This window comes from Bidens hawaiensis, unplaced genomic scaffold, assembly GCF_021521415.1.
Source record: "Bidens hawaiensis isolate Kalapana, Puna unplaced genomic scaffold, B.hawaiensis_p1.1 tig00035856_1, whole genome shotgun sequence".
Classification (NCBI taxonomy): domain Eukaryota; kingdom Viridiplantae; phylum Streptophyta; class Magnoliopsida; order Asterales; family Asteraceae; genus Bidens; species Bidens hawaiensis.
In genome coordinates, this window is record NW_027496228.1 from 108,971 (window position 1) to 181,059 (window position 72,089).

Here is a 72,089-nt window from a genome sequence, read left to right on the forward strand (position 1 = left end):
CTAGTGGGTGAGATTGGTAGTTTCTAAATAATTGTATTGTTTCATATTTACATTGTATAGTGTCATATTTAAATGGTTTGTTTTATTTTAAAGCTCTTCTCACACTTCTCACAAAACACTTGTTTTTTATTTGAACTCATATATATATATATATATATATATATATATATATATATATATATATAGGGTAGGGTTAATGTAAAAAACAATATTTTTGTGAGAAGAATAAGAATAAATCTAAACCCTTGGATCTATGATCTAGTGGTTGAGATTGATAGTTTCTAAATAATTGTATTGTTTCATATTTAAATTGTATAATGTCATATTTAGGTGGTTTGTTTTATTTTAAAGTTTTTCTCACACTTCTCACAAAACACTTGTTTTTTATTTGAACTCTTTTCTATATATGTGTGTGTGTGCGCGCGCGCGCGTGTAATAATAGGGTACTCGAATTTAAAGATTAAAAAATGCTCAATTTTATGTTGTAGTTTTTTTTTTAAATAATGTTTTATTAAAATGTTAAAAATATTTTAATAAAATGAGGAATTATTTTCTTCCATAATTATAATTTTGCCACCGCCATAAATAAATGGTTCAAATTATGTTGTACGTACACTCTGTATGATAATATACAAAGAATTATTGTATTGTTTTATTATTTACTTTTCTAATCATGATCATGTAAACTCAAACTCACATAAGATCATGAATTTCTTCTTCAAATTGTTTGACTTGCTGAAGTCAAACACGTGTTAGTGATATAATAGAATCTTGTACTTCAAATGTTCCCCATTTATTTAATTAGTACTTAAAGTTAAAAAATATACGTCTTTAAATTTATTTGGAAAAAGTATCATATGCTAGACTCTATATTTAAAAAAAAAAACCCATCAAAAATCATTTTTATCGTCATGTAACAAAAAAAGAAATTTTATTCCACATACTTAACAATTAACAACACTATGATTTTTATTTTATTTTAATTTTTATTTATAAATTTCATCTTTAATATAACAGAAAGGTACACCGAATAAAAACTCAATTAAATAATTTAAATTCAATAGAATTATTATTATTAACCTGATTGGTGCTCCTCACTTCTCAACTTAATAATAATAATAATAATAATAATAATAATAATTTGTATTATCTTCAAATTAGGAATGAAGATGTTGACGAGGGAAAGGGTTCTAAAACACTTAGATTTGTAGATGGAGATGAGTGTTTGAATATAGAGATTGAGGATGAATCAGGATGAGTGGATGAGGATGGTGATAAATATTCTTATTATTATCATAACATTTTCAATATAAAAAGGGGAGAGAAAAAATAAAAGAAAATGACAAATAATAATGAAATTACGTAAATACCTGGACTTAACGGATGAAAATTGACGGGGTTAAAAAAGGTAATAAAAATGCAAGTTTTTTTAAAACTTAGGTAGCCATTTGCACAAAATAAAGAATAGGTACTAAAGTTGCGTAGTTGGTCAAACCACAGGTACTAAAATGACACTTAACTCTTATAACTTTTATACATTAACATATATAAAATATATTATAAAAAAAATATTATGACGGGTTACAATCAAGTATATTATCCAGAAAATGGGCTATTTAATCAGATGATCGGGTCGGGTAATCGAGTATATTGCAAATCACATAGTCGTCCCAAGCCCACGAAAATCCCCCGTATTACGGGGGTTGTTTTATATTGTTTGTTCTAATATTTATTTATTTTTTAATTTATATTTTTTTTATTGTATGAAAGTTAATAATATATTTATGGTTTGATGATAAATTGTTTCACAAATAAATGAGATGTTATAACCTGGTTTAAAAGCTATATAGTTTTGATGAGAACCAAGACCCGTTTATTTTTTTTACTATGAAATTGGTTTTTTAATTATAAATAATATTTATGAAAATTAATAATATACTTATGGTTTGATGAGACCCAAGACAGACCCGTTTATTTTTTTTACTATCAAATTGGTTTTTTTAATTTATATAATATATATATATAATTTAAATAATATATATCTTTTTTAAAATAAATAAGATATTAATTTTTAGTATATCCTATTTTATAGGATTTTTACATCAATAATTTGGTGAGAATAATTTTTAATTTAATAAGATGTTATAACACGTTTAAGGAATATCTGGGTTTGGTAAGACCCATACCCATGAATTCGGGTCAAATGCATGAGAAGCCTCCATTTAAAAATCAAGCAAATCTGGTGACTCCAAAAAAAGGGGAGCGACCACATCACGACACGTAGGATTTTTATGTCTTCGTATATATTATAGATAGATAGATGAGAGCATTAAATTATAGTGATTTGAGTTGGTATAAAATATAAATATATGTTTTTCCCGATTAAGATGCCGTTAAAATTGAATATATATTCATTTAAACAAATTACAGATTACTTATCATTATTTTCTAAAACCGGATAAAGCTCTTGAACAGGAGTCCTATTTCTACTGATACTCGAATTAAGGCTATAAATATATGCCTTAATTAATTAATCTCATCAACAACCTCAACCAAAAATCCATCAAAGATCAATTAACAAATGCAGAACATGAAGTTGTGTAGAGTTCTTGTTGCCATCTTCATCACTGCATGTGTGTTGCAGTCTTCGTCTTTCGCAATCAAAAAGGTTAATTTTTCACCACTAGAAGTAGCATTCATGAATTCATATATATGTGCATGTTTTCATTGTTTTTCTTTCTTTTTCTGTAAATTAAAATTTTTATGTATAAATTTTTTATCACAGTCTTATATAGTCTACCTCGGAGGATTAGATAGGGAACTTGGATCATCTCAGATTAAAGAATCTCACTTGGAGTTTCTTGGTTCGATATTAGGGAGGTAATTAATGATCTTTATAAAGATATTTTGTTCACTTTTGATCGATGTACTAATTATTTGTTCATCATTGTGTTTTGAAATAGCAAAGAGAGGGTTGATGAGGCCATGATTTACTCCTACAATGAACAGTTTAACGGCTTCGCTGCTCTTCTTGACGAAGAAGATGCTGCTAATATTGCCGGTTTGTTATGTTCTTTTAACAATCTAGTTATAATATGTTGCATGGTAATTAATTTGGAAATATTTAACATTTGTATCATGTAGAGCATCCGGACGTGGTGACTGTGATCCAGAATGTAGGGCGAAAACTACACACGACCCGGTCTTGGGATTTCTTAAACCTTGAAAAGAATGGTTTCATCGGCTCATCATCTTTGTGGACGAAAGCAAGATTTGGTGAAAACGTCATCATTGCCAATCTTGACACTGGTAACATGTTATGTGCTTTACTAATGATCAAATTTGAGTGGTTAGATTTCAGTTTTCTAATTTAATTTTATTGTATAATATTATGAAATGTCAGGTGTTTGGCCCGAATCAAAAAGCTTCAATGGCGATGGTTACGGGCCCATCCCATCTAGGTGGAAGGGTGGATGTGAGAATGGAACCTTAGTTCCTTGCAACAAGTAAGAATATTATTTCTTTGGTATTGTTTGCTTAAAAATATATCAAATTTTATATGATACATAGTTATTTATAATTATGTTGGTGATGTTTGCAGTAAACTTATTGGTTCCAAGTACTATAACAAAGGTTATCAAGCTAAATATGGAAAGATGGATCCTCTAATGAACAATGCGCGTGACCAAGAAGGGCATGGTAGCCATACATTATCTACTGCCGGTGGTAACTTTGTTCGAGGAGTGAGTATCAATGGAATCGGAAATGGAACTGCCAAAGGTGGTTCACCACGGGCCCGAGTGGCAGCATACAAGGTCTGCTGGCCACCTAAGGGCGTCCTAGGAGGTGATTGTGATGATGCAGATATAGTCAAAGGGTTTGAATCAGCCATTCATGATGGTGTTGATGTGCTTTCGGTATCTCTTGGCGGGATCCCTGCTGAGTACATGGATGATGGTCTAGCCATTGCCTCATTCCATGCAGTCAAGAAAGGCATCACTGTTGTGTTTTCTGCAGGGAATGACGGACCTAGACCTGGATCGGTCACCAATGTGTCTCCTTGGGTTATAACTGTAGGGGCTAGCACGATTGACCGCGAGTTTCAATCCTTTGTTCATCTTGCAAGTGGGCTTAGCTTAAAGGTACACACATCCATAATTCCAAACTGTATTAGTTTATCAGTTATCTTGTTTTTCATAATTTGGGCTATCATTTAACATGTAGTTTTTCTTTGTTGTGTCTTTATAATAACAGGGATTAAGCATGTCCAAACCCTTGCCACATTCTGGATTTTATCCTCTAACTAATGCTGCAAACGCTAAAGCTGAAAACGCAACGATGATAGACGTGTAAGTATTTTTATTTCTTGAAATGTTTTCCAAGTTTCTCGCGGCTTTGTATATTAATATTGTTTGTGTGTATATGTGTAGAATGGTTTGCGCTCCAGGTACGCTTGACCCGAAGAAGGTTCAAGGGAATATCTTGGTGTGCTTAAGAGGAGGTAATATTGATAGGGTTGACAAGGGCATAGAAGCTGCACGTGCTGGTGCTGCTGGCATGATTCTTCGCAACGATGAAGTCGATGGTAATGAAATAATAGCTGATCCTCATGTGCTTCCAGCAACACACATTACATATGCGGATGGGCTTCGTCTCTATGCCTACCTCAACTCTACCAAGTAATTACCATCAACCAGAAACTAGCCATTTAGCTACCTCCAAATTATTCATTATGTTTCTGACATGATATTATATGTTATGTTGATGTAGTGAACCATCGGGCTACATAACGCCTCCTAAAGATGCCGTAAACATAAAGCCTGCTCCATTTATGGCAGCGTTCTCTTCCAGGGGCCCGAATTCTATCACACCCGAGATTCTTAAGGTTTTTGTTCTTCTAACTAGTATTTTATTTTGCATGTCACTAACTGAAAATTGATGATCTTATATTCTTATGTTTATGAATATCTACAGCCGGATATTACTGCACCTGGAGTGAATATCATTGCAGCATTCTCCGAAGATCCAGAACCAGTATTACCATATAATATAGATTCAGGCACTTCAATGTCTTGCCCACATGTTGCCGGAGTTGTCGGTCTCCTCAAAAGTATCCACCCTGACTGGAGCCCTGCTGCCATCAAATCCGCCATCATGACCACTGGTAAGCTTAAAATGATCTCACGAGTTAGTTATTAACTGTTGTTGATAACATAATATGTTAGTTCAATAACTGTTTAATATCTCATGGTGTATTTATACAGCAAATACAAACGACAACAGAGGGAGCCCGATGCTGGATGAAACGAAAAATGACGCAAGCCCATTTAGCCGTGGTGCAGGACATATTGATCCAAATCGTGCAATGAATCCTGGACTGGTTTACGACTTAACTTCAAATGATTATCTTGATTTCCTGTGCGCTAGAGGATCATACGACAAAGACATTATTCGGAAGTTTTCTGATCAGCCTTACCAATGTCCTGAAAAGTACAGCATCTTAGACTTTAACTACCCTTCCATAACTGTCCATAAACTTAACGGTACTGTCAACGTCACAAGAAGATTGAAGAATGTCGGCCCACCTGGTGTCTATACAGTTAATATTAAGAGCCCTGTTGGGATATCAGTGGATGTGAAGCCAAACACTCTTGCGTTTCGGAAGAAGGGTGAGGAACAGAAGTTTGAGTTGACAATGAAAGCTGATGGCACAAGTGTAATCAGAGATTATGTTTTTGGGGAACTGATATGGTCTAATGGCAAGCAGTACCATGTGAAGAGTCCCATTGTGGTATCCGTGGCCTAAACCAAATTAGTAGTTGATAAAGTAATTGCTTGTTACTTGTTCATTAGTTGTTTAGTTTTTACATTATTATACAATTATATACAACTATAATATGGAATATTAGGATTTATATGGTGAACTTATTTGCATTTATGTGGTGAATATTATTATTTTCTTGAATTTTTTATGGTTTCAATTTTTAATTGCATGGAACGTGGTTTTATGCTAAGGGTAGTGGGGCTTGATCCAAGTTCAAGTGATCCAATATATTTGTGCCACGTAGGCGCTGACGTGGCACAGGATCAAGCCCTAGAGGGTGTACTAGTCCAGGTGATTCGAGGCTTGATCCAGTTTTTTATTTATTTATTTTAAATATTACAATAAATAATAATTTAAAACATAAAATTAGTAATAATATAAAACATTACATTGATACTAAATATAAAACATTACATTAATAATAATTTAAAATATTTACTAGTCTAATACAAGATTGTCGGGTCTTCTATCCCACAAATGCTCGACCAACTCATGCCGAACGTTGCTGTGTATCTCATGGCTCTTGATGATATTTATGTTGTGGAGTCGTTGTTTATTGGTGATCGTCGATTCTTGTCTTGGAATATCACATTAGTAGTTTTGACAAATAGTGTGGCCATCGTCTTCTAGTATCATGTTATGTAGGATTATACACGTAATGACGACTTCCGTTATCTCCTCCCTTGTCCAAAATCTTATTGGAGTCGCCAACATTGTCCATCTTTTCTTTAGGACTCCAAACGTCCTTTCAATATCTTTTCTTGCCGATTCTTATTTCTTCGTGAAGTACTTTCGTTTGTCAAAAAGTGGAGACGCATAAGCTTGAACAAGTATCCCCCATTCATTGTAAATACCATCAACGAGGTAGTACCCGTACTTGAAATGTTCTCCATTTGAAAAAAAAAAAAAAAAAAAAAAAAAAAAAAGCCTGAGGGGGTTCAACCCCGTCGATAAGGTCATCGATTTATCGGTGATTGATCGATAACATTAAGGTCATTATTAGACCCGGCAACCCCGAAGAACGCATGCCAAAACCAAATATCCTGTGACGCCACCGTCTCAAGTACAATAGTAGGGCCGGGGTGATCACCTCGATGGAATTGACCTCGCCAAGCAGTAGCACACATAGCCCAACCAACATGCATACAATCAAGGCTACCAAGCATCCCAATGAAACCATGCTGTTCACCGTGCACCTCGTATATGTGTTGGATATCATACATTGTTGGTCTACGTAAGTATCTCCGCTTGTATAGAAATATGACCTCTAAATATAATTATTAAAATTAGACAGAATTACAGAAATTTTCCTTTATGTTTACCCCAAATTTCACTGGTGGTCTTTTATCTTTTAAATTTTTTTAAATTGATGTTTATTATCCTTTACGTTTTTTTAAAAAGTAACATCTTTTGTCCTTTAGGCCTAACCCAATTAAAAAATCTCGTTAAGTCAGGTCATGTGACTTGCACGTGAGGGTACATTGGTAATTTCACCAACTTATTTAAAAGAAACGTTTTTATAATTAAAAAAAATTTAATTTATATACATTTATAATATATATTAATTTATGTTAAAACCTGCAGTTCCGCTACGTCTTCCCCAACTACTACCACTGCCACAAACCTCCATCTCCGACGAGCTCACCACCATCGTCTTCTTCAACGACAGAAATCACCACCGCTACCCACTGGAAAACCACCAACACCACATTTGGTTCACCCCATCTAGAAAATCGTTGTTCAACAGTCCCATGTGCGAATCATCCACCTGCGAATCCTCCTGCTCATCCACTAAAACTTAGGTTTCCATGTCGACGTCGTTTCGGGATACAAAGAAGCTCGCTTTACTTACCTCGGTGTGTTACATTTCCTCACGATTTACACTAAGATAGTTTTGACAATCGATATTGGAGCCTAATCGACCGGATTCGTCGTCGGATTTCAAGGTGACTTCAAATTGGGGGTTTCGTTAAAACTAGGGCACGTAACTAAAATTGGGGGTTTCGTTAAACTATGATTTGAGGACACAGTCTGCGTTTAATGTTACTGTTGTGATTTTACTTGAAGAAATATTTGGGTTGCTTGGTGCCGAAGAGGAAGGATTTCCAGCAAGAGGTTTAGGGTTTTCAAGGATTTGAAGATGGGGTTGTTCGACATTTTTGTAGATGGGAGTAAGCTAATTGTTGTGGCGAGCTAGATGTGGTGGTGACTTTTGGTTGCAGTGGTGGTGGCTCACCGAAGAAGAAGGTGGTGGTGGCTGTCAGAGAAGAACGTGCGGTGGCAGTGGAGGCACAAGAACAACGGGTGTGGGGAGGTGGGGTTTGGATAAATAATATTTATATATAAATTAATTAAATTGTTTTTATTGGGGGGAAATCATAACCGGACTTGAAATGACGGAAATACCCCCACGTGAGAAGCACATGACATGACTTAACGAGATTTTTTAACTGGGTTAGGCCTAAAGGACAAAAGGTGTTACTTTTTTTAAAACGTAAAGGATAATAAACATCAATTTGAAAGATAAAGAACCATCAGTGAAATTTGGGGTAAACATAAATAACAAATTTCTGTAATTCTGTCTTAAAATTATATAAGTTATCTAAATATTTAAGATAATTATAGATGTATTAAACTAATTATTATGGTTTGATGATAATTTATAAATGTATTAGAAGAAACTGACTACCGGAAATTTATCTTTATTTCACGGTAAACTTCAAAGAATAAATTTCATCTGCAATCCCAAATAGGTTGACTTGTGCTACTTTACAACTTTCTAACATATTCTAATTTCATTATATATAAATAATTATTGGATGTTGGTGTATTCTAGATCAATCTTTTTAAGTAAGTTTGGTAGCAATACCAATTGTTACATTGGTCTGATGGTTAATTGTCCTTTCCTTGAACACCATGATCTTTGTGCTCACTGCTCTACTCGGGTTCAAGGCAATTTCACTCATTTTACTTTCTAGGTATTCTGAATTTTTTTAGATGGTTTGATGCATTACACTTTATTTTTTTCTATTTGCTTGTATTAGTTTACTAGGTTAGTGTTCCGTGTGATACCGGGTTGGATAAATTATATTTTAATTTTAATAAATGAATATCAAGATTTATAAAGTCGAATAAATTATAAATTACAAAAGAAAAAAAATCATGATAAAGTTATCAAGAATAAAAAAAATTGTTTATATATGATTGTGCATGCCTAGCTGATAGCACCTGAATTATATAAGAAAAGAATATCATTAATCAAATATTTGATTTATAAATAATATAAGAAACAAATGTATTAACATGTTTTTCATATTAAGTCTTTCGGGATACATCACTACCCTAAAGAAACTTAGTCACATTGAAAAAGTTTGTAGTGGTGTGTCTGCTTATGCTAGTAACATTAAATTATACATGTTTAATTTACAAACAAAATATGAGAAACTACCAAAAAGATGATCGGATGATTATGATAAATGGAAAACTTAACATAATCTTAACAAAAAAGTTACTCATGCTAAACTATGAAATACATATGATTATCCATAAATAAATATATCTATTTATTTTACTTATATTCTCTTTACAAGAAATAATGTATGGTAACTTTGTAGATAAGTTAGTTACACAAATAAGAAGTAATATATAGATACGTATCACTGTTTCATTTATGATATAAAAAATACAAATTATTACACAGTTCATCAGTTATAGCAACAAAGTAGACATGTTCTACAAATGCATCATTATCAGTTCTCAAAATTAGTCATAAGCGTAACATTTACATCGAATTTATTAAGTTTGAAAGTCTCATCAACTTTTTCCCCAATTTGAAAATTACATGGGAACCCTATGTGTTCAAAGATCCATTGATATGAGCAAATTTAACATAATCATCAATAAAAACACATATATAGTGATAGAAATTTGAAAAATACTATTTAACAAATTTAATAGTATTGTAAAAATATTTAAGACGTTAACCTAGATTATCATATATTCAACCAAAACAGGTAAACAAATCGTAAACCTTATAGATTTGTTATCGAGTTTTGGAGAAACCATAAAGTATTTACATATAAATTGACGTAATTGAGATTTGATATATGGAATAGCTTGAGATTATGTGATTGATTTCTGATTCTCCATATAAGATTTCAAATTGTAATTTTTTGTGTCTGATATCATTTAGGGAGAAAGTCAATTACGTCATATATGATTTAGGGAGGCACGAAAAGTTAGAATGTGTGATAAATTATATGGAAATTAATATAATTTTTTTATAACAAAGGGTTGGTTGTGGTATATCCAATTACCAATTTTTATTATTTTTTTCAAAGAAAAAGAGTTTTAATGATTGAAAATTTGTAAAATAGCACAAATATAGACATATATAGGGGTGTTCACGGTCCGGTTTTCGCGGATTTTAAATCAAACAGTGAACCAAACCGTTACTAACGGTTTTTAGATATCAAAACCAAAACCAAACCGTTGAAGAATAAATCCGAACCAAACCGAACCGTCACTAACGGTTTGGTTCCGGTTGGTTTCACGGTTCAGGCTTTGTTAGGCTTCTTTTAAAAGTGCATCATGTATTAAAAAATGTTGTCTATAAATACACAAATCAAGCTACCTAAAAAAGATCTGCTCATAATATACAATGTTCGAAATAAAAACAAAAGAACAAGAGGAGTAAAAAATGAAAACATAAGTTTTAAGAGAATTAATCAAATCCAAAAATCTAATCTATTTATGTGTGAAGATCCATCCAAGTGCTTTAAAACTATGCATATATGTTTCAAAATAGACAATTAATCATACTTAATAAGACATTTTTAAAATTAAAAGAATTAATATACACTGATTCTCACGGTTCAATCCGTTTAATAAGACAGGTTTTTTATATAAATCGTAAACCTAACCGTTCATTACGGTTTGAAAATCGACCGAAAGTAAAAGAAAAAAACCGAGCGTGAAACCAAACCGATGACCGGTTTTGGCGGTTTCACGGTTTTGAACCGAACCGTGAACACCCCTAGACATATATATTCTTTTTTTATAATGGAATATTGGTTTTAAATATTCCAAACTTTTACTTGTTGGTAGGAACACTCCCAACTACCAATTTGTCTATCATCACTCCCAACTTGTAATCTATTTTCTTCTGTCACTCTCGAGTTTAACGGATCTTAACCTCGTTAGTTTTACTGCTGATGTGGCCTTTTTTAGTGGATGGCAAGCTTACATGGCATATTCTTTAAAACATATGGGTCCCAACTTCCACTTCATTTTCGAATATTAAAAAACTAAAAACAAAATTAATAAATCCCTACCACCCACCACCTACCATAGCCTCTCCATATCTATCCTCTCTTTCCATTTCCCAGCCACCCACCACCTACCACGGCCTTTCCCTAACCCACTCCATCTCAATTAACATTCATTTCCCTAACTCATTCCATCTCAATTAACATTTCTTCCTTCTCATCAACATCACCTCTTAGATCTAACATAATATTAATTTCACAATCTTCAATAGAAATAATGATAATAGGATTTCGAAGAGGAAAAATCGTATCAAGGAGTTCACATCTACCTCCTCAATTTAAGTCTCCGATCTAAACCCTACGCGTATAAAATACAAAGACACCGGAGACTCGTCTCTCGGCATCACCAAATGTTCTGGAACCATCCAGACTAAAGATCATCGGTATTCATGGATCCCTCCAGGCGATTTCACCTAGTACATAGGAGACCATAGTGTTCCCAGTTTGAGAATCCTTCCTGGTTTCGTTTGAGAATCAATTGATTGCTTAGTTTATACATATTCATGCCCTCAGTAAGGATGATAAGTGATTGGATTTCAGTCAAACTGAGAGGAGCTTTAGGGATGAGGTTAAAATGGTAGGTTATTGTTCTTGGATCAGTCATTTAAGATGCAAGTTTGATGTGGATATGGCAGGTGGGTGGTGGTGGTTGGCGATGGTGTGATGGTTGGTGGCCAAGAGAGAGAGGGGATAGATAGAGATGGATTATAATTTTTGTTATTCCTTTTAGGTTTTTTAATTTTTAATAACGAAGTGGAGGTTGGGACCACATGTTCTAAGGAAAACTCCACGTAAGCATGGCACCTCAATAAAAAAAATTACATCAGTAGCATAACTAACGAGGTTAGGGCCCGTTAAGTTCGGGAGTGACAGAAGAAAATAGGTTACAAGTTGGGAGTGATGGGAGACAAATCGTTAGTTGGGAGTGTTTCCTACCAACGAGTATAAGTTGGGATTATTTAAAACCAATATCCCTTTTTCAATGCATGATGTATAAGTGTTTATGTGATTCTCACAATTTTCTACTTCAAATTAGTTTGAACTAGACACTTGTATATATAATATGATTAATTATAAAGATTACTGTCACATTGAAATGATAAAAATCGAGCACTGATTCTTTAAAATAAGTCCTTCAATCTTGTTTTTTAAATAATAATGATGATGATGATGATTCATGGAAGAATAATATGCACTCATGTGAGTCATATCCGGTGAAGATAATTCCATTCTTGGAGTCTCAAAAATTTCTATAATATTACCTTACAATGTTACACCATTATTATTGGTTATTATTATTGATTACTAAATAATTAATTCATAATATGAGGGACATATTAAAGAAATGGTCGATTACAAAACCATTTACTAAATTTGATTATTTTTAATTTAATAACTGGAAAAAAAAAATGCCAAGTGGCATATATATGGTGCAATTAGGTGCTAATTGGCACAAATGGGTTTTTAATTATTATAATATTAGAGTTTATTGTTTTATTCTTGTACCTTTTAAATATGATAATTTGAAATATATTTTTTGAGTTTAGTTCTGGTACTATAGTGTTGTCACAAACCCGGGTTTTAACCAACGTCTGGAGCAAATAAACATCGTTTTAAATATGTTAATGTTTCTTATTATAAGCTATTTATGTGTCGCTATTAGTTTTTAAAGATATGTTAATTTGGCCCCGGTACCGTAAAGAATATAACTTATACAGACCAAATTTACATCGATTCGCCAACCAAACACCCGGGTTTACTAATCGAATAAACATTGTTTTAAATATGTTATTTTATTCTATCATAAACTATACGAGTGTTATCACTATTCTTGGCGTTTACTAATTTAGGTTTTGGATTCAACGTTGGTATCGTAACGAACTTAACCGATACCGCCCAAATTCGTATTTCTTTGATTATAAGTTGTACACGTACTGATGTTGTTTGAAGAGTTTATAGATTTTATTTATTTATTTATTTGTATTTAGTGTTGGTGTTGTAACGAATTTAATTGATATCAAACTTTGCCGTCAAGTTTGTCTAACTAGTTAGGTTAATTTGCTTTGTCTAGTTATAATAATTATATTCTTTTTAACTTTATTTTATATTCCTAACATTTAAATTTAATTTATTTGACATATTAGAGTTCCTAATTAAACAAAACTCTCCTTCCGTAAGGTCATGATAGTTGGAGAGTGGTCAAGGTCAAATATAGCTACCATTGCTAGACTTTTGAGGTGCTTTCATTTGTGCTAGACTCTTAAGATCAATATGCAAAAGACGACCTTATTTGGATGCAATGTTGGAGAGTTGGAGATAATTGGTAACATGGAGAGTGTGCTTGGGGTGCCAGATTGGTACTTTGCCTTTCTTACACACGGGTGTTATTGTGGGAGCCAATATATGAATAAGTTTTAGTTTTATCGATGTTTTAAAAACCGGTATTTTACTTGTATCGGATTGGACTAAAAAATGGTACAACCGGTTGAACCGGGTTATACCGGGAGGTTCAACCGGTTGAATAGTTTACCTTATAATTGCCTATAGATGTAACTTTAATCTAAAAATAACCTAAAACTAAATGATTTCTATAACAAAAAATAATACAAACGTTAATTCATATTAAAAAATAATGCAAAAGCACTCAATTTTTTAAAAAATAGTCCTAAAGTTTACACATTTAAATGTTAATTGTTGGGTTAAAAGTAATTTTTAAAAAATATAGGCCATAAATATCAAAAATTTCCCGGGCTTAAAACCGGTTTACCGGTAAACACCGGTATTTTGGACAAAAAGCGCCGGTACGATGTTCTAGCAAACCGATCGAAAATACCGGACTCAAAATACCGGCCTACTGTGTGATATCCGGTTCAACCGGCCAGTTTGAACCGGTTTTTAAAACACTGAGTTTTACAACTGAAATGGGATAATTGAAGTGTTTGAGGAAGAGTTAGCTATATGGAATGTAGGAATATGAGAAACTTTTTATATTAAAATTAATACTAATAATAACGATACTGTCGTTATTAACATGAAAAATAAGTAGTACACGTACCGTTATACAAACTAAAATAAATAATGAAAGAATATAACAATTGTGTTAAATGATTCCAACCAAGCTCTTCAAATGATAAAGTCTTCAACTTATTCTTCTTTAACATCTTTTTGTAATCTCCTTGACAAAAACTTAAAAAGATAGATTGTCTAACTTTTGCCATAACAAGGTCTTCTAGTAGTCTCTTGGCTCCAACAATGAACACACTAAATTTGACAGTTGAGGTTGAGACACATGTTCAACACGCTTCCCTTACAGATTTCACTCATCTACATAAGACAACATGTCTGTCTCCCAGGGTACAACAGCCGAAGCAGTTAGTATTGTCGAAGATCTCCATGCATCCAAGGTTACATCGGGAAAATTGTAGTGTTAGAACTTGTGGAAACAATAGAATAAAAAGGAAGATGAATAAAGTGGAGAAACTCATCTCTATAGGTTTCCAACATATGAGTCTTCAAAGCTTTCTTCTTCACCAATAATCCTTCTTGCATGCATGCATTTTTTTCTTGAATTTTCTAACTTGTATTTTTTCCTAGCTCCATTGAATGAGACACATAGCCTACCATATATACAGGAGTCATGGATGATGTAGAATCTCTCTTAATTAGAGTCATAAACTATAATAAAATTAATCAAGTTCAATAAATAACTCTACTTAAGAGTTTCACCATATGAAAAGTCTAATAATAATAATATTAAAAAATTAATTTCCATTCACTATATTTTAATTTTCCAACAATCCCCCACATGAATGGATATTGATAAAAACACATAAAATATCCAATGGAACCTCGACAGTTGAGTATTGTTGGATAGGTAGGTGTTAGCTCTAAACCTTCCTTTGTGAAGCATATTTGGTCTCCTAACGGTTAGTATACGCGATGTCCTTGAACAAACCCTCAATTGTGTAGACGACAATTCACTTCACACAATACTCTCCCTAGCAAGGTACATCTCCTCATTGTCATGTACATTATAGGAACACTAGCTAGTCTGGTTCTGTGAAAGCTCTAGGAATTGCACACCCCACAATTCATTCGAAGCGACCTCAATTCTCTTTCACATAGGTGATTATTCATAAATCATTAAAAGCATTAACGATATAATGATTTACACAAATCATTAACCATATATTATTCTTAGCCTCAAAACATGTCATTGTTGTTATAGGAATGGACTAGGAAGTAATTAGACTCCCTTAATAATTTAGGAGGATATATATATATATATATTATATGTTATATGTTATATATATATATATATATTTAGCTTATGTGTCAACTTATACATAAGCTATGCCCCCGCAGTGACCACCCTTAGATATATAATTAGCTTATTCTATTGAGCTTAGATCTTGGGATCTCCAGTCAACTAAGTTCCTTTTTCATGAGCTTTAGACACATTCCACAACTTGACTTTGTCTAGTCACTACAAATAACTTGCGTAATTGAGATCAGTTGTCATAATGTGTTCTTAACATATGTGTTCTTAACTCAATGGCCACACGGAATCGTGTTATAATATATTTCTTTGTAAGATACACTTATCATTAAGGCAAACACATCTTCATTATGAACTACGACTCTTTTGTCTTTCACTTAGTCGTGTGTTTGCAATTTTAGATTGGATTACAATAATCCTCATTGCTATACATTCCAAGTTCAAATGCAAGATACCCCCACATTTAAGTGATATTGGATAACTTCATACAACTTTCAAAAGGGGTAAAGAAAGGTTCTTCCTTTCTACATAAGTTTAATAAATCATATCAATTTCCATTCCCACATACTTATAAAGAGCAGTTTCTTAAATGGACCCCCCCCCCCACCCACATTTCTTGCATTTTAATATAGTTTGTTTAACTTTACTTATGAAGACAACTCGACACTCATGATTTGAACAAACCATGTCTTTGTATCAATGATTTCATCATTGCTTACTAATAAAGTAGCACATGACTTAGTGTTAGCTTCCACCACTTACTAAAGTTTAAGCTAAACGTGTCATAAGTTTATTATCAAACCATCATCAACTTACAAGGATTATAAATCACCATCTTGAACATACCTAAAAAGTTGAGGTCTTCTTAAGATCCTTACAAGTTATATAAGTTCCTTATATTAAAAGAAAATTTTCTTTAAATTTGTCTATACACAAATTCATTCTTGTATTGTTGATGTTTCAAATTTTGGAACTAATTAGTCTTCGTAAAGCACCATAATTAACAAGTACTAGTCTAGCATGCTTTAGACTACAATACTTTAGCATGTGAACAGAAGATGCATTATTCTGATTCTTCACAGCCATCACAATATCACTTTGAAACACTCAACCCTTAGTTTAAACAAAACTATGAGACTTATTCACAATCCCACATTTTAATATACAAGAAAGTCTCACAAGTTATTATATATAGAACATACATAATTTTTCATTCATTTAAGGAATATAACTCTTTTTCCTTAGATTTTCAAGGCTTCACCATTGACTTATATGGACTTTGAATACAATTGTTAATCCAAATCATTTTGATGAATACATTCATCACCAACAAGATGAATGTTCCTCGTCTACAATCACTATAATCTTGAGATAAAGCAAATTGGATTGACACTCAAACTCTTAGAATTCAAATTTGTTTCTTAAAACCATTTATTTATAGACTCTCCCAATATGAAAGACAACACTCTCACATAGTTCAAACAACATGAATGGTGGAAGAAAAAACTACATATCCATCAATATTATAAGTATATTATAATGAATCTCTTAAAATTTGCTTAAATTCATTTACAATAGTAACACATATTTCTTTATATATGATCAACATATATATGATACACACTCGGTGAATTTTCAAAGATATAATCTTTCATGAATTTTCAAGGATTTAAATATCTCATAAACATATACTAATTCATATGTTATAATTCATACTTATTGAACTTCCAAAAGGTTTAATTTCTTGTTAACATATATTAGTTCATATGTTATAATTCATACTTAGCAAAGTTCAAGAAGTTTAATTTCTTATTACATATATTAGTTCATATGTTATAATTCACACTTTGTGAATCTCAAGGATTTAAATATAAAATTCTTGTGTATTTCATCTTAATACACTCACCACGTTCTTCCATAACCCTCCCATAATGTGGTTATACATTTGATGTCTCATCTTAGACTTTAGTCAATGCAATAGCTCACAAGTTATTAGTTTTGCACATTCCTTGCACTATCCGTTTAAAATTATGCATTTTATTTTAAAATACTGATTTACTTTGTTGTATAATTGCATGCGTTATCCGAAGATATTGAACACAAAATAACAATACAACCGAACTTACAAAATAAAGTGTAAAACACTTTTTAAAAGTAATTCAAACGGATAAAAAGACAACATCTAGATAACAAATCTCAAAGTGTTATTATCTTCAACACCTTCATTGTCCGATCTTAATCATCGCAATGATATCCTTTTATGCCATGACTTGAGGTACTCCCTCAATATTTCTCTATGAACTCATAAGGATAAGATCTTCGTTCCATATTGAAACAATATACTTAAACAATCAAAATTTTCCCAAAACAACCACAAGTTGTTAACTACATGCTCGTTGTAAACTTTAACAAAACTTATGTTCATAACAACACCAAGTTTTTATTTTATCGCTATTCTATAAATTAATTTGTTTCTTTCGAAACCGTTTAAAACCGTCGGTTTCACAAAAAAAACATATCTAACAAGCACGTTAGACTATTATAAAATGTTAAGACAAGCGTTGTTTAAAGTTATAAAATAACTCTTTCTAACACCCTTCTTAGAAAAATTAAACATTGAGACAAAACCTTTTTAAACTATTTGTTTTTCTATAGTATAATGTGAAACCTTTAATTCATAAAACCTTATTAGCCCAAGAGTCACTTCATTAACATATAGTTAAAGCTTTCGTTAACACTTAGTTAAGGCTTCCATATTGATGACTTAATGAGAGAAATCTTAATAGACACACATGGAAGTCTCATATGTACTATTTCACTATAACGCAAAGATGGATGTCTATGTTTTTATTTTACTAAAATGCACCCAATGGACGTCTCCGTGCACTATTTAATAAGACACTCGTCAATAATAAACGATTACATAAATTGTTATAAAACTTATTAGTTTATATTAAATAAACCAAATCTAACACGCTCATTAAGAAATAAATGATTACAAAAATCATTGTAAGGCTTATTGGTTTATATAAAATAAACTACTTCTAACACTCGTTTTAAGAAACGAGACGTTTGGATAAACGTTTTAAACCATAATATTTATAACTTGTAAGAATTACTAACACGCATGTTAGGAAATGAAGTATATACAAAACATATTACTTAGAAAATACATATGGTCTAATAACATGCAGGTTCGAGAATTTAATGTTCACATAGAACATAGGTTTACACCAATAAACCCGGCCTGACACACAAGTTAGAAAAATAACGACTGAAAAGTCATCTTTAATCGAACGATTGGATCATAAACCATTCGTCTTATATCATGGTATAAGATTTAAGATTCTACCACATCTCTATAAATCCATACACTAACAATTTGTACTACATACATACTTTCAAAACAAATATACAAGATTCTCGCAACAATCACAAAATAATTTTAATATTTTCCGTGAACCAAATATCCTTAGTAAAAAATGTTTAAGATTGCCTAAACAATCTAACTGAATTCATTTTAAGATTGTAGGAATATGAGACACTTTTTATATTAAAATTAATACTAATAATAACGATACTCTCGTTATTAACATGAAAAATAAGTAATACAATGCACATACTGTAATACAAACTAAAATAAATAATGAAAGAATATAAAAATTATGTCAACCAAGCTATTCAAATGATAAAGTCTTCAACTTATTATTTAGCAACATCTTCTTGTAATCACCATGACAATAACTTAAAAAGATAGATTGTCCAACTTTTGTTACAACAAGGTCTTATATAGTAGTCGCTTGGCTGCAACAATGAACAAACTAAATTTGACAGTTGAGGCTGAGGCACATGTTCAACACGCTTCCCTTAAAACAGATTTCTCTCACCTACATAAGACAACGCGTTTGTCTCCTAGGGTACAACAGCCGAAGCAGTTAGTACTGCCGAAAATGTCCACATGCCCAAGGTTACATCGGGTAACTTGTAGTGTTAAAACTTGTGAAAATGGTAGAATAAAAAGGAAGAGGAATCAAGTGGAGAAACTCATCGCTATAGGTTCCCAATATATGAGTATTCAAAGTTTTCTTCTTCACCAATAACTCTTCTTGCATGCATGCATTTTTCCTTGAATTTTCTAACTTGTATTTTTTCCTAGCTCCATCAAATGAGACACATAGTTAGAACTTAATTAGAGTCATAAACTCTAATATAACTAATCAAGTTCAATAAGTAACTCTAGTTAAGATTTTCACCATATGAAAAGTCTAATAATAATAATTTCAAAAAATTAATTTCCATTCACTATATTCTAAATTGCCAACATGGAAAGCCCACTCATTGTCTATTGGTGGGAGAGCCGTCTTGATCAAGTCGGTTCTTGAAAGTTTACCGATTTATTATTTCTCTATTTTCGAAGTTTCATTTTATAAGGTTGAGACTATTGAACGGATTATAAAGTGATTTTTGCGGGGAGGTTCCAACAGTGTTAGAAAGATCCATTGGGTTGCTTGGGAGAGGGTGGTGTTACCTAAAGACAAGAGTGGATTGGGCATTATTAGTAGACTAATATATGTGAATAATGCATTGTTGACGAAGTGGCTATAGAGATTTAAGACATATACGAAGGGGTTGTGGAAACATATGGCAGAATCTGTAAACTCGTATGGTTCTATTTGGTATGAGATTCAATATAAAAATGGGAATGGATCGGTTTGGTTGAACATTTTTCAAAGTTGTAAACAATTTGAAGTTGGTTGGGTTGAAAATGGCAGGCTCATTAGAGGCAAAATTGGAGATGGTAAGAAGGAAGGTTTCTGGTCTGATGTTTGGATAAGGAGTTTGAACTTAAGAGAGATGTTACCAAACTTATATAACATGGAAAGAGATAAATATTGTAAAGTAGTTATCGTTTTTTGAGAGATGGCAATCAGTTTTGTTGGGTTTGGGATTGGTCGAAAATCCTAAATTTGTCGATTGAAGGGGAATAATGGGAAAGGTGTTTCTAACTTATCAATGTTGTTGTTTGGTATGGGGGTTTGGATGCTTGGGAATGGGCTGGAGACAAGGTAAGGAAGTTCACATGTAACTCGGTCAAGAAGTTGGTAATTCAAAACCGAGATAATAGTAATAATTGCACTATGAGGTGGAGCAATTGTGTCACGGTGAAGTGTAATATTCATGTTTGGAGTATTGATTTGAATAGGAATCCGACTAAGTTGGAACTTGAAAAAAGGAATACTGATAGCAAATCTTATTTATATCCCATCACGGCGGTAGTTTGGGAGAACATAAGCCGTTGGTGTAAGATTTCTCCTATTTTCAGTTAGAGATTTGCTTGAACTCTCTGATACTTTGGGCGTAGAAGCACATGAAAAGGAGCTTCTTCATGGGTTTTGAAAGAGAGAAATTGATAGGTAAAATAATAGAATAATGATTAACCAACATTTGCCTAATCTTTCATTGTCTCCAATGGTAGTTAAGTACATGACCTAAGTAACATAATCTAACTAATAGTCCGTTACACTAATTACATTACAGACAAATCCTTATATTTCAAACTATTATATTTTTTACCCCTATACTTCTGATATGTAACAATACCCCTTCCATATTAAAAATCCTGGACCCAATGATAGTTACAGCTTTAATTCAGGACATCTATACTAGAACTCATCCTTATACTCCCATGTAGCATCACAGATAGGCAAATCTTTCCACTGCACCAGAACTTGTCCTACAAGACTATTTCTTCTTCGAGAGATTCTACTATCCAAGATATTTAAGGGGTGCAGAGAAAACCTTGGAGCAATAGTAGGTATAATTGACACTTGTGTTGGAGGACCAGATGCTTTTTTTAATATAGTGACACATGGAAAACTGGGTGGATCTGAGTTTTTTTTGGTAAATCCAACCTATATGCCACAACCCATATTTTTTTAGTGATAAAATAGGGACCAAATTACTTAGGAAACAATTTGATATACCCAGCCAGACTTCTTTAGACTTAAAGAAGTCTGCACATATGGTTGTAATTTGACAAACACCCAAGTACCTGTATCAAAGCTTCTTTCACTCCTCTTCGTATTTGCATACTATCTCATTCTATTTTGAGCTCCTTGTAGAGCTTCTTTGATTACTTTAAGTATTCCCTTCTCTATCATACATCATGTCATCCACTTTGGCTATGTTCGGACCCATATAAATATGGGGAAAATGTATATGTGGAGCATACCCATACAAAGCCAAAGCCTGAAAGGGTGTGGTTTGAATAGTGTTATGCCATCTATCCTAAGATGTAGGCTTTTGTAATACCATACATCTAAGATGAGCTTCAACACATCTAGTTGCCACTTTTGCTTTCTCATCAGTTTGTGGGTGGTATGTATTGGAAATGTTAACTGAAATTCCCATATTTCTACTGAGCTCCATCCAAAATCTACTTAGGAAAATAGTATCCTTGTCTAAATTGTTGATGGCTATTCATGAAGTTTGTAGACATTATCTACAAAACCCTGAGCTACGGAACTTGAAGCATATTGATCAACCAATTCTATAAAGTGAGAGTACATAGTGAGCTTGTTCACTAATACAAAATGGCCTCTTTACCCCTGGATCTCGGTAAACTTGTTATGAAATTCATGCTAATATCTTAGAAAACAAAAGTTGGCACAAGTAAAGGCTGCAACATGCCAGGGTATGTTACAATTTACAACTTCACTTGCTGACAAACATTGTAGTTTCTAACAAATTCTCTAACCTCTTTCAACTTACCTTTCCAGTAGAACATACTTTTCAACCTTTTATGCGTGGAATGTACACCAGAATGACCACCCATAGTTGTAGAATGGTGCTCCTTAAGTATATCTTGCCTCAAGTTTGGATCTTGGCCTACCACCAATTAATTTTTCCTCCTGAATAGTTCATCTTGCCATGTAAAAAGGTTTAATGAATGAACTTGTTGCAAATCTAAGATCTGTTTTTGAATAACAAGATTACATTTCCAAGAGTTCTTAATCCTTTCCAAAAACAATGGTTGGAAAGAACGTAGTGTTAGTTGATTTGAGACACTGCTTGTGCTCTGGAAAGGGCATCAGCAGCCACATTTTCACACTTTATTTTATATTGGATTTCAAAGTCATACCCCATGTACTTTGTATTATCTATTTAAAATCCTTACACATGCTTTGATAAATTAATTGGTTGCCATTAGCTGTTCCTCATGGATTTAACTTCCTGAGTGGCAATTTGGTGTTTAGTGGCTAAGGTTTGATCAATGAATTGTGAGTGGATCCTGAGTCATTCGAAATGTGTAAAGTTCTTGTTCCCATAGAACCAGCAATATTCATAGTAGAATAATAAGGAATTTTGGTCAAAGCATGAATGGAAATCCTAGGTTTTTCTACTTCTTGCACCTCTTCTTGTATAAGAATTTCATCTGAAATCATCATCAACTAGTTCCATAACAACAACTGCATGTTTGGGCATTTATAGCCAAGAGAAAACTTGTCATAACACCAGAAGCATTGCCCTTTTTGCCCTTTTGGGTTTAACTCTTTAATGGTTAATATTTTAGAGGTCAAAGATTTTTGGGTGGGTGTGCATAGTCAAGGAAGTTTAGTTGCATTAGTTGGGCCTGCAATCTTGGATTTACAGGTATTTATAGGAGTAGGATTAAGATAGTTGGGAGTAGCTTTCTTAGTGTATGAAGTGGTGGTGAATAAGGTGTTATGGGCAATGTCTTGTTGTTTAGCAATTGCATAGGCATCTCTTAGATGTTTTTGTTTAAACATTTTCACCACGCATTTCAATTTGGGCTTTAACCCTCACACAAACAATCTTACAGCATAAGCTTCACATATTGTGGCCTTATTCAATAGAGCATATATTATTCAATAGAGCATCAAAAGCTAAACAATATTCTTTTATTTTAAAGTACTAGTTTGATAAAGTACATTCAATTCCTCCATGACATGTAAGGCCCCGTTACCGGTGTCTCACATTTGGACGTTGGATTTATGTGACATCTGCCCCGATCCGACCCGACCCAGGTACTCGTTTCCCTTATCCGATCTCTTTCTTTTATGATTTAATATTTATTTATACTTATATTTTACTTTTAATAATAATAATATATTTTCCTTCCCGCCTCTTTCTCTCTCCTTCTTTCCGCCGTCCCCTCCCTCTTCCTTCTTATCTCTTTCCGCCTTCTTTTCCCTCTTGTCGCCGTCCCGCCCTTAAGCCTTGTTTCTCTCTCCTTACTCTTTGCTGTCCTTTGTTCCTTCCCGCCTAAGGTTGTCTGCGCAGCTCCACGCGCCAGACCCCTTACAAGGAAGCCTGCGTGAAGACCATCTATTCCTGCGATACGCGAGACGAACTCTTCTCGCAGCGCTCTAAGAATTGTAATTCTTCTCGCAGCGCGCTAAGAACGGTAGTTCTTCCCGCGACGCGCTAAGGATTGTAGTTCTTCTCGCAGCGCGCTAAGTATCGTAGTTCATCCCTCGACGCGTGAAGAATTATAGTTCTTCCCGCGGCGCGCTAAGGAATGTGATTCTTCCCGCGGCGCGCTTAGAAATGTAGTTCTTTCCGCGACGCGTTAAGGTTAGTTCTGTCTGCCTTCGCGCTCGCGCTCTCTTGACCTTCTGTGTCTGCCTTCGCGCCTTAGCCTTCTCGCGCTGAATCCTTCGAGTTTTCTTCTGTTTAAATCTAGCCGTTTGCTTTTGTGTTGTTTTATCTTTTGAGCTGTTGACCTAATCTGCTTTATGTCCGAAAAGTTACTTTCGGCGCAGCATGCGCACCAACCCCATTGGTTGACAGATAAAGTGACTGACATAATCTTTTGAGATCTGCTTTTGCCATGCTTGACCTGTACCTTTTTCTGAACCGCCCATGCCTTTTTACTGTTCCCTGACAGCTTTATCTTGCCTCTGCAGCTGCCATATCTTTTGATATCTTTTGCTTTTGGAATCTTTTGCTTTTTGAGATCTTTTCCCCTTTTTCTGGATTTATGTCTCCTAGGGTTTTCCTATAAATAATAACATTATTTTCCTAACACTACACACACAAAACACTTACTCTCTCCTGTTTTCCTTGCTCTCTGCCGCCTCCCTCTCTGCCTCCGTCTTCCTCCCTGTTCTGCCCTGCTTTTCCGGTAATATATATATATAATAACTTACTTATTAATTATGCTAACTTATAATCAAGACTTAAAACAAATCGTTAAAACAATAATCTTTAATTATAGGTTAACTTGTGCTTGTTTAAAGTTGGTTCTTGCTTTATCTTACACCGCATCGTTTATCAAGTGAGTAATCTCGTACCTAATCCCTTTTTGCTTTTAATGTTTTGGGATGTTCATGTGTTCATACAAACTTAGAGTCTTAAACTTGTTTATGAACTTTAGTCGCGCAGTATCCCATGTGTTGAGGACGTAGACTTGGCTGTTTATTTGTATGTGTGGATCATTAACCGTCTTGTCGGTCTATTCCGCAGTTTTCATGGTACCATTAGATGAACACGGGAGAACTATCGTTTATGATTTTCTCTTTTGTTTACACATGCACAGTTTGTTTTGTTTGTGAGCTCAATTGTGAGCACTGGCAGTCTTATGAATCTTAGAGTTGGTCCCGATCAGATTACACCCTTGTTGAAAACCAGACATACACATGTTGCGCGCAGATTTATTGTTATCTATGTATTGTATTAAACTTGATTTCTCACCAACACGCAAGTGTTTGACGTTTTATTTTAACACATGTTCAGGTTTGCAGTAGCTGTTTTGGAGCTTGTGGACACGTAGGAAGTTTTCTTTATTTTTGACCTAGATTAAAATGTATCAAGACAAGTTATTGCTGTTCGAATATTATGATTTATAATATATTGATTTATGATGATTTATGTTATCTTATTTTTGCTTTGCGCGTGCGCGAATGAATGTATTTATTAAATATTGACACCCAATAGTGTCACGAGTAATGAAACAATATGTGGCGCCCCGACGTATAATCCGCCTTTGGTCGGGGTGTTACAATTTACTCATTAACATAGTTCTAATCATCAGAGTTAATAAAAACGTTCGAGGAATATAAATTCTTTCATAAAACATTACATAGCTTGTCTTAAACAAACATCTTTGTCTTTTAAAAAAAACAAAACATTGTTTTATCATCAAGTTCATTACTTTACATTTCGTTTAGGCCCGATCTACTACAGTTTTAAGTTTTTAGACCAATCGTTAACAAAAACATAATCTTTAAATATCAAGATCATACTTTTTGTGTTCGTTTGGATCTCATTTAGCTTGATTATGAACTTTAAAACCTTGGACCTATCTTGTTTATGGAAGATCTATTAATAATCACGTACGATCTTGCTTCTCCTTTCTTTCTTTCTTTAGGTCGTTTATAGTAAGGTGTATGTGTGTGTTTGAGTGTGTGTAGAGATTATGGAAGATGGAAATGAGCGTTAGGGTTTTAGAATGGTTTAAGGAAGTATTTATACCCCTTAAAGCCCATGGACCTAAAGCCTGTTACTCTTTAATCATTTTTAATTATCCAAGTCCATCATTCTTATTTAATACTAATTAATTATTTAACACACGACAATTTAACGCAACACTCTTTATTTAATATTAGAATATTTAGGATGTTACATGACATCTTCAATAAGAGTTTCAGAGAATATTTTAGTGATTGCACCAACATATGAACTCCAAGGAGAGTATTAATTGTACTGTCACATGACTTCATATAAGCTTGATGTCAGTGAAGTGTAGGACCTTCTAGATTCACCACCGCAATTCTCAACTTAAGATGGTCAGAGTTCAATCCATATCAAAGTGATCACACTTATATAACTAGACTTCCTCGTCTTAGAAATTAGGGAAATCAATTCGACCATAGTGAGTTAGTCGTTGATCTGCCCTAATTTGAGATTCTGATGATGACGTACCAAAAGTATGGCCAGAATTAGGCATCTGACCTTGAAACAATTGTACTTGAATCGGAGCGAGCATTCTCTCCGTCATTTTCTCCATATTAGATTGTAAATCAACCATTGCTTTCTGAAAACTATTCTCCATGCAAAGAATCATACGCTTGTGTTCTTTCAAGGTCTTATCGACCTCTTGCTGACGAGTGTTAACATTGGCAACTATGTTCGTATTGGAAGTTTGAATGAATTAGGTTGAATTTGAATGAAATTCGGGCTAAATTGATCGAATCGAATGTTCAATTAGGACTGAACGAAACAAAATCGGATAAGTAGTGAATGAATTTGACACCCCGCAAATTTCTGGTTAGCACCGTTAATACAAACTCCGTTATCTCAAACATTCATTCATGCATTTCACTTAATTAGGATTAATTAAGTGTGTCAATTATTGCACAAACATCCGCTCAACGATAATTCTAGGAATTACAGAATAACACTAGATTGTCCTTATACATTGGTCATAAATGTCGAACCGGACACGTTAGATAATTCAGATTTAATTCTTACATACTATATGATTATGTTGCATGACTAGTTATTATATTTATTTATTATACTTGTTTTTTATAATATTAGTCGGACATTATTTCATAACCCGTCGCGCTACGCGACGGTTATATGACTTCCGGCGTCGCGATACGTGATCAAGCGTGAGCGCGAGAAGTTTTTGTTTGAAATATTTTATGAACCCTAATCTCCCCATAACCAGCCACAGCCATCTCTAAACAAAACCAAATACACTTTTGGAGATTTTCGAAGTTCTTGGGTGATTTGAAGAGCTATGGATCCCAGATATCATATGTTAATCACTACACGTAAGTATTAATTGCTAATGCTTGAATTCTTGTTCATCACTTGTTTTTTAATGATAAACCCTAAATTGATATGGAAGTTTTTTTGTAATATGGATGGTATATTATGCGTATGATATTTTATAAATTTTCTCCATTCAGTCAATAAATATTTGCATAATTTTCTCCAAAATTAATCTCTTACAAAAATTCTCTCTGTTATGGCAAATCTTATGTACTGGAAACATTTAAACGGTAAATTTACCAACAGGAGAAAGAAATTATTCAAGAATCCATGGCATGTAATGGTGATATGCTCGGAGACTATGTTGAGGCAGATGTACACTACGGGGTGACTCGTGATAGCACATGTAAAGCATCTGATACAGATCCTCCACCTACAGATCCTCCACCGGTTCCCCGATGTCGTCAGTGATGTGAGTGATGAGATTGATGATGATGACGACGCGACGACGACGACGAAGATGATGATGATGATGATGATGACGACGACGACGACGTTGAAGTTGAAGTGAATTCGGCCACGATCACAATGTGGTCACGGAATGAGGATATGTTAAAGCTGATTGTGACTAAATTTGACGACTCAGGTATTACCCGTCCGGATTATGTCAAGTTTCGGGTTTCACTACCATCCCCATTGAAAAATTGGTTTCACTGCCATCCCTACCAAGCCGTCATCATTTTGGGCAGATACGCAGGTTACGTGTTCAACATACCAAAAGTCTTATTCAAGTGTCAACCCCCTTTTGTATTAATGCCACAAAGATGACCAACGACATAAATATGTTTTTGTAAGGGTGGGGTTCTTTACCCGGCACTCATTCAATTAACTAATAAAACCTTACCAAAACTACAAAATATATGAATGATTTACCAAAACTACTCACACAATATATTCTCATTAAATAAAATAAAAAAGACTACAATATTTAAAGAAACAATAACCCAAAATAAAGAGAGAAAATATATATAAAAAAACTACATTGGTAATAAAACTATTATAAATACAACTACAATAAATTATTCATCGTCCGAATCGTTGTTCCACCCGGTAGTGTAGTAATGTATTCCATGAGATTGAAACGAAGTCTGAAATGCATGTTTTAATCTTGCAACTCAAACAATGTGTGGTCGTCAACGACTATATCGGTCAAAGAGTCCGGGACGTAATCAGGGGATATTTCCCTTCCGTCATGCTTTATAGTCATATTATGCAATATGATACATACGTATATTTTAGATTTCTTATTTTCTCGTGCTTCAATGCTCATTGAGGTCGATTAAGTATGCCCCGTATAGCTTTTAAAACACCAAACCGACGTTCGACGTCTTTTTCGTTGACCTTGCACGAAAATATAACAACTCGGGTAAATCTCATCAGCAAAAAAGTAGTTTGTATTGTCGGTTGTAGACATTAAAGGAATTCTAGGGGCGTTTCCAAGCAAATCATTATTTAACAACGGAGATTGATGAAGAACATTAAGATAGTTATTCGAACCGGCAGGTTCGAAGTACGCATGCCAAAACAATGTCATTTGACACCACGACCACTTTGAACATGATCTTTGGATATTGGTAATCACCTCTCATAAACTGCCATCGGAACTCAATTGGGTGCATACGCTAAACGACGATGCTACCGATCATCCCCCGCTTGTCCAATCTAGCTTCCATGTGCATCGTTCAGATGTACAATGTAGTGGCTAGTCAGATGACTAAAAAACTCTCTATCGTATAACAAAATAACAAGATTGCAAAAATATTCTAGCTTTCATTTGAAGTTCTTTCAGACATAGCTAAATATTCATCGTATTCATCAAAAGCGTTACCGGTTGTGAGTTGACAAATTATCTTCGTCATACATATCTTCTTCATACTTCGAATTATCTTCGTCATACGTGTCCAAAACGAGCTCTATACGTATCTTCATGATCACGTAACACATAAATTTTCTTTGAACATGTCGTATCTTGCAGTTCCTTTGTTGCGGCTATAACATTCACCAAAAATTTCATATCATTTGAATCAGATTAGTCGGAAAGCAATTCATCAAAATCGTTCGAATCGGATGAATCCACCTATGATAGCACCCAATATCACTTGGACCGGGAGCATCCATCAAAAAATATATACTATATATACAGCAAACAGCAAGGACCTATTAAAATTTAAGAGGTATAAAACTATTTGTTTTATATACAATCTACATTGCATATAATTTAGAGAATACTATGGTAAAATGGTCTTTACATCACCATCAAATCTACGTGAACTTTAATTTACAAAAAATAAATACAACCATGGTCCCTCAACGTTACACACTAATTGTAAATTCAAAGAAAAGTTACACATTTAACCCTTAATCTAAACTAACTACCCCCACGACCTACTTAACGGAGATAACTATTTAACACGCCAATATTTTTTTTAAAAAAAATTACATCATAAAAATGAGCATTTTATTCTCTTTAATTTGAGTATGGTGTTGATATTTTATTAATTTTAAAAAATCAACATGTTACGTGATTACCGATTAAGATGACAACGAGTCGAACGGACTCGTGTCATGGGTCAATCCTTATTAGTGTCAGAACAAGTCGATACATAAAATGGTTAATTTGGTCCGGGTAAGGTAAGTGCGGGTTCAGGTCGAAAGGGGTCATGCTATAACAGTTTCCGGTTAGAACGATGTTGTGTCGAAAGGAGTCATGTCAAAACAGGTTTTGGTCAGGTCAAAACCAACTGGTTTAAAAAATGATTTATTTATATTGATGCTTTCAATTCTTGATTTTTGTCAAAGGTTATGTGCGTCAAGGCATCAATTACGTGGATGGCATTGTTTACACGTACCGGGGTCGGTAAACGTGTGTCCTTGCATGTACAGAAGCGATGTGTGACGCACCTACTAGCACTGGTTACGGATCCGATGTTGCATTCGATGCTTTATTTGCCCGCATGAACCGAAAACTGAAACGAAACCGACCAAAACAAAACAAAAAACCGAACCGAAATAAAGAAAACTGACTAAAACAACACAAAAAAACCGAAACTTAACCGAAATAAACAAATCAATAAAAATCGAAAGAAAAAAAACAATAATCGAAAAAGCCGACCAAAGTGAAACAAAAATTCTGGAAAAAAAAGGAACCGTAATGAAACCAACCAAAACGAAAGAAGAAAATGAAAACCAAACATAAACGATACCGAGAAGAACGAAACAAAAAATATCTAAAAGAAACTGAGAAAAAAACCAAAACAAAACCAAAAAGAAAAACAAAACAAAAAACCGACCAGAACGAGACGACTTTTTTTGGGTTTTTTTCATTTTGGTTAAGTTACACGTTATGTGCATACCAGAGCTCGGCTAAATATTTTTCTATTTGTTTTCACCCTTTCTTTTTTATCTTGGATGTATGCTAATTAATTCCAAATTTTTCATTCTTTTAGTTTTGAGAGATTCTGACTCATTAAACATTTTACTTAAACGCATAATATCTTAATGGGTTATATTTGGCAGACTTATCTAAAACTGAACAAAAAAAAAATTATTAATTTTATTAAACTGAACTAACCGAACCGAAATAAAGAAAACTGACTAAAACGGCATAAAAACCGAAATCTAACCGAAATAAACAAAACCGACAAAATCGAAACAAAATAATAAAAATTGGAAAAGCCGACCAAAACGAAACAAAAATACTGGAAAAAAATAAACTATAATGAAAATAACCAAAACGAAGGAAGAAAATGGAAACCGAACATAAAAGAAACCGAAAAAAAAAACTAAACAAAAAATATCGAAACGAAACCGAGAAGAAAACCAAGACAAAAAAAAAACAAGATGAATTTTTTCGGGTTTTTTCGTTGTTACACTTTACGTGCGTAACAACGCTCGGCTAAACATTTTTCTACTTATTTTCAACTTTTTTTTATCTTGAACCCATGCCAAGTAATTCCAAATTTTTCATTCTTTTAATTTTGAGTGATTCTGACTCATTAAACATTTTACTTAAACACATAATATCTTAATGCGTTATATTTGGCAGGCTTATCTTAAACTGAACAAAAAAATTTATTAATTTTATTAAACTGAACAAACCGAACTGAAATAAAGAAAATTGACTAAAACAGCATAAAAACCGAAATCTAACTGAAATAAACAAAACCGACAAAATCGAAACAAAATAATAGAAATTGGAAAAGCCGACCAAAACGAAACAAAAATACTGGAAAAAAAATAAACTATAATGAAACTAACCAAAACGAAGGAAGAAAATGGAAACCGAACATAAAATAAACCAAAAAAACAAAACAAAAAATATCGAAACGAACTGAAACGAAACCGAGAAGAAAACCAAGACAACAAAAAAAACAAGATGAATTTTTTCGGGTTTTTTCGTTTTGGTTTAGTTACACGTTACGTGCGTAGCAATGCTCGGCTAAACATTTTTTATTTTTCTACTTATTTTCAACCTTTTTTTTTTCTTGAACTCATGCTAACTAATTCCAATTTTTTCATTATTTTAGTTTTGACTGATTCTAACTTATTAAACATTTTACTTAAACGCATAATACCTTAATGGGTTATCTTTGGTAGGTTTATCTTAAACTGAACAAATAATTTTTTTATTGTTTTTATAATATCAAATGAATCTTTATAAGTTTATTTACAACTATTACGTGAAATATGTATGAGAAATGACGAAGTTGGAGAATCACATCACACATATCCAGTCGTATAAGCTCACTGAAATGACTTCAAAACGCGGATGAAATAAGCGTAGAAAAGCCAGAAGAAATGAACATCGGCTACTGAACTCTATGATATATCGCAAGAGAATTAATAAATTAACAAGAAACATGTATCGCGTTGTTAGGTATCGGTGGCACCGCATCGGATGGGTTTTCTACTAGTTTTATATAATGAGTGAGAGTGTATTTATAGTATAGAGTAGAAATAATTGTATATTGAAATGGTCTATGTTGTATGTATTTAAGTAAAAAAAAGTTATCTTTTTTAATACTCAAAATGGTCCTAGGACCGTTAAACACAAACTACTACACCCAATGTACTCAGACAACTACTCAAAAATGCGACTACTCGGCTGGGCCAAGTAGTCCGCCCTAAGTATGCTCAAGAATCTCACAATTGCAAATATCCAACAATCATTTTGTACATCCCTAGGCAGTGTGCGTGTATAAATCTGCCTACAACAGTTTTGTTTTGTCGATAAAACTTAGGTTATAACACAAACTACTAGTGTTTGTTGTCTGGACACTATGGTCATGTGCAACGATGGAACCTGAACTTTTAAATAGAAGAGGCCGAAAATATTAAAAATTAATATTAACTTCTCACACATAAAAAGCCAATATTTTCACCCAATAAGATTATAAATTCTAAAAAGATAACGAGTTTCTTTAGTTGGTTTGGTTTGGGCTATAAAAAAATTATATTACCACTTTTGAGTCCAAAAATATTATTAAAAATATATGAGCTATATTTATTGAAAATTTATGGGTTATATTTAGAAGATTTGAGCCCAAAAACAGAGGAAGGGGGGCCTCTCCTCGCCCCTTTAAAGGTCCGCCCATGGTTATGTGGCATTGATCTTGCTCTTTAAAATTGTTAGCAACACAGGTAGTCATAAGCGCTTCTTTCTCAGTAAGCATACTAATGCCGACATTTCTATACAGTTCTCTCACCTTTAAAAGCAACCCCGCCGCTTAGCGCAAGGGACTAGCAACTAGTTATGAAATTTTTCAAGAGGGTAGAATATGACATTTTTATGTAATTATTCAAAAAGAGAATTCTCACATATTATAGGTCAACACAAACTAATTTGACAGCGAGCATAAAGTGACGCATCTAGCCATATGAAACGATCCATGCAACGCAAATATGCCTTAGTTAGACTTGCATGAAATATCACTTGTAAGTTGTAATCAACATATAATCATAATCCAACACCGAAAATCCTACTAGGACCCCCAAAAATGTTTATGTTCGTCACTAATTTAGTAAATCAATATAATATATAAATATCACTCAAAATCCATAATGATTAAACATTTAAAAAATCGCCTTCAACTCAAAACATATTATCTAGTACCACTAGCAACTTTACCCTTCTTAAGATTCGACAACTCTTCAATCAGCTTCTTTTCTTGACCACTCACACGTTTCGGTATCTCAACCTGCACTCTCACCAACTGATCACCCCTCTTATTACCCTTGTTCACAAGCGGGACCCCCTTCTTCGCCATCACTAACGTCGTCCCCGGCTGGGTCCCACTCGGGATCTTCAAATCAACTGTCCCGTCCACAGTCGGCACCTTCACCGTTGTCCCCAATATCGCATCAAGATACGAGATTTTACAGGTGTAAAGAATATTAACATCGTCCCGTTTTAACACAGGGTCCGGAAGCACATCAATCATTACAAAAAGGTCACCGGGCGGCCCGCCTTTTCTACCTGCGTTACCCTCTGACCTGACTCTTAACCGACTGCCTGAGTCAACCCCAGCCGGGACTTTAAGACTGACTTTCTTTGACTTCCTTACACGCCCGTCGCCTTTACACGTGTCACATGGGGTGGATATTTCTCCGCTTCCGTCACAAGACGGGCAAGTTGACACTTGTTGGAAAACGCCAAGAGGTGTTCGGGCTGATGAGATGACTTGACCTTGACCGCCACATGACGAGCATCTAGACGAGGTGGTCCCCGGCTTGGCACCCGACCCGTCGCAGGTTTTACACGTGTCGAGTTTGGTTATTTCTATTTCTTTTTCGCAACCAAACACGGCTTCTTTGAAGTCTAGGACAAGATTGTAGCCTTGGTCTTCGCCTTCGGTAGCCATGTTGCGTGAGCCGCGCCCACCACCCATACCGCCCATGTCGAATAATGACTCGAAGATATCGAACGGGTTGCTGAAATCCTGTGCGGACCAATTGAATGTGCAATGTGGCGTGTTTGTTAAATGAAATTATAAAATAAAAAAATATTGGTTTATTGAGTATTTTGGTAGAGAGAATTATAGGACTTACCCCCGTGCCCCCCACGCCAGCACCTTTAAGCCCGGCCTCTCCATACCTGTCGTATATGGATCGTTTTTCATCATCAGATAAAACCTGCGTCAGAATAACAAGTCAAAACGTGTGTAAACGAACCGAACATTCAGTGAATAGTTCGTAAACCATTAGGCAGGAAGTTTGTTTATGTTTGTTTAACTAATAAATAATACACGTACGAACATGAACAAAAAAAAATTGTTCATTTAATTAAACAAATGAACATCAAAACATGTCTCCTTGGTTCATTTATGTTGATGAACATTCGGTCAAGTTCATTCATTAAATTTGTTTATGTCTATTCACTTATGTTAAGCTAGTTTATGTTTGATCAAGTTTGTTTCTTTACGTTCGTTAATATATTCATTAAATAAATTTTGGCCCATTACAACTTAGTCTAATTTTAATAACTTTTTAGACCCAACACATCGTTCCTCACATTACTTTTCACTAGTTTTAGCTCTGTTATGTTCGTTTATCTGTGTTCGTTCATGAACTGTTCATTTATACTGTTAATGAACAAACGTGAACAAGAAGACCCTATTCGTTTAATCCTTTGTGCTCAATTATTTGTTCGGTTAAAGTTACAAATCGAACAAGAACATGCTCCGTCCGTGCACGTTCAATTAGTTTACATGCCTACTTTAAGGAGGATAAGCTATCTTTTCATGATTTTACTCATTTGAATCATTACAAATATAATAAAACCCGAACAAACTTGTAAACAACTGCCACCTCGTCTGGCGAGCAAAGAATGTTACCTCATAGGCATTACTAATGTCCTTGAACTTTTGTTCAGCTCCTGGTTCTCTGCAAAAAAGACATGATAAATTATATCAGAATATTATAACTTACTTTTAAGCTTACTATTAAAACAAAATTATTAAATAAATAATTTACTTGTTTACGTCAGGATGATAACTCCTTGCAAGCTTCCTGTAAGCTGAACATAGGATAAGATTGGTTAAAGCTTTCTGTAAATATGGCCAAAATAAAATTTTGATAACAATAATAGAGTAATATATTTACTAACCACTCTTGATTTCTGATTTGCTGGCATTCTTTGACACACCAAGTATTGAATAGAAATCCTGGTTACATGGTTGAAAGAACATTAAAACTCTAAACATGTACAGATAACAATCAAGAATGAACCCTTTTTTTTCAAAATATGAAAGTGGAATATCATCATTATTATGAGAATTAAATGAAATAACTCAAAACATTAAACTTACTGATTCAGCTCTAACAATGAGGCTGCTACCTCTGCGGCTATGAAAGTTACCACTTGAAGGCCTCAGATGATATAGTGCGTGTAAGGAATGTTGTGAAAAGAAGCTTGAACATGATGATGCAAATCCTCTTGTCTTTGTTGACAAACTGATAAGCAAGTAAAAATAAAAAACATAATTATTGTGCATAAGATAATGCTTTTGCGTCAAATTGTGTTGGTACCGAATGATAGGTCTTTTGATAACTTCCATTTTTCAGATTACCACATACAAACCATGTCAGCATGTCCATGTAAGATTTTTAGATAACTTTCAATTAACACTGAATATGTCCTAAAAAGTGATCAACGTTTTGCAACATATTCTCCTCTAAACATATATTATAATTTATAAACACAAATTTCACATTAACGCACAACAACCAGAGGAAAAAGTAACTACGTCTAAACATTTTATTTATAAAGCACAAATCATGTGACCAACGTCAAATAAGCTGAATGAAACTTCAAGCTGTGCTTGACTAATTTTAACTTTTCCATTCAGCCAAGTAACTATAACAGGAAACCAGCCCTCATAACCATAATTATTAAAAGCTCCTGCTTCTCGCGCCTAGGCCTGTTTTCCAGGCGAGGCTCAATAAATGTGTTTCTAGTTCCTAGGCGAGCGCTTCGGCATTGTCTAGCTCATCTAGGTAGAGAAGGAAGTAATCCAAAATTCAAAAAATTAAGAATTGTGCTTGAAGAATTAAAAAGATCCCAACAATTACAAACACCGAAGCCTTGAGCTAGGGCTGGCATCAAGACCATGTGATTGCAGAAGAAAATTGCAAAAGTGTGCCATCTGATTCTTCGCTAGATAAAGCGAATTAGTAAATCCGAAGATTGGGAGTTGTGTGGAACCAAGAAGGCGACATGAACATGAGAAGACAAAAGCCGAGCAAACGAACGCAAGAAGTACAATTGAAACTTAGATCTAGGTGAGGTAAAAGAAATTACATTGAGCATGTTCGGCACAATTAGATGATATTAAATATTATACAATAGCCTTTGTCTACTGAATTCTCAGTTCAAATATACTTATAAACATTATGACAACCATCAATTATTCAAGATATAGACAAAGCAGGCATTATCAAAATACCAAATTACCGAATGAATTTAACATCAAATAACCACGACAGTACTCACCGAGGCAGATGAGCAAACGGCTTGGTAGATAAACAAACAGTCAGCATAGAGTGAGGTTGACCTCCCCATAGCGCCACCACCGACGTACCAGCACAAGGTAAAATTGCCATCCCTATATACTCTCTGCATAACAACAAACCATAAATAACTAATACGTGCCCAATCCTATAATTTCAATTTAAAAAAACTCATTTCCCTGTTACATCTTCAATTATGAACAAAATTAACGTGTTTATCAACATCTCGATAGAAATAAAATATAATTGACTAATAAAAGGTTATGTTAAGGGCTAGGGTCTGTCCGTCAGAAATGAAAGGTAATAAATAAATAAATAAATAAATACAAGTGAAGTGATGAGGAATAAATATGGGAACCTGAAACTGAAGCAATAAACCGAGTGAGAACGGAGATGAAGGTACTAGAAAGAAAGAAAGAAAGAAAGAAAGAAAGAAACTCATTTGAGAGATGATATACATATAGGAAACTAAACCCACCTAGCAAAAGCCCTACGAGTCTCTGTTAACTTGGATATTTTACAATATATTATGTTCAATTTTCATACTATTACAAAACCGACCTTAGCTCAGTTGGTAGAGCGGAGGACTGTAGTGGTTAACCGTTGGATATCCTTAGGTCGCTGGTTCGAATCCGGCAGGTCGGACTTCTCTTTTTTAACAAGACGACTCTTAAAAGACTTTATTTTTATAATACGCTGTGTATGACTTTGATAATTCATAGCTTCTTTAACATGATTTTCTTGAATTTTTTTTCATTGAGTCGATAATTAATTTTACTAACCTTGTCATGGTCGATCTATTGTAATAAATATATATTGGTTGTTCAAACTATCAATACATGATATATTTGTCAAATCAGCCATACATAGGGATGGCTGGAAAACAAATTGTCTGGTAGATATATTTGAAAACCAACGAGTATGTGATTAGTTTTATAAAATTTTCATGGTTTGAAATAGGTATGTGATTAGTTATAAAATTTTTCATGGTATGAGACAGATATGAGATTAGATGATATCTAGCCCGATTACGCAAACTACATACTCGTTTGCCCAAAGTCCTAAACTATACACAAATCATATGTCCAGAATGTTGTTCTCTCTTAACCACTGTCTATTAATAGGGGTGTAAATTCTATCTAGTTGGTGGGTTGATGGGTTACAGGTTGACGGGTTGAAATGTGCAACCTAAACCCGACCAATTTTATTATTCATGTCAAATATTTCAAAATTAACCGCACACATATAAATTCGGCCCAACTTGAACATGGCCCATTTAACTCGTTTTATTTGTAAATTGGTCATACATGTTCGACAAGTTATAAGCGAATAGATTGTTATGTATAGATTTCTAGATCTTTATTGTTGTTTTCATTTGGTTGTGAACTTATGACATCCAAAGGATGCATTGCGAACGTACGATCATTTATAACTAACATATTTATATTATCCATATATGCACAAACAATGACAAAAAACGAGGAGAAAACATACTTTGCCCATAAGAACAAAAAGAATTTGAATATTCACGTGAGGAAGCTATGTCACACCCGGCCATAGGGGCCTAGACGTATGACAAATAGTTGGTATCGGTTTTGAAATTATATCATGTTAGTGCACGGTTTCGGTGTCCGTAGCGATCGAATAAGTTATAGTTAGTCTAGAATGTTTATTTAATGTAAATGGCCCATTCGCTATGGATTGTATAGCGAATGAGGCCCATTCGTTAGTTATTTAGACTAGTTCGTTAAAGTATAAGCCCATTCGTCATGAAGGCATAACGAATGAGGCTGGTTCGTTAAGGTATTACCATTCATTATGGAAGCATAACGAATGGAGTCTAATTCGTTACGAAGATATAACGAATTAGACGTAACTTAACGAACTAGAGCATACGGCCTATAAATAGGCATATCCATGCTCATAATTAGTATGTACATATTTATAGATCTAGATCTAAGTAATTATGCTCTCAATAAGTTATTTATCCACCATAATGTATTCATCACATATTTATCAATAAACTATGTATTTAAAGTATTAATATCATATTGTATAATCGATGTATCGACGCGGCTAGATCTTGGAAGGTTCTCTCAATTGGTAACAGAGCGCGTGGCTGCTCTCGGTGCATTGATTAAGGTATGAATTTGAGTTCTTCGTGTTCTTCGGGTTTTGGTCAGATATGGAGTAAATTAGTGTGTTATTGGTGGATTTGATGGTGAATTAGTGTTTATTGATGGAAGATGAAGCTTCTTGTGTAATTTGGTGTTAAGTTATGGTGTATTGAGTGATTCACCATGGAAGAGCATGTTAACTTTTGATTCGGTTTATGATGATTTAGTGATTGTTAAGTTAATTGGATGATGGATTTGTGTTTATGATACAAATCCACATGTTTCTGTGGATTTTGGTGATTAATTATGGTATATTGAAGGTTTTGTCATGAAAGAGCATGGTTACGGGTTGATTCAATTGGTGTTGAATCAATGGTTATTTAGTGAAATGGAGGATTGATTCGTGTTTCCGAAGAAAATCCGAGTATTCGTGGTGAATTTCATGATTTATGATGGTGTTTTGATGATTTCACCATGGATGCAGCTTGAAATTTGCAGAATCCGGCCAGATCTACTTTTTCCGGCCATGTAACAGTTTTTTCCGGCAAAAATCGTTTTTCCGGCGTACTGTTCAGATCCAACAACCTGATTCGTTGGTTACTGTAGCTAATTCGTTAAGGAAGTTTAACGAATCTACTGTAGCAATTCGTTATGGAAAATTTAACGGATTAAGTTAATTCGTTAAGGTTATGATAACGAATTAGAGTGATTCGTTAAGTTAAAGATAACGAATTAAGGAGATTCATTAAGCTAATTCGTCATGGTAATTCGTTAAGTTAATGATAACGAATTAAGATAATTCGTTAAGTTAAAGGTAACGAATTAAGGTGATTCGTTATGTGTATAACGAAGTGGAAATCTTAACAAATTGGAGGCCATTCGTGTAACTGTTATAACGAATCGGAGTTGGTAGTTTATAACGAATTGAGTTAATTCGTTAAGTGTGTAACGAATTGGAGTTTAAGTTTACAAATTGGAGAGCACGAACTAAGATTGGATATTTATAACGAATTAGAGAGGTGATTCGTTAAAAAAAAGAGTAAAATGGCGGGAACACTTTTCTTGCGCGAATTTTTTCCCGAATACTACTCGTGATTGAAATTCCATTCTCGAAAATTTTGGCGATAATATTTATTTTTCAAGAACTTTCGGTGAATTTTTGGCAGAAAAATCGGGAAAAATTTTCTTAACTGAAATTTTTCTGGGATGTTCCTAATGTATTGGAGACTCTTCATGCAAATTTTGGTTATATATTTTTCGGCCGACTTTTTATGTTTTTCGACTGGCCGAGGGGGAGACCGCGAGTAATTTAAGGAAAAGTTTGTGAATTTGGAGATTATTCAAGACTTTGCCGAAATTGTCAAGAAAAGGGGGAGATAAATTTTTATTTGAGTTTATTTTCCTACGTTTGCAAGTTTCTTGAAAATTACTGCATTTCGGATGGTAATTCATGTTTACAAAGCTACATTTGACTGAGTTCAAGACTGCAAGTGTTCTTCTACTGGTGATTGATATGTTCAAGAATGAAATGACTATGTGGGATACGAGTTTCTGTTCGTTTACTTCTTTCTGAGGGACTTGATCCTGACTATGTTGGCTACGAGTATACGGCGGATTACTTCTGTTGAGGGGGACGATTCTCGAATGGGTTGATCTTATTGAAGAATATACGACTCTTGTCATTTGATTGAAAAATTTGATCATTTGGGGTTTATTAATGGAGGTTGGAACTCTGAATCATATGCCCAAACATTAGTGCATCTTCGCGAACGAGATGTGGAAGAGCTTCATAGAGTTATTTGGGATAAACGTTATCAAGAGAGGGAAAACCGAAATGAAAGATGTTGAATGATTGAGTTGTTCATGAATATGTATGACGAGGTTAAACGTAAAGATATGTTTTCTTTACCAGTGCTGACAGATAGCTGATGACTTGCTGCTGATTGTTAAAAGATTGAACCATATCATACGCCAGTGGATAATCGGGATGATCTCCAAGAGTTGCTCACTTTGAGGGGGGAGATCTAATATGAGAAGCTACAAGTTATTGGTTTGCTGAAAAAGATTTAAAGATTGTTTGTTTGCACAAGCCCGAAACTCATCAGTCAAGGGGGAGTCTGTTAGTGCACGGGTTGTGACTGGTGATCTGCAGTTAAAGTATTCAAGGATAAAGTATTCGATAGCTACGGAAAAGGGGGAGTCTGTTAGTGCACGGTTTCGGTGTTCGTAGCGATCGAATAAGTTATAGTTAGTCTAGAATGTATATTTAATGTAAATGGCCCATTCGCTATGGATTGTATAGCGAATGAGGCCCATTCGTTAGTTATTTAGACTAGTTCGTTAAAGTATAAGCCCATTCGTCATGAAGGTATAACGAATGAGGCTGGTTCGTTAAGGTATTACCATTCGTTATGGAAGCATAACGAATGGAGTCTAATTCGTTACGAAGATATAACGAATTAGACGTAACTTAACGAACTAGAGCATACGGCCTATAAATATGCATATCCATGCTCATAATTAGTATGTACATATTTATAGATCTAGATCTAAGTAACTATGCTCTCAATAAGTTATTTATCCACCATAATGTATTCATCACATATTTATCAATAAACTATGTATTTAAAGTATTAATATCATATTGTATAGTCAATGTATCGACGCGGCTAGATCTTGGAAGGTTCTCTCATATCAGAGTTTATTTTGTTGCAGCGGAAAATTCTTTTGACAAAATATTTCTTTATATAAACAGGGATTTAAATACCCTTGATGATATAAAACATTTATTTTAACATAATCATGTTTTATAAGGAGTTTAACAAAATGAGCCCACGGATCATTCTATATCTCCAATGAGTTGTCTCCCTGTTACTCTACTGTCCTTATCACTTACTACTTATTACCTGAAAATGTTTAAAATAATACGTCAGCTAAAAGCTGGTGAATAACATTAACAAACACAAAGTATTTTATGTTGGCAAGAATTTGAAACCCGTTTAATCGTAATTTGTATTAGTATATCTACACACTCAGCGGGACTGTTTCACCCGAGTGTACAACCACGGAGCACACTAGTCTTTTTACTCAGATTGACCGTAGTTTTACGTATGCCCACAGATAAGTCTTTTTACTAGCCATGTTACGGCCTTTCATCCGTAATGCGTGTATAAACTTGGATCCAGCTATACGTGCACTTATGGCCTGAATGCTATGTCGTTAGATTACCTATACGCATCAAACGTTTTTAAAAACCATTCAAGCCATGTGTTTTGATTTTTAAATCATATATAAAATGCTTAATGTTTTCGCGTTAGTTTTAGAGTCAATGTACTCACCTTTGTTATGATCAAAATGTCTTTACCGATTTATGTTGTGCATGTTATCTCGAACCTGTAGTTACGGGAATATCTATGTATGAATATCTAGATCAAGTGATCTAGCTTTAGACCTTTAGTCTAATTTGTAGTTTTAAACCTTGATAAAACATTTATTTTGATATAAAAGTCATTTTTATTCAAAAAAGCTTATTTTAGTTCGCATAATGTTTGGTGTGGCATGCTTTGGCCTAGTAGGTTTGAACACTCTCATCAAGCTCTCCAGGAAAGTAAACGGGTCCCGCGGTTGATTGGGATTTATACGAATTACTTTCCTTAGACAAAAACTCGACTACCGGTATTGTCACCCTTCCAATTACTACATGTCCGTCATGCTTTTCTTGTTTAATTATTTTTAAATATATTTTATATAAATAAATTAATGTTTCTTCATTTAGAAGAAAGTCAATTAACAATAACATTTGCGTGTAAAACTTTATGTTTCTTAATAATAAATAAACGTTAATTTTTGTAAGTCTTTATATGTATATATATATATATATAACTTAAATATATCAATAAACTTTTCAAGGTTTAGGCTATACCCTCGACTAGGATCTAAGAAATGAAATAGAATATCTTAAACATAACTCTTACTTTAAAATGGGTATAACGCTTAAGGACGAACGATGAGTACTTCGACTATATGTAGGTTGTTAGGGTATGAAACGTCAAAAATCTAGAGTGGCGTCAGGACTCCAACTCGATGGCACAAACTACGAGAAAGTGAAAGTGGTTTTGTGTTTTTGGATGCCACAATAAGGAACCCATTTTCACTATTTATAGCCATCCTCGGTTAGACCGCCAATCACCACCATGCGACATGTGTCATTCTGGATGATGAGTCGTGCTATTTGATGTTGATATGTGGCATTATAATTTATTAGTCATTAGCCACATGTCACTTTGTGAGGATACATGTGGTTACATGTTGACATGTGTCCTTCCATATTGCCACCACGTGACATGTGTCTTTTTCATGGTGATGAGTCATAGGACATGTGTTGATTCCACATATCTTTAGCTAAATGACTAATTGATCATTAAACTTACTAAATTGACAAAATTGGTATTAAAACTTTATGGATGTTACGAGCTAACTCTACTTACTCATATGCAGGAAGGTTTACTTGTGAAAAACTAATACAATCAGATGAATAACAAGTACAAAGAGAATGTCAAAAATGTAATGGAATGTTAAATTCGTCACATGAAATACCATGTCTATGCCATCACCATTTTGATGGAGTGGTAAGTGAGGGTTTTTTTTTTCTTAAAAGGGTTTCATACTTTTATTTAAAAAAGTTATTTTAGATTATATACTATATTACTTCTAGGTTTAATATGAACTAGTAGTAGTCAGGTGTTCACACGATGCAGCGGAGAATAATACTTAAAGGTTGTTAGCAAGCCAAGCCTAGCCGAGCCAAGGCCTGCTCGAGCTCGACTCAAACTTCATATCGAGGTGACTGGCTTAGTTCAAAATTAAAGATGAAATCTTAAACTCAAGTTCGTCTTGATTATTTTGATATTTATATAATTTAAGTACTTTTAATCATATTTTGTAAAATATATATGACGAAAAAAAATAAAGTTGGGTAATATTTGGATAAATATGATTTGCCAAAGTTGTAAGTATTCTTAAATTAAAATTGTCAAAAGTTTGATTATGTTTTTCATCAAAAAGATAAAGGGCTAGATATGTAAATATTTATCCTTTAACAACTTGCACATTCATGCATATATCTAAGGCCATGTGTAGTGGGCGCCGATTTGGGCGAAATTTGGGCGTGAACACCGCCCCCCACCCCCCGCGATAAGTGGGCGAAAAGGGGCGGGGGCGGGGTTCTTTCGTCGCCTAGGTGAAGAAAATAATAATATTATTATATTACATGTTGTGTGTGTATATGTATATGTATATATGTTGTGTGATATATATATATATATATGTATATATGTTGTGTGTGTATATATATGTACATGTATATGTATATATGTTATGTGAGTGTATATATATGTATATGTATGTTGTGTGTGATATATATATATATATATATGTATATGTATATGTATATATGTTGTGTGTGTGTGTATGTATATGCAAAATGAATCCTAGAAACAACCCGTACCAACCGAACCACCCATTCCTTCCTTTCGGTCAACACCATGGTTCGCAAAACCAACCGAACGTGAACTTACAATGGAACCTGATGAACCTAAACCAACGAGCTATCCGTTTCAATTTCCCGACCCGAACCTAAACATGTACGCCAAACAAGCTATATGTTTTTTTTTATATTTTTAGTTATGTATTTTTTTGTATTTCTTTTTAATTTTAATGCATTATTATTTAATTATTTGAAAAAATAGTTTTTTATTTGATTAATTTAATTATAAAAAGAAAATAATAAAAAAAGATACTGTGGGCCAATTTGTAGTCCCTACACCATTACACCCCAAAAACAAATTCTCACCCTTTGCTGACTGACGCCACATGTCACAATTCGCTCCCATTTGTAGCCCCTCCACTACACATAGCCTAAGTAGTAATGATTTGTATATTTTAAATAATCTTTTTGTTTTGAAAAAAAAATTATACTTAAAACATCAGAAAAATAAGCGTGTTTAAATAGGCATGTCAAGATTTTTTTTTAGTTGTATTTTTGTAAAACATATATGAATAAAACAAAAAAGAATAAAGTTGAGTAAAAAACAAGTAAACATGAAAGAAAGTTTTAACTGTTTCTGAAATTTATAACAGTTGAGTACGGTTGTAAGACCATAGCCCTAATTATTTTTAGGGAATGAAAATTATGTTGGTGGATTGTGTTTAAAAGAACATTTTTTTTCTCCATTTTTACACATGTACCTTATGAATTGAGAATTGTAAACTTCTTAAAATAAGTTTTCAAATTTATCATTTATTTATGTATTACATAGGGGAGAGAGATTTTAAAAACCTATTCATTTGTAAAAACTTTAAAAACCAAACCTGGACCAAATATTTAATTAATTATTTAAGAATTTGTGGTTGTTAATTAAACAACAAAAAAATTATGAAGGAGAGTGAAATAATAATATTAAATTATAAAGGGGTATTTAAGTAAAAATGCAAACAAGAAAAAAAAACAACAATCATATTCTCTTTCATTTGTTGTTTTTTGACATTTATTTATTTATTTGAACGACCAACCAAGTAACGTCGGGTACTCCGTACACAACCCCCATTGGCTAAAGGTAGCCCGAGCCGGCCACGAGTCCGGACGGACGGAGCCCATAGCGGTCCACCTATTGAGGGATTCTCCGGATAAAACCCGACCTCCACGCCCGCCAAACGGCATGACAACGAGAATTTCTGTAAAACCGGCTAAGATCAGGACTCGAACCCTGGCAAACCAGGGTCATCCCTCATATCTCCCATATAAATTGGTGATAGTGAGGTTTGAACCTCCTACCTCTCACTAGTAAGGTGAGTGCTCTACCATTGAGCCACATCCAAATTATATTTATTTAATCTCTATAAATCAATTTTTTAAACTAAAAATATGATTTTTTATAATATACATGTGACAGTTGCTCACCTAAAAATAAAATTTCAATAAAGTTTGATGTTTTTTCTATAACAAACTAATTTTATAAAAAAAATAACTTTTAAATATAAACCAACAAGTATCCATGTGTAATAGCATCTTGCTCAAACCATTATCTTTTTCAATATTTAGATTAATCAAATCTATATAATCATCACTTTATTTTTATGGAGAATTACACATACAAACACATAATTTATACAAACTACGCGAATTAACTAAATACACAAATTATAAAATCTATACAAATTACATAATTTACCTCAAGTATACAAGCTACACAATACACAAAAGGACATAAGTTACCGAAATTACATCTACACCAATTTCACAAATTACCTAAGATTACATTAATTACTAAATTATCAATTACGTATACTACACAAGATACATAAATTACATGACACAAAATACACATATTACATAAAATATATAAATTACACATGTTACATAAATATCACTGATTTTTTATGTTTAATATTATTTATGTGTAACTAAAATCCATAATTTAAAAAATATAGTACTTTATAAAATTCTAAAAATAAACATGAAAACGGTGGTCATGCTAAAAACATTCTATTCGCCAATCCTTTCTATTTTTTTAACTATGCGAGTATACGAGTTTGCTCAACATTATGAAATACCTGAAAATTTTCATTTAAAGTTGAGTCTGCATAACGTTCTTATTATTATGGCTAAATAAAAAAGTATTATTGAAAAAAATATCATAATAGTATAATAGATAGAAATATATGATATTTTTATAGAATATAAGAAGTTTAAAAAGTAATAATACAGAAAGAGAGTGTGTTTGATTTAATTAGGAGAGAGAGTGTGACGGTAAGACCATATTACCTGTTTATTATTATAATGAATTATGATGTGGTTAAATCTGGTCCACAAAATTGGTTCTCAAATTTTTAAAACTCAAATGGTCCTTAAATGAAATCATCACATGTATTATTATATATATATATATATAGGAAAGGGTTATTCTAAAAATAAGTAGTTTCCTAGGAAGACTAAGAATAAATCATAGCCATTGGATTATATCAATCAATGGTTGAGATTTAAAATTACTAAAAACCGTCATAGTTTCCTAAAATTGCTCTTTTACCATTATAACCGACATAGTTTCATGGAATTATTCTTTCACCATAGTTTTTAATGCCAAAAGTCAAAATTCTATTGGTTCTTATCATTCTTAGGAAACAACTTCTTTTTATTTGAACCCTTTTCTATATATATATATATATTAGATTTTATCTCCCGTATTACGGGTTTTTTTTTCATTATTCGTTTATAATATTTATATTTTTGGATTTTAATTTTACTTATTGTAAGGAAGTTAATAATATACTTATGATTTAATAATGAAATTTTTTTTACAAATAGATGAGATGTTATAACCCGGTTTAAAACATATATAGGTTTGGTGAGACCCATGACCCGATTATTTTTTACTATAAAATTGTTTCCTAATTATAAATAATATCTTTTTTTAAAAAAATCATATATTAATTTTTTAGTATATGATTATTTTATAGAATTTTCATAACAAATATTTGGTGGGATTAATTTTTAATTTAACGAGATGTTATAACCCGTTTAAAGACTATCTGGGTTTGGTGAGACCTATAACCGTGAATTCGGGTAAAATGTATGAGAAGCCTCCATTTATAAATAATGCAATCTGGTGGCTTGAGAGAATGTAAGGAGCAACCAGGGAGCTTTTAAAGATTTCGTTTTTATATATATTAGTTTTTCACGGGCGCATTGCGTCGGGGTAGATTGCTAAATCCCGAGTGGCAGTATATCCCAAACGTCGTCGGTCCGGGTGTTGAGGTTGTAAGTTGAAGTGAGTTCGGTTTTTTCGGTTACGTGCGTTCTGGTATTGACACTAAAACAGAAAAGAAAATGAAAAACTATATAAATTGAGGTAAGCCAATGGGGTTGCGTCAATCGGTATAACTCGGGCGTTGTTCAAACACGAGCGTTGAGGAGGTTAGTTTACGCAAATTCGGTTGGTCTCCGTTACATTTGTTACGGTGCCCTAACTAAAACAAAAACAAAGCAAATTAATTATTCGTCCGTTCTCGTTGCGTTCGTTACGTTACAATAACTAAAACAAAACGCGGTGAGTCTACGCGAACGCGGTTGATTTCCGTCACGTTTGTTAAGGTATAGGAACCAAATAAAAATGGCATTATGTCAGCTTACGTTATATTCGTAACAGTACCGAAACTTAAAAAAAAAAAAAGAAGCAAAATGCCTTCAACCACTAAGGTGCCGTCGAGTGGCCTAGTGAGGGCACTTGCGGCACCAAAGTTCTAATTTGTATATATTAGAAAGTAGTTTTTATCCCTCGTATTACGGAGGTTGTTTACATTATTCGTTTATAATATTTATATATATTTTTTTGAATTTTATTTTTATTTATTGTAAGTAAGTTAATAATATACTTATGGTTTAATTAAGAAAGTGTTTCACAAATAAATGAGATGTTATAACCCGATTTAAAAACCTATTTGGGTTTTGTGATACCCATGACCCACTTATTTTTTTTACTATAAAATTTTTTCTTAATTATAAGTAATATATTTTTTTAAAAGTCAGATACTAATTTTTAGTATATCCCTATTTTATAGAATTTTCATATCAAATATTTGGTGAGATTGATTTTTAATTTAATGAGATGTTATAACTCGTTTAAGGGCTATTTGGGTTTGGTGTGATCATACAGTGAATTCGGGTCAGATACATGAGAAGTCTTTATTTACAAATAAATCAATCTGGTGGTTTGAAAGAATTTAAAGAGGTTTCGTTTATATATATAATTACGATATTTTAAATTGTAATCGATAAGGATCACCGATCAAACAACAAGCTAGTGTCCCACATACAGATACGTTATCTAGATAAAAAAGGTTAATGAATGTCAAGATCTAAATATAGATTTGTATGACAAAATTACAAAATCCCATCCATATGAAAGAATGTAAACATTCGAATTTAAAGCAGGAAGCTTTGATAAGAACAAGAATGTCAAAATTAGGGATTTGAATGAACTACTAGGTTATTGATATGTGTATTACACGGGTGGAAATATAGAACTCGTCTAACAAACATATATAATTTTGGAGGAGATAATTTGTAATATAATTTTTGGTACGACAACATGATATATATTTCTTAATTATACTCGCACGAAAACAAGTTTCTTAAATATAACGTTCAACCAAAATAACACTCAATTTACAATTAGCAGAAGAGAAAATTATTGTTTGCATCCCTGTGGTTTTAGGGAGGAGGCACAATGAGTCCCCACAAAAATTGAACAGGTTGAGTCCCTGTGGTTTCGAAAATGAACTATTTGAGTCCTTGCTGTTACTTAACTATGTTAGCTTCAAGGGTGCAGATTCGACATTTCACTTCTATATATACATTGTCACTCTGAGTCCTTGAACTTTCATAATTGGTCACTTTGAGTCCCTTTCACCTTTTAACAAAAATAAATAAACTTGACCAATTTTTTTTTTAACAAAAATATACAAACTGAACCACCTTTTCAACAAAAATTAACGAACTGAACTACTTTTTAACAAAAATAAACGAACCAAACTAACTTTTTAAGCAAACTAAATGAACCGAATCATTTTTTTAACAAGTAGTTCATTTCGTTTAACAAAAATAAACGAATCAAACTTATTTTTTAACAAAAATAAGCGACCCAAACTTGTTTTTTAACAAAAATAAACAAATCAAGCTATCTTTCTAACAAAAATAAACAACCCAAACTTGTTTTTTCTAAACAAAAATAAACAAACCAAACTTATCTTTTAACAAAAATAAACGAATCGAACTACTTTTTTTTTCTACTAAACTAAACGAACCGAGCCACTTTTTTTAACAAGTAGTTTAGTTCATTTCATTTAACAAAAATAAGCGAATCCAACTACATTTGAACTAAACAAAAAAAAAAAAGAATCAAACTTATTTTTGAACAAAAACAAACTAACCAAACCTCTTTTTTTGACAAAAATAAACTAACTAAACAACTTTTTTAACAAAAAAACACCGAAATACTCTTTTTAATACAAAAAAGCAAAACTAACAACTCTTTTTTACTAAACTAAACGAACTGAACAATTCTCTTAAACAAAAACAAACATAGAATTACTTTAAAAAACGAACCAAACTTATTTTTAACAAAAAAAAAAACAGACCGAACTACTTTTTTTACCAAAAATAAATGAACCATTTTTTTAAAACAAAAATAAGCAAATCGAACTTATTTTTAATAAAAATATCGTCGTAGCTTGTGTTAAGGTGGAGTGGGATTGCGACTTGATTGCTTATTTTAGAAGTAATTACGTCGGTTTAGTTTAGTAAAAATTAGTAAAAAAAATGTTCGCTTATTTTTGCTAAAAACGTACTTCGATCGTTTATTTTTGTTAAAAAGCCCATATACTATTAACAAAACAGGTGAGCCTGATTTAATTAAGCCCATCTGAAACAAGCTAGCCCATTAATTTAAGTTAAACAAACAAGCCTAATTTAGCAAGAACATTGGTTAACTAAAATACCAACTTAATTAATTATACGGTTAATTAACAAATATATATATATAATAGTTAGCCATGCACAATTAAAAAAAGGGATTACTATTGGCTCCGAGCATAACTGGATCCATGTGAGTTTCTAGCCCCACTTTCTTGTTATGTTTTCGGGGCTGTGTGCGTACTCGATGTGATTAGTTAATACACTTACCTTAATTGATAAGTGTATGCCTTATATGATCTATGTATGAATGAATGCTTGTCGGTGCGCGAATAATCTTCGGATATTACACGTACTGCCAGGTGATGGTTTGATGATATGAATGTTGTACATGATGAACGAATGATGAATGTACGTATGAACTTATAATTATATATATAAATAAAGGTATGGCATGATAGTATGGAAGAAAGGGAGACCGAACCCTAATAATATCCGAGGATGAAGGGCACCAGACCCTAATAATATCCGAGGATGGAGGGCACCGGACCCTAATAATATCCGATGATGGAGGGTACCGGACCCTAATAATATCCGAGGAAGAAGGGAAACCGGACCCTAATAATATCTGAGGATGTAGGGCACCGGACCCTAATAATATCCGAGGTATGTAGGGCGAAATGCTCTTTAACGTAACGTTTGTTATGAATATATATGGATGAATGATGAACAGGTTATGTATGTAATGCGTACATTCGGGCACGTATATGTGTATGAAAAGTAAGTTAATAGATGAACTAGAACTCACTCAGCGTAGCTGACTTTTAGTATGCACACAGGTGAGTAGGATGAGGCATCTCGCTTGATGAGGACACATGGCATGGAATTGAAGATGCTGGCATCTCAAGGCAATGTTATGTTATTTTAAAGACTATGTTTTATGATTAAACGACTTCAATGTTTGTTAAGACAAAGATTTGAAGGATATGTATTATATTATGGTTGAAGTTTTATTTTCCGCGTAAAGTTTTAATTAACACTGATATTTAGAACTGTGTTTATGAGTAAATCCAACGTCCAAAGTGAGGCACCGTTAACGGGCCCTTACAAGTTGGTATCAGAGCCAGGGCCGGACTGATGGTGCCAGGTCCTGCGAGGACGCTGGACCCCTAAGGGGGGGGGGATGGATTGTGGCATCCCACATCGGTTGGGAAGGAGAACTAAGCCTTATTTATAAGGAGGTGGATACCTTCCCCGTCATAACGCGTTTTAAGCGCTTAATGGTAGTGGATGAAAGGATAATTCCACAATTAAGCGTGCTCAGGTGGGAGTAGTATGAGGCTGGGTAACCACCTGGGCAACCAAAAGGAAATCCATGAGGCGATGGTGGTACGTCCCGCCTAAAACGGACAATATTATGGTGTGGTGGTAGTTGGGCTGTTACAGATGGTATCAGAGCAAAGTTCGAGAGATTTAAGCATCCACATGCTTAGACTCGAACAGAGAGTGGGATTAAAGTAAGAAAAGAAAGGAGATGTCAGTTCAATAAAACCATGTGTCACTCAAGCAATCTCAGTAAAGGTAAAGATATTATTGAATAATGCATGTTAATGTTAGCTTAATTGTTAAAGAAGGGATATGTGAATGTTAGAGATATGATTAATTGATTATCTGATTGATTGACTGTTTAAAAGTAGAACTTAGCACAAACAGACTCATAAAGGGAATTGTATAGGACACAGAAAGTAACGTGATCAGCTAATCACAGCTGGCCACTATTATTACCTGTTAGACTTACTATCCTTGTACTAAATAGTTCCTTGGGTGATGGTTTTTGTGTTTGCCCCTTCCAAAATGATGGCTAGAGCTAGGGCAGTTGTTGGAACATGAGGTCGCACTGGACATCATGGTAGGCCACGCACTGTCCGACCACCTTTTGTAGAATCAGCCTCTAACCCAAGAGAAGAAGGAAGCGCAGCAGGGCGAAACCTGAGCAACAACGAAGGGCATCAACCTGACCCTTTGATTCAAGCAGCAATTGTTCAAGCTGTAGTCGCCGCTGTGAAGAACTTGAGTCCTGAAGGGTCTGATAGAAGTCATGCAAGAACTTCTGAGCGGTCAGGAGAGAATGGTAAGAGAGGTGATGAGAGAAAGAGAGAGAAGGGTGATTCAAGTGAAGTTCGGTCTGTTAAGGTCGATGACAGGAAAAGAGGCCGAGGCGGGTGTAACTATAAGTCTTTCAAGGGATACGACCCGCCGAAGCTAATTGGTTTGAGAGACGCAATCTCTACTCTTTAATGGATAACCACAATGGATAAGGTTATCCGAATTAGCGAGTGCCGTCCCGACCAAGTTGTGGGTTATGCTACCCAATCATTTGGTGATGAAGCTATGTACTTGTGGGAGTATGTTGAACAGAGGAAAACCCGAGAAGAGATTAAAGCTATGAGGTGGGATGATCTGAAGGAATTGGTAATGAAGAATTTTTGTGCGGATGCGGAGGTTGAAGGGTTGAAATGAAGTTCTTGAATCTGAAGGCGGGTAAGATGACACACCGCGAATACACCATTGAATTCAACCGCATGTCTAGGTTGGTGCCAGACCTGGTGAACACCGAAGCCAAGCGGATTAAGTGTTACATCAAGGGACTGCCACAGAATGCTCGCGTCTTGGTCATGGATAGTAGACCTGGTACCTTTGATTCTGCTGTAGGGCTTGCATAAATGGTCTACGAAGACTTTTTGGCAGATGATGTGGTGGCGGAAGAAAAAACGGATAAGAAGTGGGTCGCTCCTGTCAAGCGATCAGGTACTTAGTTATGGAACCCTAAGGACAATAAGCAAAGGGTGTGGAGAGAAAGACATGCAAGACGTGTGGAAAGGTGCACGGTGGTGAGTGCAAGTTGGGTACTGGTTCGGATGTGTGTCACAAATGTGGGAAGACGCATGGCAGAGAGTGCAAGATTGGGACAAATGCCTACTATTAGTGTGGAAAGGTGGGGCACTATGCTAGCGAATGCAATGCGAAATCCACATGTTATAAGTGCGATAAGACATGTCATTTTGCAAGGGAATGCACTGAGGGTGAAGCTGGAGGAAGTGGGAAGAAGGATGGAGATCAAGCTAGGCCAAGGACCAGAGCCTACATGCTAACCCAAGAGCAATCCAAACAAATTCCAGATGTCGTGACCGGTACGTTTCTAGTAAACGACATTTTTGCTTTCGTATTATTTGATTCAGGTGCCAACAAAACTTTCTTAGCCACACCATTTAGTAAACTAGCTAAAATGAAATATTGCCGAGTGTCTGAAACCTTTATAGTAGAAACCGCTAGTGACACCTCGGTTAAAATAATGAAAATGGTTAAGGACTGTAAGATAGAGTTATAGGGGCATGAGTTCCCTATTACTTTGTATGTTATGACCTTAGGAGGGTTCGATGTGGTTTTGGGAATGGATTGGTTAGCTGAGTTTGAAGCTCAGATAGTGTATAAGAGTAGGATAATAAGGTCAAAGTCCTTGGATGGTAGTGCGGCGACGGTTTATGGTGATAAGGAAAGTTCCGGGCTTAATGTCATTTCGATGATAAAAGCTTAGGGTTTGTTAAGGCGAGGGTGCGGTGCCTACCTGGCGTATGTTGTCAACGCTATGGCCGAGACGAAAGAAGTGAAAGATGTTCCTATCGTGCGCGATTACCTAGAAGTATTCCCCAAGGATCTTCCGGGGTTGCCACTAGAGCGAGAGATAGAATTCCAGATAGATTTAATACCAGGAGCCCAGCCCGTCACGAAAGCGTTTTACCGTCTAGCACCGTCCGAGATGAAAGAACTGATGTACCAACTGCAAGAGCTCCTCGACAAAGGTTTTATAAGACCAAGTGTTTCCCCGTGGGTCGCACCAGTATTATTCGTTAAGAAGAAGGATGGAAGTATGAGAATGTGCATTGACTATCGTGAGTTGAACAAGCTTATGGTAAAGAATAGATATCCTTTTCCAAGGCTTGATGATCTGTTTGACCAACTGCAAGGTTCAAGTTGGTTCTCACGAATAGATCTCAGGTCAGGCTATCATCAATTGAAAGTGAAAGAGGCATACATTCCTAAGACAACGTTTCAGACGCGGTATGGCCACTACGAGTTCCTCGTGATGCCATTTGGTCTCACGAATGCTCCCGCAGCATTTATGGACATGATGAATAGGGTGTGTCGGCCGATGTTGAATAAGTCAATTATCGTCTTCATTGATGATATATTGATTTATTCAAAGAGTGAGTTTGATCACGTAGAGCATTTGAGGGAAGTGTTGGAGGTTCTGAAGGAAGAAAAGTTGTATTCTAAATTTCCAAAATGCGCGTTCTGGTTGCGAGAAGTGCAATTTCTAGGTCACGTGATCAATCCTGTAGGGATTACCATGGACCCAGCTAAGATTGAGGCGATAACTAATTGGAAGACTCCGCAGAACCCGACTGGCATACGAAGTTTCCTAGGGTTAGCTGGCTACTATAGGAGATTCATCAAAGGTTTCTCCAAGATAGCCGCATCGTTGACCGGTATGACTCGAAAGTCTATAGTATTCAGTTGGGGCAAGTTTCAAGAGGAATCTTTCGAAAAATTAAAGAGAAGACTCATGCAAGCTCCAATCCTTGCTTTACCCTATGGTGACGAGACTTGGTTGTTTGTACAGACGCCTCGTATCGTGGGTTAGGTTGTGTGCTAATGCAACGAGTGAAAGTTATAGTTTATGCGTCTAGACAGTTGAAAGTTCATGAAAGTACCTACCCGACGCATGATTTAGAGCTAGCAGTAGTAGTGCATGCTCTTAAGATTTGGAGACACTACTTATATGGTACTAAGTGTACTATTTACACCGATCATAAGAGTTTGAAGTATTTCTTTGAGCAAAAGGAACTGAATATGAGGTAGAGTAGATGGATGGAGTTGATAAAGGACTACGACTGTGATATAAAGTAATATCCTGGTAAAGCTAACGTGGTCGCCGATGCGCTAAGCCGTAAGAATGAAGAAGTCATTGCAACAGTGAAGTCATACCAATTGATTATGAATTCAAGTCTTTTTGAAGAAGTCATCAAAGTGTAGTCCGAGGTACGGGTAGATGAAGGGCTAGTAAAGAAGGAAAGGATTTTCGGTCAGCAGGACGAGTTGATGGAAAACACGTATGGTGTTAAGACTAGATTTGACCGTGTGTGGATTCCACGTCATGGAGGTCTTAGAGGTCGAATCTTAGATGAAGCTCATAAGTCTAGGTATCTGATCCATCCAGGATCCAATAAGATGTACCAAGACTTGAAGAGAGACTATTAGTGGCCGGTTATGAAAACTGATGTGGTAGATTATGTCAGTAAGTGCTTAAGTAGTTTACAAGTTAAAGCCAAACATCAGAAGCCTTTTGGGAAGATGCAACCTTTGGAATACCTGAATGGAAATGGGAACACATCACCATGGATTTCATAACTAAGCTACATCGTACAGATAAGCATCATGATACCATCTGGGTGATTGTGGACCGTTTGATCAAAAGTGCTCACTTTCTGCCTCTACGAGAGGCTATCTCGTCAGAAACGTTAGCCAGCTTGTTCATAAAAGAGGTTGTGACTAAGCACGGAGTGCCACTGTCGATTGTGTTCGATAGAGATACTCGATTTACTTCAAGATTTTGGAAGAAGTTCCATGAAGCTATGGGAATGAGGCTGAACATCAGTAAGGCGTATCATCCTCAAATAGATGGACAGTCTGAAAGGACGATTCAAACCCTTGAGGATATGCTACCTGCTTGTGTCCTAGACTTTAGGGGAAGTTGGGATGATCATATGCATCTGGAAGAGTTCTCCTATAACAACAGCTACCATTCTAGTATTGGTATGCCACCATTTGAGATGATTTACGGTAGACGCTGTAGAACCCCAGTATGTTGGGGAGAGATTGGTCAGGAAGAGATGGGAAGTTTAGAAGTTGTTCAAGAAACCTCGACAAGGTTCGATCAGATCAAAGCAAGAATGAAAGCTGCTCAAGACCGATAGAAGTCCTATGCTGATAAGCGACGACGACCAATCGAGTTCAAAGTTGGTGACAATGTGATGCTCAAGGTCTCGCCTTGGAAAGGAATTATTCGCTTCAGGAAGAGAGGGAAGTTGAGTCCAAGGTACATTGGACCATTTAAAATCATAGATCGTGTTGGTGAAGTGGCTTACAAGTTAGAATTACCTGAAGATTTAGAAGAGATTCACTCTACCTTTTATGCTTCTCATTTGAGAATATGCCTAGCTGATGACACATCTCATGTGCCGTTAGTAGACATTGAGGTTGACCAACAGTTGAACTACGTCGAGCAGTCTGTTGGGATAGTGGACCGTAAAGAAAAACAGCTTCGTCATAAGGTTATCCCTCTAGTGAAAGTGATATGGAAACATCAAAAGGGATCGAATGCTACTTGGGAAGTTGAAGAAGCGATGCACAAGTTTTACCCCGCATTGTTTAAGTAAGAGTTAGGTTTCTACACGAAACCTCTTTTAAGGAGGGTAGACTTGTAACATCCCGAAATTTCAAAGAATGATATCTATTATATTATTTATTATGATGAAAAAGTTTACTTGAGTTAGTACGAAAATAATAAAATAATAAAGATCGAAAGATAAGTATGCTAATTAGATGGATTTAATTATGGACTAAAAAGGAAATATGGGCTTTAGGTCCATGGGCTTAAGTGAGTATAAATACCCCTTAAACCCTAATCCTTTCCATTTCCATCCATTCTACACCATAAAATACACACTTAAGCCAAAACACCCCCTAACCCTTGCGGCCAAGATCCGAACCCAAAATAAAGCATAGAAGTATTAGATCTTCAATCATACAAGCAAGCAAACGAGTCCTAGATCACGTATTAAAGCTAACCGTAGCTCGGAGAGAATCGTAAAGGTACGTTTTATCTTAAAGATTACATTTTTATAGTCCGTTTACTCTAAGGATTGATACGAAGGAAGATCGGTCATCCTTATGCAATAAAAATGTGAACTTGATGTTAAAAATGGACTAAATCAACTTGATTAGTCAAAGACCTAGCTGAAACGGGTATACGTTCGATAAAGGTTTAAGATTTATACCTAAACTGGGTTAGATATTGATGATGTAACAATACTGGGTGTAAAACGGTTTAGGAGAATGGAAAAAGGTGGTTAAAGTTACGATATGGACCATTAACAGTTACATGGGCAAAGAAAGGAATAAAGATAGAAAACAAATAGGACCTGAAAGCATCAGACATGGAGTTCTCGATGACCTGAATTCTCGGTCAACACGGGTTCTCGGTCAAACACGGGTTCTCGGTCAAACATGGCTTCTCTGCCCCGATTTCTCAGTTGACTAGTTTCTGTTTGGGCTTTGGGCCTGGTCTCAGCTGGCCTAGATACTATTAACAAACAGGTGTGCTTGATTTAATTAAGCCCATCTGAAACAAGCTAGCCCATTAATTTAAGTTAAACAAACAAGCCTAATTTAGCAAGAACATTGGTTAACTAAAATACCAACTTAATTAATTATAAGGTTAATTAACAAATATATATATATATATATATATATATATATATATATATATATATATTTAATAGTTAGCCGTGCACAATTAAAGAAAAGGATTACTATTGGCTCCAAGCGTAACCGGATCCAGGTGAGTTTCTAGCCCCACTTCCTTGTTATGTTTTCAGGGCTGTGTGCATACTCGATGTGATTAGTTAATACACTTACCTTAAGTGATAAGTGTATGGCTTATATGATTTATGTATGAATGAATGCCTGTCGGTGCGTGAATTATCTTCGGATATTGCACGTACTGCCAGGTGATGGTTTGATGATATGAATGTTGTATATGATGAACGAATGATGAATGTACGTATGAACTTATAATTATATATATAAAGAAAGGTATTGCATGATAGTATGGAAGAAAGGGAGACCAGACCCTAATAATATCCGAGGATGGAGGGCACCAGACCCTAATAATATCCGAGGATGGAGGGCACCGCACCCTAATAATATCCGATGATGGAGGGTACCGGACCCTAATAATATCCAAGGAAGAAGGGAAACCGGACCTTAATAATATCCGAGGATGTAGGGCACCGGACCCTAATAATATCCGAGGTATGTAGGGAGAAATGCTCTTTATAACGTAAGGTTTGTTATGAATATATATGGATGAATGATGAACAAGTTATGTATGTAATGCGTACCTTCGGGCACGTATATGTGTATGAAAAGTAAGTTAATAGATGAACTAGAACTCACTCAGCGTAGCTGACTTTTAGTATGCACACAGGTGAGTAGGATGAGGCAGCTCACTTGATGAGGACACATGGCATGGAATTGAAGATGCTGGCATCTCAAGGCAATGTTATGTTATTTTAAAGACTATGTTTTATGATTAACGACTTGAATGTTTGTTAAGACAAAGATTTGAAGGATATGTATTATATTATGATTGAAGTATTATTTTCCGCGTAAAGTTTAAAATAACTCTGATATTTAGAACTGTGTTTATGAGTAAATCCAACGTCCAAAGTGAGGCACTGGTAATGGGGCCTTACATTTATGTAAATCATATGAAAATAAAACTAAGAAAGATAAGGTAAAATTGATGGCATGAGGATTTTGCATAGACCTATGATTGATTATGAGGAGATGTGTTCTCTAGTAGTGGATATAATGACTTTCCAATACCTTAATAGTATGGTATTATAAAGAGAGAATTAATCAGCGTCTAATAAATATTGTGATACAGTTGATATTGAAAGTTTACAATCGAGAACACTATGGCTCGTATACAAATTCATATTTAAATATGTTATGATTATTGAATATGTTGAACATAAATAGGACTCCTGAAGATTTTTCTAAGGTAATTGAATACTTGAAATGTTAACTAATACATCTTAATGATGTAATTCTTGTGCATCAATAAGCATATATAATAGATAATGTACATGATGAGTGGAATATCTCAATAAACAAAGATATGGTACAATATGGATTTTTGATATGTGATACAAAAACTGATGTGTTAAATAAGCAAGTTTGTGAAGAAAAAATCCTGGAAAAGTGATGCACATGTATAATTTGTTAAGATGAAAAGAAATCCATGATGGATGTAAAATGCATGGAGTTATGCTTATTATTTATGGACTAATATAGTCGAATAGAACGTGGTACAATCAAGAAATATTTTGATAAGGAGGGAGATAAGTTAGATGTAATTAGCCATATTTTGATCAAAATTTTACTCTTAAAAGTTCTTATAATCACAGTTTATAATGATGATGTACACATCATCGAGAGAAGCTGCAGAACTTTTAGAAGGATAAGTTTTGAAATACATTGACATGATGTGATTATTACTCAGCTTGCAGTTCGAGTATATGTGCAATTATATGTTTATCAATCCATTAAAGTACATCTAAAATATGTTAAGACATTTTACCAAAGACAAGATTCATCATTTGAGTACGTTAAATGATGTCCAACAATGCACTCTATATCATTTCCTACGGGAATATGAAATGTTATTAGTTCTGAAATACCACAATTATATGCATATGTGCATTATATCGTATTGTTAGCTATATATGATTATTATTTTCTTTATTTATATTTATCGGCATCTGTCCAGCTAAGGGATATCAGAATGGGTTAAAACATATATTTCAGGTATGAAAGATATGCGTTTATATTTTACTAACCCATCAAAACAAGTTTTGTTAGTCTTGTCGATGCAGAGAAACACAACAGAGTATCAATAGATGATACAATAGAAGTTTTCACGTGACAGTCATGCAACATTGTCCAGCATAACGATTCGCATGTGAAGGGGCGAAGACACAAATGATTGAGTACAAAAGTTTTGAAGAATTCATAGAAGATCGATATTTACCATTTTAACGAATATATAAATCAGGGGGAGACAATACGCGCTGCACTCTTTTTCCCTTAGTTATGGTTTTGTGCCAATGGGTTTTCCTAGCAATGTTTTTAATGAGGCAGCATCCCGAAGCGTATGAAAAGTTGATAACCAAGGGAGAGTGTTATGAATAATAATTATTATTGTTATAAACACCTAAAATAGATCTGGCTTCATTTCCAAGTTTTCTCATCCCTATATAATATTCTTATATCTCATTGTATTCTACACACATAATTAACAAGATCTCTCACTTTCTCTCTACATCTCATTCTCTTATGTTTTAGCTATTAGACTTGTTTCGAAACAATATCTATATACTACCTAATAAAAATATAATAATGTTTTTATAAATTACACTGTTTAAGCTCATTTTTTAGTGGCATATCTTGATGATTGTACGTGTTAACAAATTAAATTTTATTTTAATCAACTCCTGAAATACATGAGTTAATTTAACCTCATGTAGTAAACAAGTTTTTTTTAAATACATCAATCAATTGAATCAATCATACCCAGTGAAGTCCCACCAACAACAAAGCTATAAGTAGGGTCCGGGGAGGGTGAGATGTAGGCACACCGTACCTCTATAAAAAGGGATAAAGATGTGGCTTCCAGATAGACCCTCAGCTCTAAAGTACATATGTATGAAGCAATACAAAGGAAATCAAAGTTCAACAGTAATATAAAAATTATTAATAATAATATTAATACTATATATGTGGAAAGAATATACTATTATGGTGTATGGCCAAAATAAGGTAAATATAAGCCCTAAGGTATTCCTTTCTCCCTAAAAATTCTTAACTTTAATTCTACTTCTCCACGAATTCCTATCCTCAACCATGTCCTCGGAGAGGTTTAGGTTTATCAAATCATGAAGCCTCTCATCCCACGTCAATTTAGGTCGTCCTCTACCTGTCAACCCCCCCCCCCCCCCCGTACGAAGGCAGAAACGCCGGGGCGTGCGTAGATTGAAATCATGCACATTGTATTAAATGTAAAAACTCTTCTTAAAATAAACCAACAAGTTGTTAAAACCAAAGATAATCCAAAATAGAAAACATGACATAGCAATTTATTCATTAAACTTCTAAGTCTGACTCATCCTCTATATGAAACTTCAATGATCTTCCTTAATTTCCATTACCTGAAAAAGATGCGAGAGTGTCAACTAAAAATAGTTGATGAGAACATAGGTTTTTAAATAGAAAAATATGTATTATGATGAATACATTTCATATGTGTTAAGTTAATTTATATACTTTAGTGATTACAACCAAACCTTTGACATGATTAGCGAGTCGTCTAATCCTACGATTAGACTATTATGATTAATGTTTAACGATCGTCGGATTCTGAACACACAGGCCTCTACCCGAGGCCTGAGTGGGCGGGTCGGCCAATAGATCTATCATCATACTACCACGGGCTTAACAAGTTAATGGTTGTACATGCGATTAAGTATATGCTTGTAATGATCACACACAATGAATATTATGAATAAAGTTTGAATCAAATAGCATTTATAAAACATAGAATATAATGTTGCATGTTTCCACCCCCAATTATAAAGCATTTAAAAACATGTAAAAGGGGTTATGAACTCACCTTGCTTGATGGATGAACACGAACACGAGCAATAGTTAGTTGAACCGGTCACGGGATGCCCTAGATTAAGTTTCGATTTTTATATTAGTTAGAGTGTCGCATACTAGAATGTTCTAAACCAATAGTATGACCTCCAGCAAGTTGATTCCCAGGTAAGAGTCATGGGTCCAATGTGATTATTTACGCCACTCTTGCCTTAGGCAGAACCGTTTGCTTGTCAGATACATACATATTCGGTTTATACTCTATTTGTATACTAACTCAAAATGTTTTTAGAATGATTTCGATTAATCAGAAAGTACGAGGTTAAGAGTGTAATATCATATAGTTTTGTGTATTATTGTCATTTAGGTAAGTATAGGGTTCAAAGTGCAAATATTATAGTTTAGGATGTTTATTGTCATTTATGAAAGTATAGGGTTTAAAGTGTAAATACTATAATTTATGATATTTATGATAATTTTATGAGTTTTTAAAGATCATAAAAATATTCATAGTTGTTCATGGAAAAATTATACTTTTGATCCAAAATCTTGAGAAAATAATTGTGATTTATTGGAATAATATGATCATCATAATTTTTAATGCAAAAAGTAAGGGTTGTATTAACTATTTATGATGATCATGGTGAGAGTATATAAACAACTACGAAGATTCATAGGAGAACTCAAGAACATAAGAACAAACAATTGAGATTCATAATAGAAAGAAAAAACGTATAAAAACAACAATGAAAAGCAAAATAATTATAAGACTTACTTGTTTATGCTTAGAGAGAAAAGAGAGAATAAGATTTAGTGTGAAAAATAATGAGAATGAGAGCATCTATTTATAGTGGAGGTAAGGAGGTTTGAATACAATTGAGATAGAGATAAAACTAGTTTAAATATTAAGAGATAACTTAATGATAATGATTAAATAATAACCAAAAAAAATATGTGTGGGATGAATGAAGTGCACGACACTTTTTTTTATTAAATTATTTTATTTTTTTTTTATTTTTTTTCAAACTAAAAGAAGTAGATAAATTATCTTAAGGAAGAAGTTTAACTTAGAATGTTAAAATGTTCCATTTTTAAATTGCATAATTAATTTGATTACTTAGGATAAAATAAATATTAACAAAATATTTTGTTACATGTTATAAAATATTAATCTAGGCATTCTGGTTCAACGTGTCATATTAACGATTAAACATGTATATGATGAAATGAGTATAGGATCATATAATTACGCATACAAAGTTAATGTTATTCAATAAACAACATATAATTCAACAATAATAAATGTAGATGATGATATGAATACGATAACTTTATTAAATGAGTAGAAAAACTAGCGTTTATTAACAAGAAAAATCCATAGATGTTACACTACCCCTCCTCTCTTCTGTAATAATGTTTTCTACGGATCTAACAGGATTCGTCGTCTGTCTTCTCTTCACATGTCCAAACCATCACAATCTCCACTCTCTTATCTTGTCTGGTATGTTCGCTGTCACACCCCGAAAACCTTAACTTAACACAGCGTAAGTCTTAACTTTAATTCGTTCGGGTTATGACAGACGCCGATAGTCAACAATAATAAACATTTAATAATCAAAGCATCATCTTTTATTATAAGGAAACATTTTACAAAATCAGAGTTTATTACACGTGCTGATGCACGGTTTACAACACATCACTTTTGTTCAAACACCCCACGCTCTCATTTCCATGCCACCTCGAAACCTTCACTTTTCTGCAAAGCATATTTAAATAATATTTGGGTCAACACGAATGTTGGTGAGTTATTCCTGAGAAGAAAAACTTATTATATAAATATAAACAATTTATATATAACAACACATGAATATAATGGTGTACAACCATTATACTCCCAATAAAACCGATCATACACGGTATAACACAATAACGAAACCCACATTTTACCTTTAAGCACAAAAAACGTTAGTTGTAAACTAGCTACGAATACAACGCGTGTATGACTACCAATTTGATAACTCGAAACGTACCATACTCGAAATATTCCCACTTTTAACCCAACGCGAATGGAAGTGGGGGGCGTCACCCCGATAGATCTACCAACATTTCTGTGCCCTCAATTCGGTTAACAGTTATTTAACCAAATTGATTCATCCCACAATAACGACAATTTGTAGTATAATGCGTTTTCAAAACATATATATATAAATACGAATATAGATATACAATATGCTTTTCGGAGGAAGAACTCACCTTTGATTTCGGTGTTCGAATAAACGCTCGTTCCTATATTAGTACACGTTCGTTAATCTTACATTTGACTAAAATATACATATTCTTATTTTAAAAATTCCACACAAGCATAACACATAAAGTTTACTACTTATAATCTTATAATTCTATACTTAAAAATATAAACAAGTAATAATTAACTAATAATTGTTTTATTTAATAATTTAATTTAATTATTAAAATTTATAAAAATTATTACCTTTAGTTGCTGGAGTGTTTTGGAAAAATTCAAGTTATTATTTTATTTAAAATTTTGACTCTATTATAATCGGTTTTGTCGGTTTTGCCGGTTTCGTTGATTTTGAGCTTAAAAACGAACCGGTTGTCATTTTTATGAAACTTTTAGTTTTAAATTATCTAGAACACTTTTTATATAGTTTTAGTCAAGTTTTATTGGTTTTTCAATAAAAACGTTTTTGTTCTTATTTTGTTGCCAATTTCTTAAAAATGTCAATTTTTAACGTTTTCGTGTCGGTTTTCGCGACACGAACCGTGTTGGTTTAAGTTTTGCTATTCTTGACTTTTCTTATACTTTAACTTATGTTAAATATAAGAATATTATGACTTTAGGAGCTGTTTTAATTCTGTTCCAAAAACTCATGTCGGTTCACCTTAAAAGTCGAACTTTCCGATCGTTAAAGTCACCGACAAGCTATTTAAGTCACAATGTCAAAACCAAACCATTTGGTACAGCAAATATACATATAATAACAAGTAATATATCATCACATCCATGTTTGATCATCTAGCACCAAGTATGCACACAAAACAAATTTTTAACTACACATGCTCAAGCCTTAGCTTAAGTTTTCAACTATACAATTATACATGTTATTTCTACAATCTCTACAAGGTGTTTATGTACCAAAATTTCCAGATCTTATTAACCCATATTAACATCTTATTTCATCCCATTGTTATCCTTTAACAAACACATTCTTGATTTCTTTAACAACAAAGTTTCTATTACTAGTAAGTAGCAATTTTTAATAACCTTATTATCATACTAACAATCTTTACAATAGAGTTTACTAAAGTAATCCTAACCACAAGTCTTTAATCATCCACACAAGATTATGTTCACTTATCAAATCATTTTGCAAAACATCTTGTACAATTTACAAAGTTTCCTTTGTTAGTAAGTTTAACACAAACTCTTGTTTATCTAAGTTATCATGTTTCATGCATCCTAGTACTTCTAGTAGATTTTATTCCTTTCCATATGTCCCATTCAATCACTTAGTTTGTCATTTTCAATCCATATAAGACAAGTATGAGCTTTATGATCAAAATCAAATTTTTGTATTACTTGCATGTGTAAGTAACTTTCCAACAAAGTCAAATCCCTACATTTTTGTCAACTCTTTTCCAAGATCCTTTCAAAACCATTATTATTATTACTTACAACTTTTTCAAGTAATCAAGTATGTGGGTTTTCAAAATTATCATTCTTTCTTTAACCATTTTACCATTTAACAAGCTTACAACTTCAATCCAATACCAGAATCAAAACCTATGGTTCTAATGGGTGTTTTTACCCATAATCCATTTCCAATCTTTTGACCATTTACACATTTACTTCCATTATTAAAACAATACCTAAACCCATTTGTTAAACAAACTCAAGTAACATCAATATGGACAATCTATACAAGCTTAAATGCAACCATAACAAGTCCTATAATCAACAAAACCCATCTTACACATTCATATGCAAACTCACGGTCACATACATACATGCATATATCCATATTATACTTGCATGTACACAACCAAACATACTAAAATCAAGCCTTAAACATCAAATAACAACTAATATACACAAATCTTTGAAGTGGGTTACCTTGGGTTTCGGATTTGGTGCCTATGGAGGTGCTAATGTGACCTTGTGTTGGCTATAATCCTTCCTTTGTCTTCCTACTTCTTGTTATTTGCTTAAACCTCCACCAAATACCTCCTAATCAAGTGTTGTGTGTGTAAAAATTTGAAAATGTGAGATGGTAAGGTGATGATGGGGTGGCCGGTTATAAGAAGAGAGAAAGAGAGGTATAGGGTTGTGAGTTGGATGGTATAGAGTGTGCATGTGTCCATATTTGAAGCTTCCAAGTAATCTAGGTAATCATTGGATACATACATGCAAGCTTTTTATTGGTGGGTTTGGGTTATGTGTATGTGGCGGCCGAGAGAGATGGGAGAGGGAGAGGGAGAGGTGGTTTTGAATAATGACATGTGATAATATCTAGGTGTTAGCGTTTAACGTATCTCGTAATTTATCTAGCCAAACGACTTCCGTTTCTAATAATTTTTATCAGACTTTGAGCGAAATTAGATTACAGTCAATGTCTGCCTAAAAACATAATTTTCTGATAAACTTAATGTCGGGCTCTTACGGTGTCCTCTATGGCTTTCGGTTACTTATTTTCTAATTTTCGCGATTCTAACCTTTTAAAATTAAGTTTATACACTATCTCTAATATCCTAACATAAAATTTTATTTTTCAAGGTCATCTTGACACGTTTATGAATTTATTCGTTTTGAGATATTACCCGGTGTCAATCTGCACAGTGTCAGCTACACGACAAAATTGAACTTTTTCGGGTTCCATATTTTTTTAAAATTCAACTAAAATCAAAACTTTGACTAAAAATATTATTCCTATGTATTTATTTTACTAATTAATACACGATTACAGTTAAGATAATTACCAGATTAGTCTAATTTTTGGCGGTTGTCACATTCACCCATCCTTTTAGAAATTTCGTCCCGAAATTTAGGATGTAGTGCTGGTTTCGGTTTCTTCTGGGAAGAGGTGAGGGTATTTCGTCTTCATTTGATCCTGACGTTCCCACGTGAACTCGGGACCAAGTCTTGAATTCCAGCGAACCTTGACAAGCTTAATCCTGTTATGCCTTAGCTTCTGGATTTTCCAGTCCATGACTTCAACAGGTTCTTCTACAAATCGAAGCTTATCATCAACCCTTATGTCTTCAATAGGAATAATCACCGATTCGTCAGAAAGACATTTCTTCAGAATGGATATGTGAAACACGTCGTGTGTTCCACTGAGTTCTGAAGGTAGGTTGAGTCGATAGGCTACCGACCCTACTCGTTCGGTAATTTTGAACGGTCCAACGTAACGTGGGCTAAGTTTTCCTCTTTTACCGAATCTGACTATGCCTTTCCAAGGTGATACCTTTAGTAACACTTGGTCTCCTACCTGGAATTCCAACGGTCTCCTGCGATTATCCGCATAACTTTTCTGTCTGTCGGCTGCAGCTTTTAACTTATCCTTGATTTGAAAGACTCTGTCGGTGGTCTCTTGGACAATTTCAGGGCCTGTAAGTTGCTTTTCTCCAACTTCTGCCCAACAAAGAGGAGATCGACATTTTCTTCCGTACAAAGCTTCAAACGGTGCAGCCTTAATATTGGAGTGGTAGCTGTTATTATAGGAGAATTCAGCTAAATGCAGATAAGTATCCCAACTACTTCCGAAATCAATGATACAGGCTCGCAGCATGTCCTCCAATGTTTGGATAGTTCTCTCGCTTTGACCGTCTGTCTGGGGGTGATAGGCAGTGCTCATATCTAAGCGAGTTCCTAGGGATTCGTGAAGAGATTGCCAAAAACGAGAAACAAATCGACCATCTCTGTCAGAAATGATTGAGACTGGTATTCCATGTTCGGCTACGATCTCTTTCAGATACAGCTGAGTTAACTTCTCCATTCTGTCTTTTTCTCTAATGGGTATAAAATGAGCGGATTTAGTTAATCTATCCACAATTACCCAAATCGCATTATAACTTCGCGGTGTAACTGGCAGTTTGGTTATGAAGTCCATGGTAATATTATCCCATTTCCACTGAGGGATATCTGGTTGTTGCAGTAGTCCAGGCGGTCTTCTATGTTCAGCTTTCACTTTGGAACATGTCAGGCACTTGCTGACATACACTGCTATGTCTCTTTTCAAGTTAGGCCACCAATAATGTTCTTGGAGATCTTTATACATCTTGGTTGATCCTGGATGGATCGAATATCCAGACTTATGCGCTTCGTCTAGAACAAGATTACGCAGATTTCCATAGAGTGGTACCCAAACTCGATCATGTAGGTATAGTGTCGCATCAGACTTTGTGACAAATTCATTTTCAAGTCCTCTCAATTTCTCAAACCTTACATTTTGCGGTTTCAAAGCTTCACGCTGTGCATCACGAATTCGAGTAGTAAGACTCGTTTGAATCGTAAACCCTAATGCACGAACACGCAGAGGCTTTTCTCTTTCTTTTCGACTCAACGCATCAGCCACAACATTCGCTTTACCCTTGTGGTAACGAATCTCACAGTCGTAATCATTGAGTAATTCTACCCATCGACGTTGCCTCATATTTAGCTCTTTCTGATCAAAGATATGCTGGAGACTCTTGTGATCAGTAAATATTGTACATTTGGTTCCATACAGATAATGCCTCCAAATCTTAAGAGCAAACACAACAGCTCCTAATTCCAAATCATGCGTCGCGTAGTTCTTTTCATGCACCTTGAGTTGTCTGGACGCGTAAGCTATCACCTTGTTTTGTTGCATAAGCACACAGCCAAGACCTAAGCGAGACGCATCACAATATACTACAAATCCCTTGGTACCTTCTGGTAAGGACAAGATTGGTGCACTACACAACTTTTGTTTAAGCAATTGGAAGGCTCCTTCTTGTTTTTCTTTCCACTCATATTTCTTGTCTTTTGGGGTTAATTGGGTTAAGGGTTGAGCTATAAAAGAAAATTTTCAATGAATCTACGATAGTAGCCAGCTAATCCTGAAAATTGTCGCACTCCAGTGGGTGATCTTGGTGTCTCCCAATTCTTAATTGCTTCAATTTTTGTTGGATCAACTAGGATACCATTCTTATTGATTACATGCCCTAAAAAGTGGACTTCTCGAAGCCAGAAATCGCACTTGGAAAATTTGGCATATAACTTTTCTTCTTTTAGCAATTCTAGAATCAGTTTTAAGTGTTGTTCATGTTCTTTCTTGGTTCGTGAGTAGATAAGTATGTCATCGATGAATACTATCACGAATTTATCCAAGTATGGCTTACAAACTCTGTTCATAAGATCCATGAACACAGCCGGTGCATTCGTTAGGCCAAAAGGCATGACCAGGAATTCATAATGGCCATAACGAGTTCTGAAAGCGGTTTTAGGAATATCCTTTTCTGCAACACGTAACTGATGATACCCGGACCGCAAGTCGATTTTTGAGTAATAGCTTGATCCTTGCAACTGATCAAACAAATCATCAATTCTCGGTAGTGGGTACCGATTCTTAATAGTAAGTTTGTTCAGTTCTCTGTAATCGATACACATTCGAAAAGAACCGTCCTTCTTTTTCACAAATAAGACCGGAGCTCCCCAAGGTGAGAAACTTGGTCTTATGAATCCTTTGTCTAGTAATTCCTAGAGCTGATTAGATAACTCATGCATTTCCGATGGTGCTAATCTGTACGGAGATCGAGCTATCGGAGCGGCATCTTGAACCAGATCGATTCTAAATTCGACTTGACGCTGAGGAGGTAATCCAGGCAAGTCTTCAGGGAAAACTTCTGGAAAATCCCGTACTACAGGAATATCCTCTATCTTTCGCTCTTTAGCCTTTGTGTCGACTACATTGACAAGAAAAGCGGGACATCCTTTCCTTAACATTTTGCGAGTTTTTGTGATACTAGAGAGTTTTAACTCGGTGTTACTCTGGTCACCTCGAATGCTCAGAAACTGACCGGTTGGGGTTGGTAAACGAACTAGCTTTTCGGAGTATATGATTTCAGCACCATTTTTGGATAACCAATCCATTCCTACTACTATATCAAAACTGCCTAACTCTACGGGTAGAAGATCGATTGGAAATCTAAGGTTTTCTAACAGAATATTGCAGTTTCGGACAATTTTACTGGTTTCAATTAGCTTCCCGTTAGCTAATTCTATTGAGTAATTATTGTCTAACTTGCTTGGTTCAATACCGAGAAGGGGTTCAAATTGGTCAGAAACAAAGCTTAAATCTGCTCCAGTATCAAATAGTACATAAGCATAATGATTATTAACGAGAAACGTACCGGTGACTACGGATGAGTCTTTCCGGGCCTTTTTCGCGTTCATCTCGAATGCCTTGCTCTTAGCATTTTGTACATTGAGTTTGGGGCAATCATTTCTGAAATGCCCGATGACACCGCACTCGAAACATTCGAAAGTTCGGTTTCCTGAACCGGACGGATAGTCCTTACTGAAACAGTACTGAGTCTGGTGTCCAAATCGATTGCACTTCTGGCATTTCCAACATTCCCCATTGTGACACTTTCCACACCTGTTACAAGTGAATCCTTGTCCTGATCCTCTTGCGTTTGCTGCAAACATTCTTCGTGCTCCTTGGTTTCGTTTGAACTGTCCTCCTGAGTTACCATTCCACTTTCGTTTGAGTTCTCCGGTTCTCTGATTATCAGGTAACTGTTTTTCGTTCATGTTCGGCGGTAGTCGCTTTCTTACCGAAGTCTTTCAGAGTTCCCATACGAATTGCATTATCAGTTAAAGATTTTGCCAGCTCTCGGGCTGACTGGATAGTGGTTGGTTTGGAGGAAGTAACCAATCCTCGGATCTCGGGAGCTAAGCCCCAAATGTACCTCTCGATTCTTGCATATTCAGGCGTAACCAGTCGGGGTACTAGCCGTGCCAAAGCGTTGAATCGAGAAGTATATCCTCCAATGTCAGCACCTTCCATCTTTAACTGCCAGAATTCGTATTCGATTTTCTGAAGTTCGTTTCGGGGACAGTACTCCTTTAACAACATTTCTTTTAGTTCTTCCCAGGTTAGACGGTAAGCAGCATCTTCTCCAAGATTTTGAATTATGGAGTTCCACCACTCGAGTGCCTCATCACGGAATGAGCACACTCCGTATTTTATCCGTTCGAGAGGAGTGCAATCACGGATTTTCATTACAGATTCCATTTTCTCGATCCACCGGATAATTTCCAAAGGTCCTTCGGCACCGGTAAATTCTTTCGGTCAGCAACCTTGGAAAATTTTGTATGAGCACCCGCGTACCGTGCTACCTGAGGGGTTTTCGTTTAGATTTTCGGTTCTAGGTGCTTCTCCATTCGAAGTATTAGTTGTATTTAGGGGGTTTTGGCTTGCGTTGCGATTAGCCTCATGTTGCTCGAGTGCCGTATTTACATGTTGAGCGATTAGCTGAGCTAACTCGTCTTGAGAGGAAGGTAATCCGGTTGCTTGATTATTAGTGGATCGTCTTGTTTTTGGCGCCATGTTCTTTTTAGAAGAAATATAATTTTGGTTAGTTTTGGAAAAAGTGATATTTTTTTTTTAAGTTTTAAAGAATCAAATAGCATCATTAATAATACAAACATAAATATTATCATCAAAGAGTGGGATTTTATAATGTACCAAAATACCAAAATTAGGTGTACTTACCTACACCTTGGTTACCCACCATATTTCTAGTTCTAACCACACAAAAACAACATGTTCCAAAGTTAAGTTACATCACCACTACCATAACAAACATATTACCCAAAACACCCTACTAGGTCTAGTGAAGGCTCATCAAGTATCCTACGCACGGCTCTATCATCTCATTCCTCATCTCGAGAACTCCTACCCTGGCGTCTGTCATCAGTCCCTGGTTCCTCAGTTCGTTCACAAACTGGTGCATCACATCACGGGATTGGTCATCAAGACCTTGTTTATGCTCGATTGCAAGCACACGGTCCACCATGTTATGAACGATGTTCTCGTAAGCTAAGAACTTGGCAAGAAGAACCATAAGTAGCTCGTGATCAGAGGGTTCCTCGACCACAGGCTCCGGTGCGGGAGGCGGTGGTGAAGGGGATGGGATCACAGCTAATGGGAGTGCA

General features: G+C 34.5%; 2 protein-coding genes and 1 non-coding gene across 3 annotated transcripts; 2 read left to right on the forward strand and 1 right to left on the reverse strand.

Moving 5' to 3' along the window:
* Window positions 1–2,590: 2,590 nt before the first annotated feature.
* On the forward strand, window positions 2,591–5,806 carry LOC143587747 (subtilisin-like protease SBT5.4). Its single transcript, XM_077068948.1, has 11 exons — window positions 2,591–2,668; window positions 2,786–2,880; window positions 2,964–3,061; window positions 3,145–3,309; window positions 3,404–3,506; window positions 3,602–4,142; window positions 4,255–4,349; window positions 4,431–4,679; window positions 4,771–4,885; window positions 4,975–5,164; window positions 5,265–5,806. The coding sequence occupies exons 1-11, from the start codon at window positions 2,591–2,593 to the stop codon at window positions 5,804–5,806; spliced, it is 2,271 nt and encodes a 756-aa protein (XP_076925063.1).
* A 27,412-nt stretch (window positions 5,807–33,218) lies between these two features.
* LOC143587742 (chaperone protein dnaJ A6, chloroplastic-like) lies at window positions 33,219–36,845 on the reverse strand. Its single transcript, XM_077068944.1, has 7 exons — window positions 36,726–36,845; window positions 35,542–35,686; window positions 35,340–35,397; window positions 35,207–35,249; window positions 35,068–35,116; window positions 34,283–34,366; window positions 33,219–34,173 (listed from the first exon to the last, which is right to left on the reverse strand). Exons 1-7 carry the CDS (start codon window positions 36,833–36,835, stop codon window positions 33,337–33,339), a joined length of 1,326 nt encoding a protein of 441 aa, XP_076925059.1. The 5' UTR covers window positions 36,836–36,845; the 3' UTR covers window positions 33,219–33,336.
* Window positions 36,846–37,298: 453 nt separating this feature from the next.
* On the forward strand, window positions 37,299–37,387 carry TRNAY-GUA (transfer RNA tyrosine (anticodon GUA)). The gene is given in 2 exon segments: window positions 37,299–37,335; window positions 37,352–37,387. It is a non-coding gene; the product is annotated as a tRNA-Tyr (tRNA).
* The last annotated feature ends 34,702 nt before the right edge of the window (window positions 37,388–72,089 follow it).

Bases quoted from the DNA above. Each gene is read 5' to 3' on its own strand.
- LOC143587747 (XM_077068948.1), top strand. From the start codon at position 2,591: ATGAAGTTGTGTAGAGTTCTTGTTGCCATCTTCATCACTGCATGTGTG. The intron at 2,881-2,963 runs GTAATTAATGAT...GTTTTGAAATAG, and splicing joins CTTGGTTCGATATTAGGGAG to CAAAGAGAGGGTTGATGAGG. The intron at 3,062-3,144 runs GTTTGTTATGTT...TGTATCATGTAG, and splicing joins AGATGCTGCTAATATTGCCG to AGCATCCGGACGTGGTGACT.
- LOC143587742 (XM_077068944.1), bottom strand. From the start codon at position 36,835: ATGGCAATTTTACCTTGTGCTGGTACGTCGGTGGTGGCGCTATGGGGA. The intron at 35,250-35,339 runs GTTAGTAAATAT...TCCTATGTTCAG, and splicing joins CAAATCAGAAATCAAGAGTG to CTTACAGGAAGCTTGCAAGG. The intron at 34,367-35,067 runs GTAACATTCTTT...ATTCTGACGCAG, and splicing joins ACATTAGTAATGCCTATGAG to GTTTTATCTGATGATGAAAA.